Raw genomic sequence first — 61,626 nt, forward strand, 5'->3', positions numbered from 1 at the left:
AAATCACCAAAAACAGATGAGCTCCTAAGAGAGAACAGTGCTTATGAAAGTGAAAGTGGAGATTTATAGTAAAAAATGACTTAATTATTGATCTGTTTCTCACTGCTTCTCATTTACTTGCATTGAATGGACCAACTGTTCTTCTGAACATCTTCATTCATGTTCTGAAGAAGAAAGTCATACACATCTGGGATGGCATGAGGGTGAGGAAATTATCAAATATCCCTTTAACATTCACTTATTTTTACAACACATACAACGATCTCTTATAACAAAGTGAAAATCTTAGTGAATGCCGTATGTGGTATAATGACATGGAGAGCTTAAATAATTTTCAAGTAATTACATATATTGCATATTTTTGCTGTGATCTTGTTTTATTGTTATCATCTTCACCTCCAACCCCCTTTTTGGGTGTGGGCTGAATTGGACATGACATCCCGGGCTGAATATGAATCCCACTCCTGCCCTGCCCTCAGGGTGGCAGAAGTCTGGATGAATAGAGTGGTGAGTGACTTGCATATCACCATGTGAAAAGCCTTTACAAAGAAAATTTTTTAATATCATGCTCTATTAACACAAACAGGTGATTAATGATAAGCAAACAAGTTTATGCTTGGACCAGGGGCCACTTGAAGGAAACACTCCTATATTATATCTGTGTAATTTCTATCCCTCCCAGGTAATAGGTTTCTATGTATTGTAATGTATTGATTGATTGTATTTTTATGTTTACCAACCTAATTTCACTTCCTACAGGTGTTTTACTATACAGCAAGTGGTGAGATATTTGTTGCCCCCCTTGATTCCAGTTCATTCAAACAGACCCATTGTTTAAGAGATCCAGGCTCAGGGAGGGTCCCGGAGCTCTACTTGTGTTCAGATGCTAAAAAGCTAAAGCAACACATGCACTGGGACTTCAAACAGGTGAACAAATCACGACACAATGACAATTTATATATGGCCAAATACTGTCATGATACCATGGTACTAAACATCCAAAATGGAAAAACTTATCTTGTTCAAGTACTTTTGTGGGCATACCTTTTGTGTTTTCTTTTTTCAGGGCCAGGCAATACATAACAGAGACACCAAACGCTGTCTGGAGATCAGCACTAACCAGAAAGGAAAGTATAACCTTTTTATTCAGGAGTGCAACGAACAACACTGGATGATACAGCATGTACTGTAAATCAGGACTTCTGAAAAGCAGAAGGCTTTTTTCTTTTATAAAAAAATTTCTGACATGAAACTGACAATAGTCCCAAAGCCTTTAAACAACAGATTCCTCTGTCGGTCCTTGTGCAAGCTGTTGATTTCTTTTTATTGTGTTTTAAATTTCTTAGTGAGAGTTAATTTAAAAAAGAGCCTCTTTCTAACATAATTAAATGATTTCAATGAAAATCAGTATTTATGTCCATATATTTATTTATTTGGTAAGTCGATGTGTAATAAGCAGGACAATGTACATTCAGCCGGCCATTTATTTTGCGACAATGACCAGTTGACTGTAGATTATCCCTTACACCTCCCAATCTCCTCCTCTTCTATTTGTCACAATTATAAGTTCTCTGCAATGAATCGGTCCCACTTTTTCTGCCATACCATTGTAGCTTTATCCTGTAGCTGTGGCGACAAGGAACTGTACCTATTGAGGAAAAAATCTTAAATTCATACTCTACATAACTGAGATGATTTTTCAAATTGAAGTACATAATCTTGTACCTGATTGAATTCATTGCAAGCTCCTTCAGAGTGCCCAGATTAGCACTCAATCCTCCAATACCCACAAAAACCTGATAGAAGTCATATGAGAGTCCTGTGGTCCCGAACAAGGTTGGATCATCAGAACTCACTACTAGAGGATGGCCATCTGACATAAGCACTGTGGCAGGGTGGTTTCGCAGGTCCAAGACCAGTTTTAAAACCTGGAAATGACAAAACACCGAAAGACAATTGATTCAACCAGTCAAAATGAAGACATTACTGCTAGTTTACTGGCAAAGCATTAGCCTTGGCATATATTTATGAGTTTGACTCTAACTTAAATAATCTTTTAATTTTGTCCAGGATGCATCTTAAGACATTACACATTAAATACTTGCATAAATGAGGATTAATTAAGACCATTTGGGCTGGATAACTGTTAAAGCTTTTTTCTAAATTATTGGTGGTATAAGAACATCTTTTTTCAAGTTGGGGAAACAATACGAGAAAAATATCCCTGAATAGACTTAATTTGATTGACAAACTGTCACCTATCGTTTTGAGATTGTTTTACCTGATTAGAAATGGGGCACAACTCCACTGCCACTCCTCTTTTCCTGGAGAGTTCCTTAGCCAGAGGATGGTGTACCAGTGCAAAACCATGTCCGATACGACTGGTGTTAAACAGCAGAGCATCTAAAACATTCCTGTCCACCTCTGTACCATGTAAATCTAAAAACAAACACTCATGTCAAGCATATTCCAATGTATCCTGCCTTATTTAGCTGTTCCCTCAAACTTGATTCTTTAAGTATTTCAAGATTTCATGCATTTAAAAACTAATAGTAACTTTTTGAGAATGAAGTGAGCTACATAGACTGACCTGTCTCTCCAGCATGGAAAAAGAAAGGAAGTTTTATCTTTATTTCTGAAGGGACTAATAAAGCTTCTCGAAAATACCAGATAGATCTTCCAGTGTCTTCACGACCAACCTACAGCAAAATGGGATCATATCAGAGTATATATATATATATATAAGTATATATAATATAGGTCTGATATTACCAGGTCAAATCCAGCGATGATATCTGGATATTGTTTCTGCATTTCAATGGCCTCTTGTATGTCCTTCTTCACTTCAGACACACTAAGAGACCTGTGTAAGATTCAGAAAATGCACTATACTAATCAGCAAAAGAGGATCATATTTGGAGATGCTTGTATTAGTGGAAATGTCATTTTTTGGTTTAGTGACTTCATTCAAGTGACTTTATTAAATTAACTTATTCTTTAAAAGAACAATTTTTTTTAGGAAAAAAGCACCATATGAAATGTAATTTGGTTCAATGCATGGATGACTTAAATAGATGTAAATGTTACATGATTGTTACAACTTTTTTGTAGGTTTAATATAATTTTACCTGTGGACAGATAAGATTATACGAGATCCTATAAAGTCTGGATGACTTGCTCTGAACTGCTCGGTGATGTTTCTGTAGACTTCTAGAGACCATGCTCTGTCATGGAAAGTGCCATCCAGTTCATAGGCCTAATAAACATTAATTAAATAAAGTTGAAAATTCTTAAATAGGTGAGTTCAGATGTTTAATTTTCAAAGAAATTGTTTAAACTCTCCCCTAGAAGTACATAAATGCTTAAAACTCCCTAATGGTGATCCAACTAAACAGTCACAAACCCTGGACTGTCCAACTCTCAGCTCCAGGTACATGATGTTGTCTTCATAGAGTTCCTTCAGACCCTGGTAGATGTAGTCTTTAAAGACAGGTGCATATGTGATCAGCCCAGAGAGAGCAAGAAAAGTTTCCTCAAACCTTTCCCACACTGCATCCTGTGTCGGGTAAGCAGTCTCTGGATCCTCCGTGAAGAGTGTAAGATTCCGCATTAAACTGAGGAATTCACTCCATTAGTCTGTTTATTTGTTCTTGAACTGCTTATTGTCAAAAATACTGTGTATTTGGGGTAATATTATTATACATGTATAAGCCACACTTAAAATGTATGAAATTAGCTTGATCACCTGTTGTCAAAAGCAGTGACATCACCAAGACTGGCCCGCAACTTGTCTAACCGGCTCCAGGGAAAGCATTCCCAACGCGGGAAGGGTGTATGTGCAGAGAATAGGAACCGCACTGACCCTTTTGATGTGAAGCAGATATAACAATGAGGCCTGTATGTCGCATTCAGCACCAGCCAATCCACACTCACCAGGGCGGAGCTGTGGATGTGCAGGGCGGCACCTGCAAAGTACAGAATATTTTGTCACCTGAAAAACAGACAAAAGGAGTGAGTGACCCGATAGCTACCCTTTGTTTACCTTTGGGCATTTTCTGCAGCAGTTTGAAGATGGGACTTTTTTGGATGATGTGCCGCACTTTAAAGAAGTGTTTGGTGGGGGGGAACGGTGAAACGGCCATTTCTTTCACTTTTAGCTGGTGTAGAAGTGAGTCTAGTCGCTGTTCTGCCTGTGTGAGCTCCACTCTGCCCCCTTCCTGCTGGGAGAGCTCTTGTTTCAGCATTAGGTCCCTCTGATGGGGGTCTGGCATTGGAGTGCACTCTCTGATACACAGTAACACCAACATGATCAGAGGATATGGCCAGCTGGAGATTTGCTTGAAGAGACTCTTCATTGTTTATTTGTAGCCTGACAGGACTAGAAATCAAAGAGGGGTTGGGATGGGGAGAGGAAGCGAGAGACTTTTAAAGTTCTCTTTATTTTACAAATTATTATAAAAACATCATTCAGAATTAGAAGAGAGAGAGAGAGAGAGAGAGAGAGAGAGAGAGAGAGAGTCTCAATATAAGGGTGATGTACATCAAAACGTACCTTGATGGCATTTCAGGTTCAACTTTGGGCTATTTCACATCCCATGGGTTGATTTTTATTAAAACAAACAGATTTCAGCTTTAACAGTATTATTAAAATTTAATTGGAAACGTTTTACCAGGCCTTTATAATTTATTTTTGGTTGGCTACTTTTTTAAATTTTTGTACATTAAAATACTTACTGTTTCAAAAGAATAGCCACAAGACATGAACAATATGCATGTAAACATGATTTTAGTGTGATAAAATCACTTACTAACCTTTTCTGTTTAAAGTTATTGTCAAATGTAATATTAACAAACCCTAAAACCCTAAAATGACTGAAAAAATGACAATTTACACAAATTCACAGCTCAAATAATACATGGGTTTTAACAGAAGAATTAATGTAAATACTTTTAGAAAATTATAAGCTTCACATTTCTGCCTTTAAATCATCCAAAAATTGACCCCATTTACTTCCATTGTAAGTGCCTCACTGTAACCTTGATTTTTTTTTTTTTAATTAAAGGAGGGTTGAGTCGAAATTAATTTGTGAGGTTATGCCACAAATGCGGTCTATTGAGCTTAACTTGTATTGAAGCCAGAATATTCCTTTAAGTATGTTACAGCTGATATGCCTAATTCTCATCTAACTGGTTAAAGATCGTTTTAAACCTGTAGGTCATAATTTTAGCGCTGTTTTGTCATTTATTGGACTGGTTTTGATGATTAATGAAATTGCTTGTCAATTATTTTAACTTAGTATCACGTCTTTTGCTTTTTTACTGTCAGTACACTTCTCAATCATCAACTTTCTACAAGATGATGTGCAGACAGCACTATCTCCTTTCATTTTTATAGGATATGAAAAAATCTATTTTAAGTTCACTTGCCACTGCATACAGAATGAGCTCTTGTTCAAAAATGACCTTTGTGGAATTAATTTGACTAATAAATATTATTAGCTTAATATGTAATCCCCATAAGACCTCCAACTTTTGCAATATCAAAAATTCACATCACTAAAATTCCAATTTGGACAAATTTGGCGGTATGAAAATAACAGCCCCAATGAGAAAAGTTGTTGAAGGTATCGATTACAAATAATTAGCAAAGTTCCATCAGTCTATGATAAAGCATACTGTATACTGACCTTCAAGCCGATTCTCTGAAGACATGTATTTGAGCTGCTGTGATTCTGCATGTCTAGTGATATAAACTCTGCAGTTCCTCATTGTGCATGATGAGAATGTGATGACAATAGAGCATGTGACACACAGCAAGAAACTACAATGACTCATTCAAGAAGAGCCTTCTGCAAACCCTTCAATATAACATTCCCCAAATCACTGACATTTACCAATTCGCTACATACTTTTAAACATCTACACAACAGTCAGTAAGGACACACTGGGAGAAAATCTGACTGATACTGTTTTTCATTATACATTATTTTCACATCAATTTAATCTTTGCAGTGTTAACAGATACATTGGTTCTGATATACAGGTCATGCTCTGCACAGGAAAAAAATAAATAAAATAAACCAAAAAAATAAAATAAAATAAAAATAAAAATAAAATGAAACATGTAAACATCTTAATGGTCATATCTTTATCACCAAGGATGTTCAGAATGGGGCCGCCTTTTTCTTGCCCATCCTCCAAATGGGTATCAAGAGTCGGTGAACTGAAACAAAGAAGAGCTCATGGAATTTTTACTTCAGTTTTTTCAGTCGAGCATTTCTGTAAACATAACCGTATTATATGACAGCTGCAGTCCAAAATCAACACATGAGATGTAAAGGACCAGAGTTCCAGCAGACAATCAAAACACTACTTTGGTCCTTTTTAACAGCAATAATGAATCACCACATACAGAACACATACACATGATATTTTCTTAAATACAGACACAGGAATGGAATTTTTAACAGCAGAATAAAAATAAAAAGTACAACAGCAAAAAAAGGCATTCTGCCATAGTTCTATCGAAGATCAGTCCATGAACTTTCGGTTCTGGTTCGCACCGAAAAGGGCAACTCGGATTTCAGGCATCATCTGAAAAAGAATAAAAAAAGAAATTAAAATTCTCCAGACAGCTTTATGGTGAAATCTTATCTGATTCAGCCACTCAATTCTTCTTTAAAAGAGGAAATCATGAAGCTAACATTTAAATTTTAGAATGCTCTAAGAAATTATGTTCGATGTTTGCAGTACCTGTTGTGCCATGAGGTCCAGTCTGCTCTCCAGAGTGTTGGACACCTTGATCTTCCCATCAGCATTATACATCTCAATACCTCCAGAGCTAGAAGGAAGGAACAAACACAGTCAACACACAAACTGAACCAGCATAATCCATGAAAACAAACACACAATTCAAGGAATATTCTGGGTTCAATACAAGTTAAAAACAAACATTTTTGATTTGTCCCTCTTTAAAATAAATCAAAAAATCTTAAAAATAAATAAATAATCAAGGTTACAATGAGGCACTTACAATGGAAGTGAATGGGGCCAATTTTTAGAGGAAATGTAGAAATTTTTATAAAAGCACTTACATTAATTCTTCTGTTACAACGGGTGTATTATTTGAGCTGTAAAGTTGTTTAAATTGCTTTTACGGTCGTTTTAGAGTTTTGGGGTTTATGGCATTAGGTTGTCATTGCAAAAAAAAAAAAGAGTCAAAATTCATTTTTGAGGTAATCAACATGATGTCACAAATGCTGTCAATTAACCTTTAGCAAAGCTCCGCCCCCCTTAGTTACAGTTGCTGGCACTGAAAATCTCTGTAGAACTCCCCATTGGAATGAATGGGAGACTGCCGTGAACGATGCGGTTTTTGGCAATATATTCTTATAAACGGAATGGATAATATTTTTACGTGGGCTGGTATGAAGAGTGACATTGCAATGCATATTTATCTTAAGTTTTTTGTCAAAGAAATTGTTAAATTACACAGTAATTTGAGTAAAAACTGTGCAGACTGTGAATCGAAATCAAGGCAAACGATTATTACAGTCACTTAAAAAGAGAAGAGATCTAATAACATTAGCGTAAGTGAACAGAGCTGTTTCTGACGTCTCATAACACACTCATTTTGATGCTATGAACTGATCATTTACTATCGCATTTACTATGACTTGAATCAATACATGAATGGATTAACGTTCAGTTTTTAGCTTTAATTTACCTTGGAGCAAATGTAGGTGTCGTGGCAGATGTTATATGTTCATTTGGGAATGAGGGCTGACACAGTTTAATCCATAACATGCTCTTCTCAATATTTATTTAAAAATAATAAAAAAAAGTAAAACACTGTGGGTATCCTCTCTGGGTAACTCGTGTCACTATTACAAATGACCCGGAAACAACGTGTTTTACATTTTTTGGATAATTTTGATAAAATCCCGCTAAAAAGTCCTCAAACACACATTACTTCCATAGGCTGTCACTAGAAAATAGCTTACGCATGTCAGAGTTATGGCAGCAGGGCAACAGTTGCTAAGACATGATTGGTCAGAAGCACTTTTAAGGCGGGCTTAAAAAAAGGCTCATTTGAGCTAAACTTGTCTTGAACCTGGAATATTCCTTTAAGGAATGTGTTAGTTCCCCAAACATACAGTATAAACCTACTAAGAACAACAGATAAAAAATGTCTACTTCAAATCAGTGGAAATGCATAGAAAATTCAAATAGGCTACTCACACTTCTGGAGAGAGGAAGTTATTCTGGTCAATGCGCACTTCAATATTGTCCTTCACTGATGCTTTGTAGATTGGGATGTTTTTCTGCACAGCAGCCTAATAAATGGAAACAAATGTGTGCTTACTGACAGATCCATAAAACTGTTTACTATATAAATAAATATTAATGTAAACGTTTATTTCGGTAATGCATGTACATACCTGTACAATACCCACGTCCTGTTTGCGGCAACGGATGTTCACTTTTGTTTCCAGGAGCTGGTAAAACCCCTAAAACATTTAGAAAGAACATCAGCGTGTGTCTTTGACAGCATTTGGCATCCATGTTTTTGAGATATCCTATGTAAAACAATATATCTATGTATGTGTATATATATATATATATATATATATATATATATATATATATATATATATATATAGTACTGTGCAAAAGTTTTGGCACTTGTGAAAAATGTTTCATAATGAGGATGTCTTAAAAAATAATGCCATAAAAAGTTTTCATTTATCAATTAATGTCATACAAAGTCCAGTAAACATAACAAAAAAGCTACATCTATATTCGGTGTGAACACCTTTGCCTTTAAAACAGCACCAATTATCCTAGGTACACCTGGACACAGTTTTCTTAGTTGTTGGCAGATACGATGTTCCAAGCTTCTTGGAGAATTCACCACAGTTCTTCTATCTATTTCGGCTGTCTCAACTGCTTTGGTCTCTTCATGTAATCTCAGACTGACTCTATGTTCAGTGGGGGGCTTTGTGGGGGCCATGCTATCTGTTGCAGAGCTCCCTGTTCTTCTATTCTACTCTATTTGCAAAAGGAATGTTCGGGAGTTTAAAATGTACATTTCCTATTGACACATTAAAGCTGAAGATATATATAACCATCTTAAGACAAATGTTTTTATGAAACATCTTATGTGCCTAAGACTTTTATGTGTGTGTGTGTGCGTGTTTGTGCAAAAAACCATTTGCTCACCTGCAGGATAAGCCCGTCCATTAGAGCGGAGTATCTGGATGGGTCTCTGGCTACATTAGCTAGTCGCTGACGTGCATCATTTAGCAAATCCTAAAAAACACAGTATTAAATCAACAGCATGAGTAGTGTAAATGGACAAAAGGAACAGCTTCCCAAAGTTCAAGGTCCAAAGTGGGAACTAACTGAAATCATGTCATCACGGGCCTTCAGGACCTTCAATCTGGATTGGTTCATTAGATTGGACATTTGACTGTGGACGAGAATCAAAAAGTTCACGATTAGCAACAATGAGAGTGCACAATAAGAACGTTAAGAAATAATTAAATGATCTGAAACTGTGTTGAACTGCATGAGTGCATTGAGAAACTGAGATTTTGAGGAAACAGGGAATTTCCACACACTCACATTTTCTTCTGCTGTTCGATCTGTTTCTCCTTCTTCTCATAATACTCCATAATCTTCAAACGCTGGGTCTGAACCAGCCGACCTTTCTCAATGTTGAACTCCTCTTCTGCCTGCAGAGGGAGTCACTTATCATTTCGGCTTTCATCACCAGCTTCCCATGAGGTCTCCAAAAGCATGCGTTAAAGTTTCGAGTCATTTTACATTGAGTAATTCAAAGCTAAACTTTGTGTATGCCAGTTACCTTTGCATCAATCTCCTCTGCTTTTTCATTGGCCTCCTGCTCAATGAAAGCCATCATGTGCTTGATCTGAAAACATATGGAAAACAAAAAAAGAGAAAAATTCAACGTCAAAACACCCTGAAAACAATATAATATGTTACAGCGTTACAGCATTTGGTCATCTGTATGAAAAGTACAGGTTGTTCAGTGTTATGCGAGATTAATGCAATGCTCTTAAACCGAAATGTCTGATTGTTCTTTATTTTATTGCAAAAAGCTTGTCATCTCCCTTTATCTAAACTGAAACACACTTGTTAGTTGTAGCCCCATCACAAGGATGTGTAATGTGTTTGCTTGGTGTGTGTGTGTGTGTGTGTGTGTGGGCAGGTTTAAGTGGTTTACGAGGACTGTTTTTAGGTTACAAACTGGTAATTACAAGGGTATTCTGCTATAAATGTGGTTTATGAGGATTTCTAGTGTCCCCATAATTTAAATAGCTTAAAAAAAACAAACTAAACTATGTTTTATTGAAAATGTAAAAATGCAGAAAGTTTTATGAGAGGGTTAGGTTTAGGGGTAGGGTTAGGGGATAGAATCTATAGTTTGTACAGTATAAAAATCATTATGTCTATGGAGAGTCCTCACAATGATAGCTACACCAACGTGTGTGTGTGTGTGTGTGTTGGGGTTTACTTGCTGTACTTCAGGGACAAAATATTTTCCAGAGCCGAGCATAACAATAAAAAATATATATTCACTATAGATTTGTATGTATTTGTGTATGTATGTTAGAGTAGGTTCCAGGTATGTCATTAAAGGTATAGTTCACCAAAAAAATTAAATAAATTCTCCTCACTGTCCAGTTGGTGGCAATAAGCACGAAGAATGTGAATCACCAAAAACACAAGAAAAATGTGAAAATGAAAGTGGAGATTTATTGTAAAAAGGGACTTAAATATTGATCTCTCACCCACACCTATCATATCACTTCTGAAGACATGGATTTTACCACTGGAGTCTTATGGATTACTTTTATGCTGCCTTTGTATGCTTTTTGGACCTTCAAATTTCTGGTCATCATTCACTTGCATTTTATGGACCTATAGAGCTGAAATATTCTTCTAAAAATCTTTTTTTGTTTTCTGCAGAAGAAAGATAGTCCTACACATACGGGATGGCATGAGGGTGAGTAAATGATGACAGGATTTTTATTTTTGGGTGAAATGTCCCTTTAAAATCTGCAGCAAAAGTCTCATATCTTAATATTGCTGTAGTTTTCCTCTTGCTTCACTTCGCAATATTCACACTACTTTGAGGAATTTGTATTGTGCATAAGCAGGAGACACATTTAATAATAATAAAAAACGTATCCTCAATACAATGGTTCAGTTTTAATCTATTCATATCAATGCACTATCATTGCACTATTATTATACGGACTCATCTCGCGATTCAAGCGCGTGTCCCATTACATAAATGACGAACAACATTGAAGGCCACATCACGGCACCACATCAAGATGCTCCTGCCAGTCTTATGTAAAGTAATGCATTTGCCACAGAATTCACTGACTAATTATGATACAGTATTGTGCTTTAATGAAGGTTAACTAATGCACTTAAACGCGTTTTCACCTGTTTCTGGACGTCGGCATCGCTGAGCGCCATGACTGCTGCTGTAAGAGGATTTTAAACTCCACCGAGAGATGAAGGTCGACCGCGGCGACAGGAAGAGCGCTGTGTGTCACACGGTGTTTTAAAATAATTGTGAAAAGCCTACAGATTCAAAAACACACAAATAATGACATGAAAGAGGTCAATCGTGACAGACTCAGAGGCTAGAAAATAGACTGGAAGGATCAGCTGATTCTCAGTCAAAGATGACACATACGTCACATGACGCGTGTTTCCTCTGCGGTAACCAATCAGATTTCAGTGCGCTTCAGCGGCTATTTATTTATGGTTTATGTGACATCTGTGCTTATTTTGAACGTGTGACAAGCTGAATAATAATAGTAATAATAATAATAATAATAATAATAATTTTGCCACATTTTTTAAAAAATAGCTATATTGTTGCACTAGATGTGCCATTTTTTTTTTTTAATGAAAGATGGCGCCAAGTACATTTTTCAAGCAAAATTTGATTTCCAAAAATAACTTTTCAGATTTTATATAATAAAAAATAAATATACTGTTCAAAAAGAAGAAGACAAAAAGTATCTGGACACTTAGCAAATGTTACTGGAACATGTCCATCGTTAATTTGATGAACTACTCTGTGTTTACTCTGCTAGGACATCATGTGTGGACTTTAGGGGAGCTGACTTCATAAAGTACATTCACAATGAGCAATGTCCTTGTGACCAGTGGGTCAAAGGTAACTGCAAAAATGGCTCAGAAACATTAAGTGCAACTGCGAAATTTTTTGTTGTACAAAAAGGTTAAATAAATTAATTCTGAAAAAAAGTCTATGATAATTATGAAAATTGGTTTGATATTTTGTTTTATACAATGCAGTTCATTCCTTTTAAGTGTTACTTAAGTGTCCAAATACTTTTGGGGCCGCTGTGGAAGTTCTAATAATAAATAAAGTGAGAAAACAAAGAAAATAGCATCGACCTAAATCACTGTGTGGGCACTAAATAACCAATTTTTAAGACTTAAAAACATAAAATAAATAAATAAATAAATAAATGAAAATCTTAATATTGTATTTAGTCAAAATGCCTTTGGATTCTCAACAACAATAAATAAGTATGAAAAATAATTATTTTTCTTAACTTGTTTACTTGTTTATATTTATGCAACGTCAGGGTGTTTTGGGTGGTTACTGAGGTGTTTGGGCATTACTGCTGTAAATGGTTGCTTATTGGCCAATGTCAGAAGATACCATCCCCAAGTCTCTATAAATATCCTGATTTCTAGATATGTGTGGGGACCTGTTCGATGGAAGTCTATGGAATCTTGGCGGGTTAAAGTTTTTATTATAAAATAAAAATATATTTGAATATAATACACAATTCTGTATTTGTTTCAAACAGATACAATGTGTAAGTATTCCAATAATCCGTTTTTTTTTTTTACTCAAAATGCAGGGTTTACTGAAAATCTACTGACAAAAGAAAAGTACCACTACTGACATGCAGGTGGCGCTTTTTACAGATGGTGCTACTATGCTAACGTAAAGCTTGTGTCTAGTGTGACAAAAAACAAATAGAAATCCTATGTGTCAGTGCTCATGTTTATAATCAGAAGGGAGGTGTGCTGTATACTGTATTTACTCTATCGCGTCTTTTTAACCCAAACAGGAGGGTTGTTAATATTTGCTCACAAAACAGAATGGTTAAACAAGTGAAGGCATAGCTGGAAAGCAGATGAATGTGTCAAGATCCTGAATTTAGAACAAAGCAAAGTTGCAAAGACTAAGGGGAGTAATTCTACTTTGTCATGTCACTGTGCGCTGGACGGATCCAATAGACTGAGGGGTTGGGCTGTAGGGGACAGAGAAGGGAGGGGCTGGGTTGCATTCTTTAAGCTCCAGTGACCCATCCTGTGTATTTATTCAAGGCTCCAGTCCTGCTTTCATTTGCTGACTAAACCCATTGCACAAACAAGGTGAGATCTGTTTTCAATAGCTGCTCTTACAGAATGACATATTAATTTAATCTTATGGTTCAGGCATGTAGGGTTTAAGACAGTGTTTATATTGTAGTCTATTGTCTCTAACAGCAGACTGTAGGACAAAGACACATTTACTGTTTCCCAGTTGCCAATTACCGTCTCCAAAAAATGGGCATCTATTTTTGTTGACCACTGAACATGGTACAGTGTATTGTATCTGATTCCAAGCCTAGTGTTAGTGCGGTCATATGAGAATTTGGACAGTATATTTTCTATTTAACAAGTGCTAGATGTGTGCTATTAGGTATTCAGCATTTTTTTAACACTATCATGGCTGTTTTATATTGGGTTAGTGTCATACAGTAGCATCGTTTTGTTTGTTACTTGCCCCAGGGTTTAAAGTTAACTAGATTAGATTAGCCAGGAAAAGGGTTTATGCTGAATCACAACAATCCTCCATTGTCTTAGCATTATACACATTATCTTCACTATGCTGTAACAGTGGACATACAGAATGTAGAATTACTTATTCAGCCATATGAACTGAATATTTCTACTGGCTAAATATTTCTAACAGGTCTTTTGCCATTTAAATCTCTCCCTCTAAGTGGAGTAACCTCTTTGAATAAGTAACCTGTGCTATTATATTCTGTTAGTCACTTTTTCCACTGATTCACATTCAGCAGTCAGTTCTGCCTTTTACAGAGGTCAGAGTTAAAATGCTATCCCATGTATGTCTCGCAAATCTGATCCCTTTAAGCACTTTGACCTTTGATCTTGGTGATGGGCTTTAGACTACTATCTATTCACAATCTGACTGTTGACACTACACATGCTTTCACTGTGATGCTATGTTTCACATCCTACAACAGAGTCCAAAACTAAGAAAAGCTCTAACTTGTACAAGCACCGCTGTGTCCATTGCTTTCATTCTGTTTTTGGGAGATGTGATTGGAAACCAAACTGTATCATGCTCTTCATGCACCCATGATCTCATGAAAAGAATAAGTGTAGATTTGTTCATTCTGTAGAAGTGCTATGTGAAGTTAATCATGCTCCTCTGTCATGTCATGTAAAATATCTGACATTCTCTGTTCATGGGAACAGATGGAGATATATATATATATATATATATATATATATATATATATATATATATATATACTGTATATAGGTTGCACACTCAGATATGTGCGTACAGGCCTATACATAGATCAGAGTGTGGAGACAGATAAGATTGTTTGAAACTCACATTCGTTAAACACCAAAAAAATACATTATAAATTTTTTCATTTTTTTATTTAATCCATCGTAATGTGACTGGATCATGAAAAGTGGGCGTGAAATGCCAGAATTGAGAGCAACTGTCTGATTCTGAAAGTATAAAATACCATCCGTTTTCAAAGACCAACCATTTCTTAATGACAACTTATTACACAGCTCTCTGGAATACTCGAATCTGATTGGTTAATGGCACCATCTAGTGGTTCGATATATTTCTCTGTAACAACCGCACATCCACGTATCAGACCGATCATCTGGGTACTGCCAGCCGTCTCTTCTGCGTCTCAGATCACTGTGTGATCTCTACAAGTAAGCTAATAAAATAATTTAAACTCAAATCAATGTTTTATGTCCATTTTATTTGTGGCTGAAAAAGCGGGCGATCACTGTTGTGCTCTGTGGAGCCAGGTGGCTGGAGGGGAGGAGTTGAAAAATAAGATGGCTTGATGATGTCAGACGAGAAGGAATGTTACATTACATTTTGATAAACTGAAGAATTATGTGTATTAAAATGTAAATGAAGTCAATTTTGATTTCAAATTGACTTTCCAAATTTCCACAATGTTCTTTTGATACATCCACATTGATTTAACTAGCCATTGAATTTATTTCCTCTTTGTATCTCTCATCTTTAGGACTCACTTAAGAGTGAAAACCTGTGGATACTATTCAGAATTTCAAAGCATATAAAAAAAACTTCCACCCTGTCTGGGGACAAGCAGTTTGTGGGGCCCAACCCTCCCCAGGATCTAAACCCAAACCTGGAAGAGAGTAATGAGCCCATCCAATGGCAGACTGATAGTCTGGCTGAGTCCTGGGCATCTGTTGGTGACATGGAGCCTGAGGTTCGAAGTCTAGAAACCAGTGAGATGGTCCTAGTTGCAGAAGACCAAAGTGAGAACCACTCCTCCAGCTCTGACATCATCCACCTAGAGGCAGAGCTTCATGAGAGGGTGGAGTCAGATGAAGAGGAGGAGGCAGATCTTCAAAGCAGCGTGCTGAGTATGCTTGTCAGTGATAGGGAACTGGCGGAGATGAGGGCAGAGATGGATGTCATGCCTTCTGCAGAACATGATTTGAGGCCTCCAGAGACTGTGGAGCTTCTAATGTCTGTGGAGGAGCCCAGAGTGGAGGAGATCGAGATGGAGGAGTCTTCTTCTCAGCCAATTTTTCCTCACACCACTCTTCTGCATGAGCCATCAGATTTCACCCTCGCCTCCATCCCGATTCCTGAAATTATCGCACGGGTCTTAGATCACCCTCCATCCCCACAAGAACTTCCTCAAACCCATGCAACTACATTTACAACCTCAGATGAAGTTCATATCTCTGAATCAGGGTCTGCTAATGCATCTGTATCTCAAGACCACACAAGATCATCTTCCCAGGAAGTTGTTTCAAAGGCAGAGCCTGAGCCAGCGACCTCTGCCACTTCACCTTTCCAACTCCCTGTGTTGCTCGTTGGTGGTGCCGCCCTGGTGGCAGTAGTGGGAGTACTTACATATGCATTGAGTAGAAAGTAGCAAGACTGTATTTCTCTTTGATAGTTTCAACAATTAAAAAAAAGTTGTCTTTTGGGGTACTTGGTTTAACCCCAATTTGCCCCCCCACCCCACACATGCTTTCTGCTACTGATTAAAAATAAATAAATCTAACTAAAAAGCAATCGTATTACAAATGTTGTCATAGAACCTTTTATATACTCTTTAAAAAATACAAAAGGTCCAACATTGTTCTAAAAATATTCTTACATAGGTTGTTTTACAATAATTAATGATTAATAATTAAATAATTTGTCAATTAACAATGTATATTATGGAAGCCCATTTCTACCACATAAAAAAATTGTGCTATAGTAAGTCAAAATTATGAGATACAAATTCATAATTAAGATAAAAAGTCATAATTATGAGATAAAAAAAGAAGTCATTATTATGATGCTAAGTCAAAATTATGAGATACAATGTCAAAATTTTTAGATAAAAAGGTAGAAATTATGAGATAAAATTATGATTAATTACGTTTATACAATATTATGACTTAGTATCTCATAGTTATGATGTAGTAACTCATAGTTATTACTATAGCATCTCATAATTTTGACTTTTTATCTCATAATTGTAACTTAGTATTTCATTATTATGACTTCTTATCTCATAATTACGAATTTTTGTCATAATTATGACTTTTTATCTGAAAATTATGGCTTTGTATCTCATAATTTTGACTTATCAAAGCACAATTTTTTTTATGTGGCGGAAATGGGCTTCCATAATATGAATTATCAATATTGACAACAAATTTTTTTTAAATAAAGAGTTTATATATATATATATGTGTATGTACGTATATGTATATATATATATATATATATATATATATATATATATATATATATATATATATATATATATATATAAACTCTTTATTTAAAAAAATTATATATATATATATATATATATAAACTATGCAGGGTGTTAGCCAAGTTTTAAATGACACCTCCTAGACAGCAGATGGCAGTATGTATCTCGTCAAAGGGTGTGAACGACTTTTTACCAAGCAAAAGGGAATGAATGACAGAATCGTATGCGGAAGTTTTTTGGTGTTCGATGATTTCTCGTTACCAAGCGACTAAGATCTTTCTAAAATGAGTAAAGCAAGTACGGCAAAGAAAGAGAAGATGAGTGTGGCAAGTGAGGTAAATGTGATGTTAGTATATTTGCACCTTCATGTCATACTATGATGCGTATGAACCAACTGACTGCAGTTACAAGGCAGTAGTCATATAATAATTAATATTAATTATTTAAAATACAAAGCGTGAAGTGCTTCATAATTTTATTTGTAGTATCTTCTCTAAATATTTGAATAGTTTCGTAGAAATTCTTCATCTGCTGTAACGTAGATCATAAAGGGCTCCATTGCACCGAGTCCTATGTGAATGCATGCTGCAGTATAAGGGCAAATGCCTTTATTAAAATCACTGTGTATCATATTATATGCTGAAATACTATGCCAATTTTTTGGTCCAGATTGACCGCATTGAGGAGCGCAAATTACACTGTAAAAACAACCTGGAGAGGGCGGAGTTTAGACAGAGAAAAGAGCAACTCTCGGACCACGACAGGTGAGAATACATGATGACGTCATCTGATAATTATATGACGCAATGATGACGACACCTGGGCATTGCAGTGATTCAACTATAAGCCATTTTTGCTGCAAAATCTACTCTAGAAACACAAAACACAAGCAAATAGTACTGTAAGGTGCACATAAATCAAGTGCATATCACAGTGATAGAAAAGATAAATTGTCCTAAGAGTTTTCATGTGCTGCTGACAGACAGGCCCTGGAAGATGAAATGACCATAATGAATGAAAGAATACAGAAATACGGTGAGTCAATCTGACAGTTAATATTCACTGCATCTATTACAGAATACCCAGCGTATATTTTAAATTCACTTCTTTTCCAAAATGCAGTTCTTAACCTATTTTCAATTGTTAAATTGCTATGAATTGAACTTAATCGTAATGAAGTAGCTGTAGTGATTTTCATGTTTCATTTTTTTAGAAGACGACTTGCAGATGCTTAGAGGAGAGAACAGGAAGAACATGATGCTGTCCGTTGCTCTGTTAGCCATCAGTGCTCTTTTCTACTACACATTCATACACTAAAGAGAATTATTCTACTAAATATATTGACTAAGAATGAACTATGGAGGTTTGATATCCAGTCAAAACCATAATCACCCACTTGCCATTCTCTAGCTGGCAGCATTGGTTTGTTCAGAGGTTAGAGGGTGTGTCAGTGTCACTTTATCCATGAATACAACATGCCATATTCAGCATGGCTATGATGTGGATTGCTTGAATACTGCTGTCTTCGTGCTGTGAAGCATCATACACTTGTATCATCCATAAGAGAGAGTGACAGATCAGGATGCTATATGCATTTGCCAACAATCTTTACAAAGATGTTTGAAAGTTCCTGTAACTACTACATTGAGGCCATAATGCAGTATATTACATATAGGTCATCATTGCATTGTCAAAGTAAACGTGTAAAGCTAAATTTTTTAAGGGAATTATTACACTGAATGTATGACACTTTCCCCAAAAATGACTCAATGACTTTTCTCTCCATCTCACTGTTTATTGCATTTCAACAGGACTAACATGCACAAGAGTGGGGTGGGGCAGAGGGTGTAATTCCATCAAAAAAGAAAGAAAGAAAAAAAAAATTATCAACCAAATGTTCAGTTTAAATGATAATAAAAAAACAGCCATTAATAAAATGCAATAATGTCCCAACAGGCTCCTGTTTGTCCCTTTGATATCCTTAATGCTTGCAGTAAATAGAATTGGTACAATTTTTCAGTACAGTCAATTGCAATGCAACAGCACACTACACATCCTGTTATATTCTGTCCTATTGTAAGACTGATGTTCAAGAAGTACCATGAACTACTGGATTGAACCTGCTGCCGACAGACTCTAATCTGTCTCAGTGGCGTCTCCTTTGGACAACAGGAATTATATGCTGATATATTGTAACATACTCGGGCTGACCGCTGAGTAGCAAACTGGACTATTGGCTCAAAGAGTGCCTATATTCCTTGTGATGTACACTGATATCTTTTTTTTATTTCTTTTTTATTATTATTACAAATGGGATAACTAACTAGCCATGTAGTATGCAAAGTAAACCTGAGACATAACTAAAATATATTCAAATTTTTATCTCAAAATAAAGACTAAGGATATTCAAAACAATGTCATTTAAAATATTCTAAAATGCATATGTATTTTCATTTAATAGTCACATGTTGCATGTAACTCACAATCAATAGATATGAAAAACAAATGAAATAAGGGCATTGATAAAAACAGAAACATTGCATGAGACACCGGCTTTACTTGTAATACATTGAAAATTGTTCAGGTGTGACCGCAGTTCTATGGTCAATATATGACTAATACTTGAGTGATGATGATGACACAGATCAGCCCAGAGATATTTACCACAGCAAAAAAACATTTTCCACAGAAAACGTCACACATTTGATTGGATTTTCCATGGAAAGCGAGCCAGGAAAAATGAATGCACAGCTATCGTTAAGAGACCTGCAGATGCCTGTTCAAGAAAGCATCTGCCGTTACTCTTCATGTTTCATTGTATTTTTTAAATATATATATCTGAAGTAACTGAGAACATTGAAATAAAAACACACATACACACATGTACTTAGTCACTTTCACGGTTTGTGCTACAACAACAGACAGAGGGGGAGGGAAAAAGAGAGAGAGAGAGAGAAAAGAGGGACTCGGGGCCCTGAATCTGATGAATGGAAGAAAGAGTACGCACTTCGTTTTCATCAAGGCCGCACATTAATTGTGACAACTGCAAGAGAAAAAAAAGAAAAGAATTTTAACATTTCTAGGCACGTCACACGGAAACAAAATCGCCTTATGATAGGGAAAAAATAGTGACTATTTTTGGAATAGCATAATACTTGCACTATTTTTGCATAGTTTGCAAACGTGCAGTATACAACAGAGCACGCTGCGCTGGGTCGGCCTACTGTATCTCACAATGCACAGTGATAGAACCAACCTTCTATTTCCAGTGTGAAATTTGAATGTTGTTAAATTGCAATACACAGAAAATAGCACATGTGCTGTAGCTGCAGTTAAACTTACACCGGCTGCTCATTTACATAAAGTCTTTAATACTGAGGTCAGCAAGAGGGTCTTTAGGAGGAGGAGGCTTCCTGGGACTCTGAGCCATTCCTGGAGACATCTGTGAAGGAGAAACACACAAGCAGGGACTGATAATTAACAGTGCAAATGCAGCTTTATAATTAAATGCATGTCTACGTAAAGGGGCTTCCACATGAGTTGCGTCAGTGGAATCTATGAAGTGAAGCGTCAGCGTTGCCCATGGCAAACTGCAAATATTTTACATTTTGACCCCATTGCCACTGACCTTTCGAAGCGTCAGCCAATGATTACCGGGTAGTTGCATGCACAGTCTGTCTTTGCAAAGACAGGTCCAACTTTACAGCAAAGAGATTTTCACACACGTTTTTACCTCACTAATTATGTCTTTTAGTTATAACAAAGAAACAAAAAATTAAAAAACTGTAGAACTTTATGATGAGTCATTTATTGAATATCTCCTAATTTTTTATTCATAAAATTTACGTTATTGCTTCCGAGCATCCAGAGACAAATTTGAATTCACCAAGACATCACAAGACCTTAACGTAAACAAGTTCTGCAATGAATGTATCACAGCAATTACCAAGACTTTTTTCTCTTCTAAGTCGAAATACACGTTTTCCATGTTTACTGTGCACACCTCCTGCTTTCTTGCCAAGCAAATTTGTCAAATCGCCCCCCCATGATGTTATCTGCAGTGTTTTGTGTTGAGTGTGCATTGATGCCCCTACGCAAATAAAGTGAACGCCGCTTTAAAGGGATAGTTGCCAAAACAGAAAATTCTCTCATCATTTACTCTTTGACTTTCTATCTACTGCAGAACACAAATGAAGATTTTTAGAAGAATATCTCAGCTCTGTTGGTCCATAAAATGCAAGCACATAAAGGCAGCATAAAAGTAATTCATAAGACTCCAGTGGTTAAAGCAATACGATAAGCATGGGTGAGAAACAGATAAATATTTAAGTCCTATTTTTACTATAAATCCACTTTCAAACAGCCTTCCTATGCACGTTCACGAGAGCTCTTCTTCTTCTCTTTTATGCTGATTCACATTCTTCATGCATATCACCACCTAGTGGGCTGTTGTGCAAATATGATTTATTTATCCTTTTCCTTTGCTTTATCCCTCCCTTTTTTATTTCTCCTTCTTGCCCAGCAGGTGGCGATATGCACGAATAATGCCAATCGCTAAAAAACTCGGTCCACTTGTGAACGCGCATAGGAGGGTTGGGGAAAGTGTAGATTTATAGTAAAAAAGGACTTAAATATTGAGACATGGATTTAACCACTGGAGTCGTATGGATTACTTTTATGATGCCTTTATGTGCTTTTTGGAGCTTCAAAGTTTTAGACCCTGTTGACTTGCATTGTATGGACCTACAGAGCGGATACATCCTTCTCAAAATCTTTGTTTGTGTTCCACAGAAGCAAGAAAGCCCTACACATCTGGGATGTCATGAGGGTGAGTAAATAATAAAAGAATTTTCATTTTTGGGTGAACTATCCCTTTAAGCCACTTTCACTGCAGAAAGTAACAAGAGGACTTATTTACTTTAAGGTCTAAGGATGTTCTTGATGAGCTCATATTAGTTAAAGAACTGAGGTATCTGGATGCTCAGAAACATCAAGGTAAATATTTTTTAATAAAAAGAAATGATACAACGTTCAATATTTCTGCTTAAATTTCGACAGTTTTTAAATATTACTTTGTACTATAAAAGATATCAGTGAGGTAAAAACATTGTTGGATAAACCATTTAGTTGGATCTGTCATTGCAAAGATAGACTGGGCATATATACAAATTGTCCGGTAATCATTGGCTGATGCTTCGAAAGGTCAGCGGTAACAGGGTCAAAATTAACATTTGTTTGACTTTGTTTGGTGCCGGGGGCAATGCTCTGACACTTTACTCCATAGAGTTCAATGTTTTCAGCAATGCTGACACGAATCATGTGGAAGCCCTTTGAGCGTGTGCCTACAGTATGTGGGTGAATCAAACAAAAAAATAAATATTTTAGGGTAAAATACAGCCTGGAATCAACTGCATGTACATTTGTTGACTTCACGCATGTGTGTGTGTTTAATACCGGTTGTCCAGGGGCTCCTGTGGCAGGAAACTGTGGCCTCATCATTGGCTGTTGGCCGCCCATCATCGGTGAGCCAGGCATCATGGGAGTGGCTCCTGCTCCAGGCTGTGAGTGCAGGACATAGAGTAAGACACAAACACATACGCCTACACACACATAAACATAAACATACACTCTTACCATGCCAAATGGTTTTGGGGATCCCATGATAGGAGAGACCCCGAGAGGGGAAGTCTAATCGGGTGGGAGGGATGAGGGGGGCAAGACGTTAGGACAGAACAACAGTAACAGCACAACACCTGTACAATAGGGTTCTACCACAGACAAACACGCAAGCACACACACAGAGGGAAATCTACACACTGGAATTAATAGATATGTTGTGCATGCATTTATACGGTTGGCGATGTAAAAAAGAGCTGCTGAGTGAGAAAACAGCTGTCAAGCCGAACAAGCTCTAGTCTAAAGCGAGAACTTCTGAATGTGTCCAATTTCTGAATGCTATCCAATTGCTGTTACTAAAAAATGGAAATTTAAGGCTAATTCTTTCAATTTAAAGGTAAAGTTCATCCAAAAATGACAATTCTTACTCAAAACTGATTTAGTATTAGTATAAGTATTTCGCAAGGCAAGGAATTTTTATATATTACTATTCCTTTAAAATTTGATTAGTTTGACACCAGTGAATTTTATTCTTTTGCAGTGTGAAAAAATGTACAGTTTGATGTTTAAATCCTATCATGTCCATGTGTGTTCAGCTATTTGCCTTTCTTACAATAAACATACCTAACTGTATAAAAGCCATGTATACAAATGCAAAAAAAAAAAAAAAAAAATTCTAGTGAGAAAGCTCCACCAGTCCTATCCATTAAACTGATAGGAGCTAAGAAAACGTTAGCAAGAAGAGGAAACTTGTCATTGGCTCCACGCCGTGCTGCTCAAAGCCATGCGGCTCCACCCTCATGCTCCACGTCTACAGAACAACACAACATTTACCATGGTAATGCCCCAGCTAGGGGTGGGTACCTGCGCTTGCCAGTTCGCCCCTCCAGCTGCTTCACCCCTAAGAGAGAGAGCGTGAAAGAGATTGAAATACAAGAGGAACAGATACACAATGTAATTTATTTTATTTATTTTTTCGTGAAAGAGGGCAAAGAATTCAGTGCGATTTGGAGAAGGAAGTTACTGTGTTCTTACGGTTTCTGGTTTCCCATTGTCAAATCTGAAAGCACATAAATACACACGTTACATTCTGCACATTACAGGCAATGTATCTCTAGACATTTCAATATTCTTTGAGACCTCTTTCCATTTTGGCTATGATTTGGGGATTTACAGATCACCAAATCATAACTTGATTGAATTGAATGTGGATGTAAACGTACTGCTGGCCATGTTGGTCATGGGTTTGACAGGTGAGGTGGCCCCTGCTGCCTGGGGGGCCATTGCTGGCATGAGCACATCACCCAATCCATCGAAAGCTTCACAGGGCAGTAAGGAACAAGAGAAACACAGTGAGCTTGATAGGAAGTCAGAAAAAGCAGATTTTGAGTAACAGTAAGAAAACTGGGACTAAAGTGAATGCTAACAGCTCTCATCGCCATGACAGCCAATAAAGGAAAGCATTGTCAATATGACAGCAGTAAGAAAGAAAACAAGATTACAGGCAAGTTATAAGACAGTACAGACTCAACATTATGCTTTTCCCAATACAACTTTAGCACACTATAATCAAATAAATATAATCATAAACTATAATCATAAACAAACCCACTGACATATTAAACATTCATTCCACTATAACAATATTTAACATCAATGAAACATCTAAAGTGTAAAAATACACTACTCTACAGCTCTAACAGAACGCTGATATTTCTGTAAAAATATTTGTGTAATCCACCTTTCTATAGTAAGATTCTTGTTTCAAAGGTAATTAAAGCCACACTTACAATGTATGAATTGCATTGCACTAGGAACACAATATAAATAGGAAGGTGCATCTGCATAAACATGATGTAAGATCTTTCCAAAGAATTAAATTTACTTTGAACTAACACTTTTCTGATTATTTTTTTGCAATTACTTTCAACCAACTGGACTAGAATTCGACTGATGATCAGTTTAAATAATGTTTTTAACCGATATTTAGCCTTCACATTTCTTAATCGGTTTTAGTTTTTTAATATCGAACATCGAATATCTTCCAATAAATGACGTCGTCTGGTATGTGTTTTAAGAAAAATTTAAATATCATTAAAAATATCGGTTTTATTGCCTGAATATTACATTTTTGATTTGTATATTTGAGGCAAAGAGCGCAGGTTATTATGTCCCTTGCAGCATCATATAAAAAATGACACATACGCTAAGATTATTTTGTTCCTTATATATTTGTTTATGTGTCACCACATGGAGTTTTGGTGAAACAAAAGAAACTTAAGGTACTTTATAATTAATATTATTCTTATATTTAAAATATTCATAGGCTAATGCTATTATGTTTTTGTTGTTGTAGTCTAATGATTTTTTAGCAGTCATTGTGCAAAAAGGCATAATTATTAAATATTGCTTCTGCATATCGGTAATAAGACATATAAATGTAGAAATAATCGGTATTGATATCGGTTGTAAAAAAATCAATATTGGTTGATCTCTAAACTGGACCTAATGTCATTTTTAGTGAATGAATGAAGTTCCCTTTAAGTTCACACATTAACATTGGACATGTTCCACTAACGTTTGACAACCAGAAAATGTCGCAATTTTCTTTTGTTTTGACATTTAAAACCTAAAAAAAGGTATGAAATGTTTTTCTTGCATCTAATATTTTTTAAGTGTGACTAAAGTATTCAAATACTTTTCAAATCCGCCCATCCACCCATCAGACCAGTCAACCAACCAACCAACAATCCATCCATCCATCCATCCATCCAACCATCCAACCAACCACATATCCATCCGTCCGTCCAACCATCCATCCAACCAACCAACCACATATCCATCCATCCATCCATCCATCCAACCATCCAACCAACCAACCAACCAACCAACCAATCATTCATCTGTAAAAAAATAAATATTGGTTGAACTTTGGACATGTTCCACTAATGTCTGACAACCAGAAAATGTTGCAGTTTTCTTTTAAGACATTTAAAACCTAACAAACTTTTGAAATGTTTTCCTTGCGTAGTTTGTATCTAATGTAATGAGTCTAATATTTTTTAAGCATGGCTAAAGTATCCAAATACTTTCCAAATCCATCCATCCAACCAACCATCCATCCAACCAACCAACCAACCACATATCCCTCCATCCATCCATACATCTGTAAAAAATCAATATTGGTTTATCTCTAAACTGGACCCAATGCCATTCTTAGTGGATGAATATAGTCAGTTCCCCTCAAGTTCACACATTAACTTTGGACATGTTCCACTAATGTTTGACAACCAGAAAATGTCGCAATTTTCTTTTGTTTTGACATTTAAAACCTAACAAACTTTTGAAATGTTTTGCTTGAGTATTTTGTATCTAATGTAATAATTCTAATATTTTTAAGTGTGGCTAATGTATCCAAATACTTTCCAAATCCATCTATACATCCATCCACCCATCCAACCAACCAACCATCCATCCATCCATCCATGGGATAGCAGCCGGTGTAGAGCATCAGAACTCACCAGTAGCACAGGAGGGAGCAAGCAATGACCCAAGAGCCAGATGGAAGGAGCGAGAGAAGGAAAATTATGAATAAAATGATAAAGAAACAGAAATGGAAAAAAGAACATGCGAAAGAGAACATGATCAGGAAGAAGAGAGAGTCATCCAAGAGAAGAAACAGATCAGATGAGCAGAATATGAGAGAGAGAGTGAGTGAATGAGAGAAAAGAGAGCAGAATTAAGAAGTAAGGCATTGGGAATAAGGCAGTTTCAGTCCATGTAGGGCAGAGATGAATGTAAACACCACATATGAGAGAAACAGATGGAATCAACAAAGATCTCATCTCAAGATGTGAATGTCAGCACATCTGAGATGTTACACATTCAGAAACTCAATATGCCAAAAACAGCATACACATAACACTGAGCTGTGTTTCAACACACATATAAACACACACATCCACAAATCTACTTTGTTAAAATTACATTTATACCCAGAGGAAGTTTTATTTGTAAATTAGCTCTCAGTTGTTTGATTTAGGCATCAACTTTGTCTCAGATCTTTCCTCTAAAATTTCTTAAATGAAACAATATAGACACAAACAAGACATACAGTAAGAGTGTAATGCTATAAAATTTGTAAGGATAGCACTGTTTGGATAATTTGGTCTTGGAAGAATTTGATGAGAATCATATTGTTCATACTGAAATATCTGACTTTTGATTCTTTGATGATGACTCTGGTATCTTGGTAAATCTGAGCACACACTGTTGAGATCTCTTCTAAAACTCTAAAGGAAACACTTGTGAGATTACTGGGATCTTTTTTCTCAAGGGAAAAATCTGAGAAGCAGGAGACACAAGCAAAAATATCAATTTTCACTCCATTTATTCTAGGAGAAACAACTGAGATCTCATTTGTGTTTTGTTTCCCTACAGGTATGTAAAATGAATCCGTTTCCATGCTATGGACTATGACACGTGACTGATTTGAACAAAGTACAAAAATGTGACCATAATAAACCAATTAAAAGTAAGAAATGATGTACAGAAAGACAGAGGAGGTCACAGAGGGGTGCAGATGATTTACCTGACATCAGATCTCCTGATGGAGCCGCTGCTGGTGGTGCGGCTGGTTTGGCCTCAGCAGCACCCGTGGCATCTGAAGGAACCCAACCACGACCAGAAAAAACATCCGTGCAGCATGAGGGTAAAAAAGTTTAGAATGAGCCAAAGCCTTTAGGCTGAGAGACAACCCCAGAAAGAAAGAGAGAGAAAGAGTGCGTGTTATCATTCATAGAGATTAAAAGTACAAATGTTTTAAGACACAAACCAGCACAAACACACACACTCCCGACTGTAGTCTCTTTTGTTTTTTCTCTTATGTTAGATAACACTTCCATAACCATAACCTCTGTCTAATAACCATCCACCATCAGAACAGCTTTATTTCACAAAACAAAAGATTCCACTCAAACATCTGTCCATGCCAAGCACCAAGCACATCATATCATGCAGACAGGGTTAGTTACCAACCCCCAAATAAGTCCAGAGTTGCCCCGCTGTCAGGCCAGCCCATGGGGGCAGATAGAGCAGGGGCAGGTGGGCAAAACACATCTGATTTAGAGGGAGGAGGGTTTCAGTTGATTTTCTGCTTATCTTTCTACTGCACATGTAAAGTAAACACTAAATATGGGAAAATGCCATCACACTGAACCTGTGAGATGCATTGGTCTGTAGCACAGAACCACTAAGAGTATTTGTTTTCTTCATAGATGAAGATATGTGAAATAAAGAAAGTAGAGTAAAAGGGAATAAAGAAAAATGCTAATATTCTATAAGTATAGAAAATGTAACTAATGGAGACATTTCAAAAGACAGACAGAGGGAATAAGGGCCTCAAGAAATAAGAGAAATCATGGTGTGTTGCACAGTTCCTTTGGCTGCCTCAGGAGAGAAATATATTTGGGTCACCTTGAGTAGCCTAGGACAGAATGGAGAGAAAAAAACAAACAAAAAAACAATGTACAAGTGAGAGGATGGATGCGGTGCAGTGTGTACCTGCTGAAAACAGGTCTAGACTGGGAATAGGGTCTGTTTTGGGAACAGATGTATCTGGCATGTGATCAAAAAAACCTACAGACAAGAACACATATGCACAAACAGATACAGACATGTAATGTTAAATAAAAGTATAAGAGAGGAGTAACACAAATCAAACCAAAACACAGGAAAATTAGTTCAAACTTAACCAAACTAAACCACCTGAATATTTGTAGCATGTTAAAGCGTATATATATATATATATATATATATATATATATATATATATATATATATATATATATATATATAAACTGCATGCTTCTATAAAGTAGCACAGATATCATCCTTACAGTGAAAAAAGTTTGTATTTAAACAGGGTTCATTTTGCACCCTAAAAAACATTCGTTGTACAACTTAAAAGGACAGGAACAGATTTTCAAAAGTGGAACACATTAAGGCCCAAAACATACTCTATGCAAGAAAGTGAATGAAAACGCTTCTTGCTATTGAAACTTACATGTCATTTTATTCCAAAATGTTACAACTATGGCTGAACAATTAATCAAAAAAGTAATCAAGATTAGAAATACAGCTGCCGCGATTAATTAATAATGAAAACTGATGATTACAGCTTTCCAGTTAAGTCTTCTTCTGTTGCGTCAAATATTTCTTTTTACAATGTTCTTTTGCAACGGTTGAGTATTCTGAACAAAAATGGGCATGTTCCAATCTGTGGCCGTTTTCAAATCGGGATGGGTGTTTTTCAACTGCTTACATGATTTGCCTACTACATTGAGATTCCCTACTTTCACTAGATAGTTCAGAAATGCACATCCTGGTTTGGAAATGCCCACTGATTACTACACTGAGATTAACTACTTTCATTGGATAGTTGAAAAATGCCCATTGCAGTTTGAAAATGACCACAGATTGGGAAATGGCCATTATTGTTCAGCAGAGACCTATACTTCGGTATTCTAACCAATCCCAGACATGTTCATTGAGCAATCAAATGGCACTGGCAAATCAGAGATTCTTAAATTAGTCTGTAGTCCTAATGCGATCCTAAGGCGCAAGTTTTAAACAATCTAATTCCCAGATGCTGGCTTTATGTTTCTCCTCTGTTCACGGTTCCACATGAAAATTAGCACTGAAGAAACATCACCTGAGATTGAAAAGAAGCTTTAAAACAAAAGCGAGAATCATAGTTGGTTATTGTTACATTGTAGTTTAATATTGTTGTGTTGTGGCTTTTTTGGTTGTGTTGTGGCTTAATTACTTTGTGTTGTGTCTTTTCTGTTGTATTGTTGTTTAATATTGTTGTGTTGTGGCTTTTTGGTTGTGACCAGGCTTAAGTTATTTGTGGCTTAATTTTGTTGTGTTGTGGCTTTTCCATTTTGTTGTGGCTTAATTTAATTTTGTTGTGGCTTTTTCATTGTGTTGTGGCTTAATTTAGTTTTGTTGTGGTTTAATATTGTTCTGTTGTGGCTTTTCAGTTGTGACAAGGCTTAAATTTGTTGTGGCTGTGTTGGTGTTGTGTCCAATTCAATAAAAATGTTAATTACAGCTTGGTTTTGTCATGCAAGTTCCAAACATAAGTTCGGGAGCAGCTTGTTCATCTAGGCCTGGCAATTATATCCCAAGGATATATAAGCAGCTGCTTCCCTTGCACAGGTGACAATTCTTCCGGCATCCCTACATCTACACCTCCCCATCTCTACCTTTATTTCAAAATTCCTATACTAATTATTATTTCAAAATTGTCTTTCTATTTCTTGCTTTAGTCACTCAGTCCTGTACTCGAGCCCCTCTGTTATGGACAGCATGCCAAATCCGTTTACCCTAATGCGCTCCAAGACTATATGAACCAGTTGGCTTGTGAAATAAATATTTAATGTAAATTCTCTTAAGAGACATTAATAACTGCAATTACCATGTCAAGGGAAATAATCAACAATTATGATTTTTGTCATAATCGTGCAGCCCTAGTCAGAACGCAATTCATAACACAACGCAAGTGTGCGTTGCTTTCTCAGCGTTGCCACAAGGGGCTCTAAAGCAGGGCTGCAAAGCATTGGAACAACATTCATGTTTACGAATGCTCACTTGCTCAGAGTATGTTATGGCCAAAGGGGGTTTACCAGCAAACAGGTCTGTCCTTGGGGCTGGGGTAGCAACTGGAACTACAATACTGGTAGGTGCCGCCACTGACTTAAAGTTACAGTCATCTACTGGTTGCATTGAGAATAGATCCAACTGAAGGGAGTTTTCAACAGCAGTACCAGCTGCTGGAGCAAAGGGGTCTACCAGGAGAAGAGGGTGAGTGTTTAAAAACATCTTTCAGGCCCATTGTGTGATATAATTTATTATAGATTGGCCCAAAGGATGAAACTTTAAAGGAGGAGAGAAGAGAAACAGAAAATAGGCGAACAAATTCTTGACGGTTCACTGAGACAAGTTTCTGAATCTGAGTCGTTCCTGTCAGATTCGGTGAGTGTTGTATGTGTAATAATTTGATATCTGCTTGTGTCCCACAAAGAACAGAACTTCAATGTTCAAAGACCATTGCCCTAGCAATACATATAGCAATGTTCATGGCAACACCAATGCCAATTCAGAGAGAAAACTCAACAGAGCAGAGGAACAAACTGACTTGAGGAAGCTACTTTAGCGCAAGCGCCTGTAGAAGAGGGACTATAAGCATAATGTCTGGTTCACTTTGCACCACATTTAGTCAATGCAAATACACACACACACACATATGCACAGTGCCATCACCCACCAGTTGCAGCGGTGCCCTCGGAAGCAGGGGTGGGCGTGGTTGCTGCGGCCCCACCCTCTGCAGCAGGAGCTGCTTCAGCTGCAGGGGCTGCAAACATGTCTGGAGCACCGCACACGAGGGCCAGAGGATAGATGTGAAATAGAGGAAAAGGAACAGGAAGAAGAAGAAAAGAAGAGAGATAACAGCATGAAGAGAGAAAGGACAAACTTCAGTGTCATGCAAAGAGTTTGAAAGTAAAGACTTTTGCATTTAGAATCTTTTAAGCTATGTTTCATACTTTTTTAAAATAAGGATTTAATATCTAAGGGTCTTACTAATAATACATTTACATGACTTATTCTACAGAAATAATGATGACCCTTTCTTTAATCTTAAAATCAACATGAAATGCCATTCGAAATCCATTTACTTCTGTATTGTGGATATAAGGGAGGGACTTCACTCTCGAACATCTCAACATATCCAAAAGGTAATGCCTCTAACATAGTGCAACTGTCAGATTCTGGGAGTAAAAATTCCATTAATTTTCTCCATAGGTGAATCGATTTTAACGATTTGTTATAAACCTTTCAAGACAAGCTCAGAGGTTGTTAATCGATGGTAAATGCTTCACGTTATTTCAACCTCATTTAAACAAAACAAAAAATCAAGTTAAATAGTGGAATTCCTGGTGAAGAACTATACTACCCATGATCCTGAAAATAAAACATCAACCAATCAGAGAATCGCGGCCAACAAAGTGCGGCAAAAGAGCTCTGCAGCACCCTCCACTTCCATGACACACTGTGAATGATGCAACCAAGTCCATCTCCATATACACTCTCAAACTACTAATTTGAATATTATTATTTTGCAATTACATTGTAATGTATTGTTACACTTATGATCAACAACTTTAAATCAATATTCTTATATTTTTCCATCGTTTATAATTCAAATTCAGCATTATAATTTGATTATGGATTATAGTTAATTCCCTCAACAAAAACCTTAAGTACACAGCCTGTTGATTTTCAAAAAAGAATTTCCTCAAATCAAAGTTTGTTATGTTGCGATTCGCCTCGGAGCTGGTTGTTTTGGTTCATGGCTTAGAATGCTTTTATAAAGAATTTTATGAAATTCCTATGGAAAAAAAATGAATGGGAAAAATTCTTCCGAAACTAAGATGGCTTAAAAAGTGAACAGGCACTGTTGCGCTGTATTACCTTGTGGATAGGATCATAATAAGACCAGCAATGTGTATACAAAAGTAAACAGGGTCCATTTTGATTTCATGTTGACTTTAAAACAGTTTAGCATGCACTGATCTAAAAAAAAAATGAAACCCTGATTAATCTTACTGTGTAGATTACAAATAAGAATAATCAAATGATAAGAATTCATAAATGTAATTTCAATAAATAAGATCCGATAGAGCATTGAATGCACATTTCAAACAAAAAATGCAAAAGTGTAGCAGTGAAAACATACAGGAACAGAACAGGAAGTGTGGCGCTCTATATTTCTAGTGTAGCAGGACACAAAAAATGGAGCAATGGTGAGGGCAGACAAATGAAGAGGCACAGACAGTGCAATTTTGATCTGATCTGTCATTGTGTGCTAGGATGTTTCTCTGTTTCAGAATGTGGCACAGCCTTTTCCCCCAGAAACATCTTCTTAAGGAAGAAATGTAAAAATGTCACAACTGACCTCCGAGGAGATCCGCTGAACCGGAGGAAGCACCGGCAGCGGAAGGAGGAGGAGCCAAAGAAATGGCTGCCTCTGCGGCTGTGGTGGGCGTGGCTGAGGAGGCGGAGTCTACGGCAGGACTTGGGTCAGGAAGGAGAGTCTCTGTAGTAAAGGAACCTATTTCTGCATAGCCACGCCCCCAGAGGACCAATATAAACCATAACGTAAATAAACAGGTAACCAGGAAAGAGAGAACCATATAAGAGGGCCAGAGCAGAAAAGAGAGAGAAAGAAAGAGAGATTCTACTGAGCCAAGACAGAGGGACAGACATGGATTCACACTCTAAATGGGTTTTAGGAAACTTGGTTGGATATTCATTGCAAACAATTGTTATAATATAATTTCAATTTTTCAGATGAACTGTAACAAGTGTTTAAAATGTTTAAGAAGGTGTATGAGACATTTAACACTTTAAAACAAATGTAAATAAAAAAATCATTGGCACTTACCTGACCCTAGCAGATCTGTTGTGTGAAGTCCATCACAAAAAGACAATAAGAAAGAAATAAAAAGGAGTAAGCTTAATCAGCAAAGGAAGGAAAGATATATGCAAAAGTGTGTGTGTTTGATTATGTGTTTTACCTCCCCATGATGTGGGAGCAGCTGATGCACCACCTGCAGAAGGTCCAGAGGAAGACAATGGGTCCAGATCCAGCAGAGAACTACAGAGAGACAGAGAACAAGAGACACTCCCCATATGAAATAAAGTTGTAAGATTAGATATTGGGATCTATTGTTCTAATTAGCAATAATCCAGTTATTTTCAGATAGGAAGTGAAGGGTGGTAAAACGGGTCACTCACTCAGTGGCAGTCTCTGCAGTGGGTGTGGCCTCAGTGGGTGGCGGCTCCAGAGTGGGAACGGCAGCAGCGGATTTAGCGGGAGTGGAGGTTGGAGACACGTTATTGGTGGGGGATCCCTACAACAAAAAGAGTCTAAATGAGCTTGATCTCATGAAAATAACATGACAGTGGCAATATTTTTGTGAAATGATATTACATGTTTCCTTACACACATCGCAACTGTTCTGAGGTGAACTGTCCATTGGTTGGCGCTAAAAGTGATGTAATTTTTTCCCAAACAGAGGAGGCTTTTAGGATTAATGCTCTATTAAGTTGTAAATCAACAAAACCGACCTCCCTACCCTAAACCTTAAACTTAAACCAAACCAAATGTGGCATAAAATGCAAATGTGACATGGATAAAAGAATAGTTGAAGCAACCATGTAATTCTGCAGTGCTTCTATGACACTTTCGGCTCACATGTCGACTTGCGTGCTCTTCAGGACTCATATCTCAGTCCTTCACATCGCTACTGCAATTTGATTGCACTCGAACAAGCTTGTAAATGTAGTTGGTTATGTAATGCAAACATTCAAATGTATCACCTTAGAAGTTATGCTCTACAGTAAAGGTGTTTTGATGTAATAAGGTAGCATTGTGTGAGAAACAGGGCAAAACGTAAGTGTTTATTAACTAATAATCTTCCGTTATACTCGTGATTTATTTGAAAGGGTATAAAAGTCATTGTTGTTGTAGCGCCTCTAGTGTTCATTTCACCAGGAAACTGCCGCGATATGTATAACGAGCCACATACACGTATAGTATCGTGTTTCTATGCGACCAGGTTAGTGTATGTATATATATAGTACATTAGAGTGTATGTGTTAAAAAAACAAATGTACTGTAATGAAAAATCCTTACCTTTGTGGGTGACCTAGAGGAAACAAGGGAGAGAAAAATTAGACTAATGTGAGCAGATGATCTTATTTAGGAAAGTTGTATGGTTCAGATGTTGGTCTTTCGACTTAATGTTTATTGTGTTTTTCTTAATGGCTTAATGCTTTTTTTTTTTTTTTAAGTATTAACTTGACACAAAATTAAAACAGACACAAATGAGACCAGTGTTGACATACAGCAAGAGCTATAAGATTAATGTGGATAGCATAGCTCAGATTATTGATCTTGTAAGAATTTGATGAGAGATGTTTGAGTTCAAATTTAAATCTGACTTTTGATCGCAGAGTTCTTGATATATCACAGTTTTGAAATCTCTTCTGAAACCTCTCATCAGAAAAAGACCACCGGTAATCTCACATGTGACTCCTGAGAAACAGGATACTTGTCAAAATCTCAATTAGTACTCCATTTGTTGTAAACAAACTAGTAAAATGTGATTTTTCTATTCTACATGTAAACAGACCATGACTGATGAAAATGTAGAAAAAACAAACTCACCCTTCCCTGAATATCCAATGGAACAATGCAGGGAGAGTAAAAAATACATAAATCAATATGAAAGTTTAATAGTTAACAGTTTGTTCTCAAAATGGCACACAGTGCTACTTGGTTAGTGACTTATCATTAGCAGATGTATTTCATCTAGAGGGATGCACTGTACACTAACTGCAGTGAAAGTTCCCCTGGAAAATCTGTGGTTATGTGCCTTGTTCAAAAGCACAAAAGTGATAAGGTTTTCTAACAAGCCTGTAACATTTGCTTTACAAGCCCCACATTTGAACCACAAAGATGCTGCCACTGTGATATTTAAAGGGATTTAGAGTGAGTTCAGAGGTTTCATACCCTTTCTTCCCCTCTAGACTGTTCATATGTGTCTCCAGAGATTCCAGAATACTGCTGGGAGCCTGAAGACATCAGAATCAAACACGCACATATGATGAGCAAAGAAAACGATTATGCAGACAGTACAAACAACATCAGAGCACAACTTATGTCAATCTTTCTCAAAGTTCCACAGCAAATCCAAACCACACCAGAACTCATTTTTTTCAGAAATTTCCACCAAATGACTGTCCAAAACACTGCAAACTCAATTCTGAAACTGTGACATTTCGGTACATTGCTTTAGCCTGTTTCTGACTGAGTAATAAGCAAATCTTACACTGATGCAGAATAATAATATAGTGGTGTGACTTCTCGATCATTTCAAAATGTAGAAAAGCAACAAAATGGAAAAGTGTATTACTATCACAAGGATGATTCAAATGAACATTTTAAAATGAAACAGGATCTGTTTTAGGATCAGCTTGCCTCTGTTCAGATAAAACACACTTATTAGCAGAGAATGGGCAAATTTTAATCTTAAATCTGTAGTTGAACTCCAGGAAATTGTGTTTTGTAACTAACTATAATAGGTCAGGCTGGAAGGGAGTCTGAACAAACGGGGAAAAGCAATGCACTGAGATGCAAACTGGGCTCCAAATCAGTCGCTATGGTTACCGGCTCTTCGTTCTGGTCTTTAAAGGGACAGTCTTCATTGTCTGAATCTGCCAGGTCAGCCACCATGCCAGGGTGCAGACACTGGGAATCCCCACAGGGAGGAGTTATGATAACAACAATCAGTTAGGAAGTAACTCTAATAACCATTTTACAAGGCCTGTATACTCCATATTTGCTGTAAAACCTTTCTAAAGCCATTGATTTCATCCTGACCTCATCCTAATGTTAATTAGAAGCCCGTTTAAAGGCATACATGAATATGTGCAAATGAAAAGACACATATGAGACTGAGTGTTTGTGTGTTCTCAATCACTTGGGTATTTGAACTAAGCTCAGATGTCCTGCAATTGGCTTACATATGAGATGTCAGGAATGTCATTTTTATCCACTCCTACTTGCTGCAACAGAAAACGAAAAACCTTTTCAGATTGAATTATATATAACATATATAAGGGTTACATAAACATTTCAAACTAACATATTACTGCTTTCATTGATCAAAATAATTTTACTTAATAAAGTGTAACATTTAATCTCTGTTTCTTACCTCAGCAATTTTCATGAACTCTGAAATCTTGGTCACTCTGGTCAGAAACTTCTTGTAAATTTCCAGTGAGTCCTTGCATTCAGACTTCTTCATTTTGAAATATTTCTCTGTGCAACCGAAAACAGATCACATCTTCAGTTAATTCTAGGAGAAATTAATTGTTCTAGATAAAGATGTTATGTGCTGTGGTTTAGAGATGCAGATCTACAGTAAGTTGTTATAGCAACACATGCCTAATAAATTGATGATGCCATCATTGTAGGAGGCAAACAGCTTTATCAGATCTTTAAAGAGAAGCAAGAATGCTGCATTGATGATGCCGTTATTCAAATCTTTAGGATGAACCTAAAGGAGCGAGAAAGGACAGAATCACTTGGAGAAAAAGTTACACTTTTAAAAAGCTAGAAAATGTATTTGAATCATAACAACATCAATTCTGAAAACCAAACAATAATAATAGATTTGATCCTGATCTTGACACTTGAGGACACACACTCTTAAAAATAAAGGTTCTTTATCATTATATATGGTTCCATGAAGAACCTTTAAAACACAAGGAACCTTCCCATTGCACAAAAGGTCATTTGTAATGGAAAAAAAGGTTCTTTAGACTATAAAAAGTTCTGTTTTGTTCTTCACGGAAAATGGTTCTTCTATGGCATAGCTGAGAAAACCCCATTTTTGGAAAGATAATTTAAATAAACACAATTTAGTCAATCAAGTAAAACATATTCACATGGACCACAGTCTTCAAACTTAAACATGGGCTATTTTAAATGCAAGACTGCTCAGAGTCATTTATGGGACAACTCTGCAGAATGTTCCAGAATATGGGAGGATGTTACACACGTCAAACTCCAGCAGCGTGTCCACTTGAGTCTGCAGGGCAGGCATGGCCTTCAGGAGCTTGTCAGGAGCCATAGTCCTCATCACACCCTCAGCTCTGAGCACACACACAGGAAAGAGTGGTTCAAGGTGAGTGGGGGAACTGTAGGATTCTTAAATACTTTTACTGTGATAAAACAGCATTTAATTGGGATCTTGTAGCTTTCATACTTAGAGATGGCATTTCTTTTGTGTTCTGTAAATGCTTTACAACCCTGGGAGTAAAATTGTTATCTAAAGTGTCTCCAACCTTGGCTCTAATAACTCCTCAACTATCTAAATTGCACTCTAACACAGTTTCTGAGAACTGTGAGCAACTGGTTTCTCAATGCTTCTAAATTAAGAAACCCATTAGCCTTCTATTCCCAGAATCAATCGACATACTGTACCCCTTCTTGACTCGAGTGAAGTCGAAGGCCATCGCACGGTAAGCGTACGCCTTCTCATTCAGGTACCGTGCATATCGTCTGATAAATGTCGACATGTCATAGCCTTGAAGACAGAAAAGGAGTAAACAGAACTTTAGTTCCCTTTAACAAGACACAGATTACATTTAAGGTCATTACACAGAGTAAGATTTGAAAGGTACTATATAACTAGATTTTTAACATTCTCTGAAGAAAAAAAACGAGTGGTGCTTTCCCGTTTTATCGTCTAACTGGCAAAAATCACTTTAAATTCTCAACAAGCCGCACAATATGAGGCAGCATTCATGTCCGTATAGCACAAACAGTGCAGGATGAGTTATACACCGAAGTGTAATACTTAGAGTTAAGGTTTGTTCATATCACTAACCCTAACACCATTTCTACAATGGGCGTGTTCAACAGTCAGTTCCAAACTGTTTCTTTGTCTTGTTGGCAGGAGTAATGCCAGTGACACACACCCAGTGTGTGTTAATACAAGCACCTTACAAGCACCACTAATTGTTAAACATACTAAGAAAAACTGACTATATATTGAGTGAGATTTAACTGAAGTTTATGTATTTTTATCTTAAACTCAAATGTGCTCATGCACAAACTCACCATGAGTGCCTGTTTTGTCAATAAAGTTGCTGAGATTGAACAGGGAAGTCCTTGAGGCCAAATACTGGATGAATCTCTGTAGAGATGTAAATAGGACAAATCTTAAAATATGCATGACGTTCTTGCATTTTTCATCTTAGATCACTAACTTAGAAGGAGTTTGCAAAAGTATGAATAAATGAATGAACGTTACATTTATATAGTGCTTTTCTGACACTACACTCAAAGCGATTTACATAATGAACAGGGGGTTCTCCTAAACCACCATAGGTAGTTCTGTATGCAGTTTTGCCTTTTTGAATTTTAATTTCACACAAAATGTATCTGTGAGTTTTAGTTTTAATTGTACAGCAACTTAATATAAAGATGTTTCTTTAGCCTCGGACATTTTCATTTTTACTCAAACAAACAGATTTCAGCTTTTTTCTTTTTGTTATATGAAAGTTACAACTGACTTGTCTGACAGGTCTTCATTGATTTTTGGTACTTTTAAATGCCTTTTATGTATATATTTTACTGTTTTATCCTTTTCTCAAGTCAAGACTGTCAATATTAATCTATTGAAAATTCATTATAAATATACAAATTATTCCATGTTTAAAACGATTATAATATAAACAAAGAGTGAAATAAAAATAAACTATGTTAATATTAACTGTGTGATAATCATTTCTATAATTTGTTTTCTTTCAAAAATTACGACTGTCATAGAGTTGTGGCGTCATTTCCACCTTATCAAACAACTTTGCCCCTAATAAAGTTTTTTCTTTTAAAGTTAGTGTACTTGTTCACCAAGCTGACTAAAGTGTCAGTGAAGAGCATGCTTAAGATGAAATATTAGACAAGTGATGTTTGAAGAAAACAAAGAAAATTCAAGGTAAATATCACAGAAAATTTGTATTGGGTATCATTTTCAATCAAAGTGTAATTTTGCCAAATGATGCATAAAGTGTGAAAATATTATTAAATTGTGTGTATTTAGAATACATAAAAAAATTAGCTATGAAATTAGCCTTAGCAAGACAGAGTCGTCGTCCATTTATTTCAAAAACGTCACTGTCATTTTCACCTAAGAATTCTGTTAAACACAATACAGAATTTGAGATGTGCAGGAAATTACACTGTGGTGGGAATTGTCATGACTTTCAGAAAAAAAATTATATGAATGACATAAATCACCTGTAATGCATGGACAAACACACTGAACACATTAAACACAGTAAACAAATAAAAGAAAATTAAGAATGTGAAAACTGTTTTAACAAGACTTCTAGCAATGCTTTCTAGCAGTCCACAGTGCTAAAAGTGCCCGAAGTTGAGGAGACACCCATAAAAAAGAAAAAAGAAAGTAGTATGACAGCTCACTTCATTGCCGTAGATGCAGATGTGGTGAGTTGTGGTTAGGGCTTTGAACACGACCACCCAGCTGACATTGGTGGATCTTTCAAATAGTGTGTCAGCCATTTGAGGGATGTTCACATTTGTCTCATTGGTGGCTGAGATCAGATCTGCACACACAGAAACACACACATAAACCACCACAGCTTTATTCATTGTTATTTACATTTACATTTATGCATTTGGCAGACGCTTTTATCCAAAGCAACTTACAGTGCACTTTATTACAGGGACAATCCCCCTGGAGCAACCTGGAGTTAAGTGCCTTGCTCAAGGACACAGTGGACCAACAACCTTTTGCTTACTAGTTCAGTGCTGTAGTCCACTATGCCACCACCACTCCTGTTATGTGGATGGAGGACATTTATACAAACATCACTGAGAGTTTAATGGTCATTGAACCAGCAGAATGATTCTCAAGGGACAAATTCATAACAGCAACTGCATTTAGGAAGCAAAAAGCAGCCACAAAGAGATACATATAAAACTGTGCATTTTTCAAGCGGAGAATAACTTACCGCATGCAATGGAATTTATGAGGAACTAAATGATGGAAATGTTTGTGCTGAAAGAGACTGAGGTCATATCATGGTTATTAAACTGTATTGCAATGACACACATTTCTTACACACTCCGATTAAATCTATTAAAAACTAACAAGTAAAAAGCCATTCTAGGGGATGATGTGCAGGATGACATACTGCAAATCAAACACCAGTGAATGCACTTGAACTAAACCTGGATTTGTAGTTCCGAGTTATTCAGACATGTTCTATAAATCTATCTTTCTGTTTAGGTTATGTTGTAGCTGGTGTCTGCTTCAATAATAGACACATAAATGTGGAGTGTGGAAACTAATCACACTTGACAGGTCTAAAGATAGTCCCATTAAGAAATCAGCACCACTCAAGAGAACTTTCTGACCCAGTATGAATGTTTTCAACTTCAAAAACAGACTAAGAACTGATTTAAAAAATCAGACCTGAAGTAACTGGGCTGAAGTGTGACCTGGAATTTTTTTTATTTGTGATTCACACAAAGTAAAAAAATTAAAAAAAATTGAATAAAAAATATATATATATATATATATATATATATATATATATATATATCTTTTTGGACCATTAAGATTTGTGGGGGGGGAGTTTTTTAAATAAAAAATAAATAATGTAATGCAGTATATTTATCATTATAAATTAAGGGAAGTGCAACTAAATCTACCATAATGAATAAATACTTTACAATTTAAACAATGTAATGTATAAATCTTTTTTTTTTTTTTTTGTATTACAGTATGAGAATTATTAATTTTGTATTTTTCATTATTTTGTTATATTTATTTATTTTTTCAGAAAAATGTGCTTCAAAGAATTTAAAAGAAAAATTGTCATAAAAATAATGTATCAATAATAATAAGAAAAAAAAGGGTTTTTCTTTCCTTTGATTTTGGGGTGAAATATGACCCAGACATGTCTTTGACAGGTTTCATGAGATTCCGCCAAATGTAGGTTGTGTTTAACACCTTGTAATGCTTATAACGTTTTAAGGGTGCCAATATGTTATGGCTGCCGGAGAGCAGACTGCAGCAGAGTTAAGAAGCCAAGAATAGTACAGATTAGAACACACACAGATACAGTGTGTGTTTCCAGAAATAGAACACAATATGTTGCTACCTAACAACACAAAATTTTGAAGTATATTGCACCGTACATATGTCCATATGTAGGCTATGGATATGTGAGCATTGGGATTATGGAACTGTTCACCACACTGTGATACAAGTGACCGGATTAAAGACAACACATTGAAAAGACACATACACATCCACTGTCACATCACAGTGAGCACATGACATGACTTAACTCTCTACCAATCAGATGCTCCGTTTGTTGTGTTTCTGTTTTACATGATGCAACAAAATAATGTGAGCCAGGTAACAATATAATACGAACAATCTCTCCATTTTTTTTTTACATTTAACAATGTTTACAAAAAAAGTCAGTGTTAATCTACCAAAAATATCTTGCCTTAATCAAACATTTAACTTATGATTTGGAATATGCTCATATCTAGACGACCAAAATGCAGATTGTGCTTACATTTTTAGTTTACTTCAAAGAACATGCTGCCTTTCTCTCTAAGAATGAAGAGCCTCTGACGCTCACTGATACCATGTCATCATGATGTCACTCACTCCTCCTCCATCCCCAATAATCTACTTCAGTTTCCATGACAACTTCTCTGCCACCCATCACTCCTTAAAATTCAACCAACAGATGACTCTAGTTATTAGACAAAAACTCTTTTGCTTCAAACTCAGAACACAAATCAAAATTTCTGTAATGAAATACAAGTGCAATGAGGGTGTTTCTTTAGAATGGACATGTGTCTTTTTACAAGACAACACCAAACTGAACTGAACCAAGAATATGTAGATCAATAAAGCTATGGGTTTAATAAGACCCTGCTGAGTGAACCCAGAGTGTGCTTTGATATCCGGAAAAATCTGACAATACTTGAGTACAGAAACACATTGAATTCATCACCCATCTGCCTCTGTGTGTGACTCGCATGGTGAAGTGAATGCTGATATTAACACACACAAGTCTTTGGATTTCTCTTCAGTTTGTATACCAGCGTCCTTACCTTTGGCTTTGTAAATAACACATGCATGCTTTAGCTGATCGATTTATAATTCAGAAGGCCTTCTCCTGTAGACACAGAGCTCAATAGCCAAAGGAGACATGCATATGTCTGTTTTAGAGGCAGTCACTTTCTTTCAGCCTGTTCTGTTGCTTTGGCTATCTCCTTGTCCTAGATCACACCACCCACATAAAGACACTTCAAGGCATTCCACTGTTATAGACTGTCAATTTTCCTTAACCTTATAATGCAATCATGTTTTTCCCATTCAAACACATACAGTGCTACTAATACACTTCTTACAAAAGATGCACGCTAAAAAGCCAAGTTTTCCCACCTAGAATAGCTACCAGTCCCAAACTTGTGACAAATAGGCTATATCTCATGGAGGACTACCCATGCACAATGCAAATCACAGGACTAATTTCAAGGTTAATACAGATAAGCAATTCGGCCTGCATGCACCGAAGCCGCGTCCCCGTGGTGTGGTGCTGAACTGGACAGCTCCAGATATGAATGAGTCGGAACGATGGGAAATGAGTGTCGGTACAGAAGCGTTTCACTTACATTCCAGGTGCTTCTTCTTGGGCGCCATCACCTCGTGCGTGGTGGCTTTGCAAACGGCGCGAGCCACATCGGATCCGGTGAGCTGGTACTGCGCCGCGGCGATGCGATCCGTCAATGTCTGTCCCGACATTTTCTCCGCGTATGGTCGACAACCACCTCACGAATCAACTTCACCGGAAAAAAGGGAAGGACAGACGAAATGCATAGGCTTTTCGCCGACAAAAATACCAGAGACGGAATCCAAACGGTCCCTTTAAAGTCGCCAATGGATTTCTCCTCTTGATTTCCAAGCAAAACGGCTGTTTTCAGAAAATATAGGCTATATTCAGAAACACACTGGAAAATATTTTGTTGCGATTTTATCTCACAAAACTGGTCTACGCAGGCGTCAAATGGGTTGGCTTCAGCACCATGGATAGTGCCCCTATTACGTAACGCCCTACGCTAAACAAATAGTGCGTATTTTCTGGTTCTCTTGGGAAATCAGTAATCAGTTCACCACAGAAAACAGTCGCACTTGATTAAGATATGTATTATAAAAGCAACCTAGCCGAAATGACAGAAAAGGGCAGGGTTTTGCGTTGGACCGCGTCTTTTTGCAATGAAATCGACGAATCAACGCATCAAAACGTGCGGATGAAAAATTCAAACCATATAGAAACAAATTAAAAGAAAGCTCAGGGTTTCCTGCAGGGTGTCCTCGTCGATTAATATACTATGAAGCAGCTCGAGATCCCGGAGTCTGTATTCGGTCGCCCGTGTGTCCTTCCTGTCCGGTCGAATAATGATGGCGTGTCTGTTCAAGCCTTTTCAAGGGTTAGAAGACAGAAATGTTGTTAGGCTAAGTGTTGTATTGCTTTGGTTTGTATTATTTAATTATTTATTATTAATTTTATTATTAAAGTCCTAGCTTTTCGGTAGTCGGTGGACCAAGTCAGGTGACGCATAACGGGCTCTTAAAGGGAAGCTCCGTCTCGCTGTCATGCACCTTTGTGCGCGTTCACGGTTCATCTGTCTGCATTCTGCTCACTGAGCACAAAGATAGAGCTCTCTGTCATGTGCTTTGAATGATATTAGTCAGATGGAGTGCAGGCATATTTAATGATGCAAATGAAATGCCCTTGATATTTGGAGATTTGGAATGTCAGGTCTAGGACATGTTAAAAAATTTTAATTTCTTGCGTTTATGACATTTTATATGGTCTGTTAATAAATATTAGCTTAAGTAATATTTCATGTAGTTGATATTTTTTTGTGTGTAAATTAGAGATCCTTGTAATAGTATGGTGATTTACCTTTTTGCGATTGAATGCGAGAACAGCAGCTTCATGATTTGACCACTAGGTGGAGTCACTTCAACCTTATGTGACTTTACATGAAACGTTTGCAGGTACCGCTTTGAAAAGTATTGCATTTTCTAAGGCTGAAATATATACGATGATTATTTGGACATTCGAACATGTCAGTCATGCTTTCATAAATAATGAATTACACTCAAATCATCAAAAAAAAAAAAAAAAAAAAAAAAAAGGAAACTCTTAAATGTTAAGCCTTACGTTATTAAATCAAAGGCCCATATAAAACCTATTGCATTTAAACACAGGATAATATTTAAATGAATGATTAAAATGAAAGTAAATTTGAACAGTTGCTAAATGTTCTGTATCAAGAATTACACTTGGTAAAGGGGAATATATACAGTATATGTGTGTGTGTGTGTGTGTGTGTGTGTGTGTGTGTGTATATATATAGAGGATGTTCCAAGCTTCTTGGAGAATTCAGCACAGTTCTTCTATATGTTTAGGCTGTCTCAGTTGCTTCTGTCTCTTCATGTAATCCCAGACTGACTCTATGTTCAGTGGGGGGCTCTGTGGAGGCAATGCCTGATCTTGATCTACTCTTATTGCACAAAGATGTGTTTTTACAGATTGCATTTGGATCAGTCAAATTGTACAGCAAAATAATGATCTTTTTCAGAACACCTGTAATATTTCTTTGTAAATAGTGTTTAATGGTACTGTTTAATGGATATTCTCATATTGAGATTATTAGATTCATCTATTCGATACTTAAACATTAAAATCTAAATAAATTATTTTATCTTGATTTGCATATTGTGTCATTACTCTTTTAAATATCATTTTAAATTTCATAAAAATTCAGTTAGGATAACTCTCAGAAATAGATTAGAGATTTGTATTGATGGTAATGTCCGTGGAGTGGGTTTGGTCTTGGCGGACTAGATCTGTTTTACGCATGCTGCTGCATTTGGCACAGAAACATGATGCTGCTGAGACAGAAGAGACATGCTGCTGCTACTGTACAAACATCAAGATAATGCCCCTGTAAAGCAGATCTTGGCAGGTGGTGCTGGGGATGTGGAGGTAGAACGCTACACGTAACGGCACTGTTGTAGCCTGATAGCCAGTGTATTGCATGAGGTGAGTACCAGTTTTATATATTTTGACTAGAAGGAAAAAGATTCTGATTGGGTGCGTAGAGAGAGGTGTGCCTGGTCGACCAATCAGCCATGTAGAGTTTCCTAACTGAACTTAATAGTCATTAACTCTAATATGAGCTTAGACTTTGAAGTCATGTAAAAGCAGTTGGTGTCAGAAAAAAAATTAAAAAAAATAAAAATTCTCAGGGTAAAAGAGCTACTTTTACCAAAGACTGCACTGATCTGTTAAAGTCCTAAAGTCCTGTGTCCAGATATTTTTCTTCCACAGTCTTCCCTGCATCTGCATCATAGATTATGGGAAGATGAAGGAGTTTGAGATGTTGTTGACAGAGACGGTCCCAGAGCTGCTGACCTGTAAATAGAGAGCTCAACTGCGAGCACGGGTGATTGTTAAGATTAAAGGGATAGTTCACCCAAAAATGAAAATTCTCTCATGATTTACTCACCCTCTTGGCATCACAGATGTGTATGGCTTTCTTTCTTCTGCAGAGCACAAATTAAGATTTTTAGAAGACTATTTCAGCTCTGTAGGTCCTCACAATGCAAGTGAATAGGTGCCAAACATTTTAAGATCAAAAATCCACATAAAGGGAGCATAGAAGTAATCCATATGACTCCAGTGATTTAATCCATATCTTCAAAAGTAATATGATAGGTGTGGGTGAGAAACAGATAAATATTTTTTTTTTTATCATAAATTCTTCTCCCTGCCCAGTAGGGTGCAATATGCACAAAAAATGTGAATCACCAAAAACAGAAGAAGGAGAATGTAGTGAAATGTGAAGTGGAGATTGACTGAGCAGGGAGGAGAATTTCTAGTAAAAAAGGACATAAATATTGATCTGTTTCTCACCCACACCTATCACAACATGTCTGAAGATATGGATTTAACCACCAGAGTTGTCTGGAGAACTTTTATGTTGCCTTTATGTGGATTGTGGAGCTTCAAAATTTTGGCACCCATTCACTTGCATTGTATGGACCAAAAGAGCTGAAATATTCTTCTAAAAAATTTTATTTGCGTTCAGCAGAAGAAAGAAAGTCATACACAACTGGGATGGCATGAGTAAATGATGAGATAATTTTAATTTTTGGGTGAACTAACCCTTTAAGTTAATGAGTTAAGAAAAAAGGCTAGTTTGATTAAATTTGATAGATTAGTTATTAGCTAAACATAAAAGCCTAGGATAACCTTCAGTTTTGCACAGGCAAGCACCACTCAAATTTTCTTCCCAAAATGTAAAAATCTAGTTGTAATTGCGATCTGGCATTATAAAATGCCATCAAATCTCAGAAAAATTGCTTTAGTACTTTAGTAAGAGGTTTGATATATCAGCTGTACACAGATGCCTTTATAATTGAAGCATTTTTTGACCGTATCTGCATGTTGTTCAAGAGAATTTTACAGCTGTAATTTATTCATTTGTATATTTTTGTTCTGCAGAAAGCAAAACATGTTTACTGAGGAACATTCCATCACTTTTGAGGGAACTTTTCTAATATGAGAACAGTCTCATACACTGCACATGTTTGGGCTTTTGGCATGTAGTTAAATATTGTCCAAAAACACAAGGATTCAATTGGTATTCCACTCCAGTTTCTGTGCACCTAACCTAACACTTGGTCTCCTCTGGATGTGGACAGAGAATCGAAGTTATAGTGATGACCAACCTTGACAAGTATTACATTGACTACTAATGGTGTCTTTTCGATGGTTCACCGTTCAGCACTGGACATCTTCATTCGCTTTACATCTATTTATCCCCTTTCCTCACTTTCTGCTGACCTGTTGCCTCAGTGTGTCAGCAGGGATCATGTGTCTCTTTACTCTTGTCCTTCAGTTCCTGAAATATCCTACTACAGTGCTTGAAGCTTTGCTTCAGCTCCTGCAGGTCTCTTTGAACTTGACTCCAGGATGTCAAGTTTGGACAGTTGCCAGTCAGTTGAGGCCAGATGTCCCTGATCTTTCTCTGTGATGCCTGAACATTCACAGTTCATTGGGTTTGTGTTGCTGTATTTCTCTACTTTATACTCTTTCATAGCTTCCTGCCACGCCATCTCAAAATAAGAATCTATGAATGCCTCCAGTTCCTCAATGTTATTGTCACCCCATTGGTCAGTTAAATCCTGCAGGATTCCTGATTGGATAAAATCCACAAAGACTCTCTCTTTGGCAGTTTGACCTGTGTAAGGTGTCCTTGTCTGATACTGTGAAAAGAATGGCTCACAAAACCTTCCCTCCAGTTGTCCATTCCTCAACATTCGTAATTCATTCCTTGATTGCTCAGCTGGTGAAAAATTAAACACAGCAAAAGGTTTTTATTTTTTTATTTTATTTATTTATTTTTATTCAAACAAATCCACCATGGTTCATTTGGATGAGACCATTCAGAGGTGTTGAGCACCACTACCAGTCTTTGGTGATTGTTTCTGGGCAATGAGTTCCTAGATAATCTGACACTTCTACAGGTCAGTTCTTGATTTTCACTGTGTGAGACACTGGAGTCTGTGTTGGTAATTCTCGAATCACACGAAGTCGAAGGGGGTGAATGTCCAGAGAACCCAATCTTTTTATGCTCTCCTGGAACGTCAGTATCACCTGTTACAAAAAGAATAACAAACACTGAAACATATAGGGTTGGGAACCCTTTTTTTGCCAGAACTGAATGCTTTTCATGACTTTCTGTTCTATCAACAGTTCTTGGAGGTGCATTCTTCAGCTGATGTAGACGGAACACAATGCAAAAATACAAAAGACAGTGTTTCCTGCTCTGCCATTCAGTGGCACAGCAACACCGCCATTGAATCAGTAGTATAGCCAGATTCCTGCACAAATTGCTCCGATGAGTAAGTTCTTTTGAATGTACACCACAAAATTCCAGTGCTACCTCCTGGACAAATGAATCTTATCAGCCTTTTTAGTGAATCAAAAATGTACTGAACCGCAAGTTATCCAATTCATCATGTCCAACTCGAAACTGTTACTGTGTTATGTGTAGGCTACTTAAAGCTTGTGAGACTTAACTCAGAGTAATTACTGGATGGTTGTTGATATGACAATGTGTATTTAAAGATACATATTACGAGTTTGGTTGTAATTAATGGTATTTTACATAAAATGATTTAATTAAAATAGATTTAAAAAGGTTAAAAGGTTTGTGGAAACACCTTTTGCAAGAATCTGTTCTAATATTAAAATATGAAATAATCTCATCACTTGTTGCCGTGAATCCAATAAGAATTGCATTTCTTATTTCCAAATATTTCTTCCTCAAATGTACTCGTAATCGTTATTGCAACCGCTAAGGAACTGGAATCTATAAGAGGATTCTGTACCGGAATTGTTAAATTCCTTACAATTCCCATTCCTACAGAAACAGTAAACATCATTACAAAATTAAACATCCATAATATTTAAAAATTAAACAGTATGAAATCAAAAAGTCAACCGATATTGGATTTTGCCAAAACTAATAACTAAGGTGGTGGAAAAGGCAGATTAACTGATTAATGAATGATACAAAAATTTCATAGTCTTTCCCTACTATGAACAGCACAGACATTGAGGCTCCAACATTAATAAAATCCACTAAATCCTCTAATGGATGAATTATGGCTGAGATTAAATCATATTTGTGCTAAATTGTGCAAAATAAGGTTGATAATGCTTAGATAAATAGTTTCTCTTTTTGTAGACTGAAGTTTCTTTTTATGGCCATCTCTGCCAAGGTCAGGGAGGAAAAGGGAGGCAGAGAACTGTGTCTTATCAGAGGACACAGCTGAAGAATGAAAAACATCTTATTATTATAGAATGTGCTGAGGAAGACTAGTGTGGATGAAGAATAGAGCTTTTCAGGACAGGAACCTGTCCTTGTAAGGTGAAGAATGATAGGAGGTTCTATGGTAATTACTTTTTATATTTAGCCAATCATTTAATTGATTCTTTGTCTTCTGAAAATTGAATATGCATGATTGTGTTGGATAAATATTCTGTATTTTGGAACTAACCCTTGTAGCTCTCTGAGGTATACTTTGGTAGTAGGAGAGGCTACCCGGGCTCGTGAGTAAGAATAAAGATTTTCTTTACTTAAGCTTTACCACTGAAGTGGACTCATTCATTTTACAGGTGAAATTCCACCACAATAACCCACCATGATGGATGTTTGTAGAGCTGCTTACTGGGGATATTTGTTCTTCCCCAATCTGTACCCTTCCATCTAATTGCGATTCATCATTTAACAAAGGTTGCTCAATGTTCTCTTGATTTACTGCACTGTTTAGCATCTGCTCTAAAATCATCTCTTCTATTTTCTGTATCAGCTCTGCGACCTAAGTGCCATTGTCTTTGATCTTGTTATTGAAAATATGTTATCTGTTTCCACATTTCTCCACCAGCGCTTGCAGTGCATCTCCTTCATGTTCAGTGTACTGCTCTACACTGACTTCACCAAGCCAGTCTCCATTTGTGAACAACACAATGGTGCAGCTCCATGCTTTCCCTCCCTGAGCACGCTGATGGTCCTCAGCTGTTGTCAAGCTCCTTAACGAAAATGTGGAGCTGGCATTAACTACCAGCAGTAGGGTGCAGATCCCACTAGTCAACCCAGAAACCCAGAAGTCCTTGAGAAGTTCCCTGCTGAACTCTGTAGTATCTGGACACTCTGTGGTCCAGCCTGTTGTGTCCACAACTTCAACGGTTTTTCATTGAATGTAATAGTACCTCTCATGGGTTTTTGGCTGTCATTCTCTAGTCCCTCATTACCCAAAATGCACCTGGCATAAGAGGTCTTGCCAGAGTTTTTACCACCCAGCAGTATGAATCGTAGGGATGCGGGCAGCTGTACCTGTTCTGTTCAAATGAAGCACGAAAATTGTTACAATTTGTCAAAACGTGTATGACAACAATTGAATAATAAATCCTATAGGGTTATTCCATGTCAAATCAACCAAATTTCAGAGACTTCCCTGTCTGGAATTTTTGATTTGTTAATACTTTTTCTGAAGAAAGATAAACATAAATGATGATGAAATCCAACATTTTAAATGCATGTATCAATGAGTAACCCATTATTTTGTAGAGGGGGGTCAAATTTAACATTTCTGAAGTGTGATTTTGGAGCAATACTACAGGGAAAATAAATAACTGCAGAAAGGAGGTAGCATGATTATTGTATTTTTACACAGAGATAGGTCTGTTGCTAATATCAGTTGACTTCAGCACCCCGTGTTGCATTATATGCCAATAATGTTTCCAAAGTTGTAGTTCCTATAACTCAAGAACTATTAAAGATATTTTAATATACTTCTAGTTTCTGGTTCAGAACAAACTTTGCTTTTTGTACCTGAAAAGGCCCTATATGGTTAAATCCCAGATATAATGGGCTCTCAATGTGGCTCCATCTGTAAATTATTAACTCTTACCCATTTTCAATGTTCGAAAACCTAATGTGGGTCACATGGTATGAAGCTAATTTTTCTTGTCCTACAAAACAAAGGTCTGGAGTACAAATAATGTTGAAACTAGAAATGTACCTTTATTTTATAACATAAAAACTCGATTTTCGAGATTTGAGATTAATATATATATATATATATAAATTACATGAGGCTTTTCAGTTAGCGCAATACTTATATGTAAATTCTGGATATCAGAAATGAGCATCTACATAGCTCTGGAATGCATCATTAGGGGTCCAAGCACCAAAGGTGCTGAAACCCAATAGTGATTTTCTTATGCTTTTTCTGACCTAAAAGTGTCTGGGTGACAGAGAACATAAATTGTTTGATGATCCCAAATCCTTGTCTGAAAGTCTTAAAAAGTTTAATAAGAAAATACAAAAGCAAGAAAGAGAGAGAGAGCAACTTAAAGCCGATTAAAGGCCTTGTGTGGGTTTGTTTACATTCAAATTTTTGGACGAAATCTGAATATTTTTTTTTAAGTCTTTCTAGCAAGTCAGTCCACTGTCAGCCATCTTTGGAACACTCTCGGGAGTCTATTTCCAGTCATGCCAGTGCAGCTCCCATCTACTTGAATGGAGGAACACTGAAATCTCAAAAACGGTTGGTCAAGATTACGATCAAAGAACATATTTCAAATCAGCAATAAAATTTGATAATATTGGAATAATAAATTGTGCTTCTTTACCTCAGATTACATTAAAACACCCAATTTTCCCAGATTGTATAGCTAATGCGCATAAGCGTTCTCGAGATGATTGACAGGTGATGTCTGTATCTAAAAGGTGATGGGCTCTTTTACCTGTGTGTCGGGACTACCTTTCTACAACCATTGAGAGTTGGTCGCTAGAGCTTCTTGGTCGGGAGTTTCAATTTCTCCCATTCATTTAAATAGAAGTGGCCCATCTCTGCTAAATAATCTTTGATAGTCGTTGCCCATTTGAACATTCCGTCAATGTAAGTCTATGGGATTTTTGATAGTCCATTGTGTGAAAACCATCATTTCAATCAGTTAGAAAAGTCAAAGCAACCCGATTCAGAACAGTCAGAAGGTCTTTGCCAAGCCAACATAATAAAATGAAATAAATCTAACACATTACAATAAAGTTCTATAAAGTTACATTAGTAAATGCATTAGATATCATGAACTAACAATGAACATACATTTTTTACAGCATTCATTATTTAAAGAATAACTGATGACGGACCATTGAATTATTGAAAAATAATGCCTTGCACCAAGGTTACCACACCTTAAGACATCGTTCAGGGTTTTATTTCAAGACATTTTCTGGTTTTCATCTATTAAAACACTCTTGTGGGTGGAACTACTTTCTTCCACCATGGATTCAGTGTCTTGCTTTGATACAGACCAAGCCTTTGTTGCTAGTTCGAAAACGTCACTTTAGAGCTAGCAACAGACGATAGCGAGGCTTGCGCTAAGGGGCCAAGATGGCGTTCTTCCGAGCGGGCGTATTGTGAGTGCTGTCTTCAGGCAATTCCAAGATTTACAAACTATGCAATATAACACTGATTATTTTCTTTGTTTGACAAGTTAAACAGCTCCACATTATCTTGCAGTGCATTTCGCCAGACTCATATGGGTAAGAAAAGAAATTGAGAAAAGGACCAATTTAAACAAGCCAATATGGCGGCTGAAGAAAGAAAAGATTTTGCCGAACTTTTATGAACTCAGCTGAACCACTTGCAACGCCACTTCTGTGTACTCCGTGAAAAAGTCCTCCAGGAACAAAAGGAAAATTGAAGGCCAATATTGATGAGAAATTTGACACACTCCTTGAGGCTATTGCTGCACTCACATCGAAATGTAATGGCATGTTTCAACGAGTTGAGTCCATAGAAATGATCATGGAAAAAATAGCCACATCTATCACTGCTCTTTCTACCACCTTAAGCAAGTTGTTACTAGAGAGCACATGATTCTCTGATTCAAATTTTTTGGAAAACCCAGCAGGGAGATGTTGTTTTCAGTCATGGTTTAAATCACTCGGCAGGGGTTGCTATTTTCTTTAACAAATTTAAAGGTGATGTGCTGGAAACTATTTGCTCAGAAAATGGGAGCTGGATAATAATGGTTCTCAGCGGGGTCGGACTGGGAAGAGAAGTCTGCCCATTTCAGCTTATCGCGGCCCATTTGGCCCCGTTTCGCAGCCGGCCCATCGGGAAAAGTCCCGGTTCTCCCGATGGCCAGTCCACCCCTGGTTCTCAGATTGGACAACTCTATTTTAATTACTTGCAATGTATATGGATTGAATGTTGGAGCATATAATTTAGAAACATTTAAGAAAATCTGTGAAATATTATCAGATCTAAAAAAGAAATACAAAGAAGGGTATATAACTATGGGTGGTGACTTTAATGAAGCAATTGACCGTTTTCCACCAAAAGTTTTCAATTCAGGACTCTCAGACATATTTTATTTTATAACCGATAATTTACAAGTTATAGATGCATGGAGGTACTTAACCCCCAGTTACTGTGATTACACTTGGAACAAAAACTATCTTTCTTTGAAATCAAGAATATGTTATTGGTTGATTCCTTATGATTTAGTTCAGTTTTTATCTGAAACAAAAATTACCTGTGCCCCTCTATCAGATCACAAAATGATTTCAATTTCTTTTAATGGGAATATGGCTAAAATGATTTGTGGATACTAGAAATTAAATAATAACACGTGGAACAAGTCAGGGAAATGCCAACGAGAAGAGGTCAAGTTTTAAAGAAAAACAAACAAAGGATTAAGGAGATAACAGGGGAATTAAATAATTAAATCAAGGAAAACACACTGTCAGAGGATGGAAAGTCTAAAGTACACAAACTTAGTTTAGAAATGGATAAACTGTACACGGAATTAGCCAAAGGAGCTTTTGTGAGGTCAAGGGCCAAATGGCTAGACGAAGGGGAAAGAAACAGTAATTTTTTTTTTTTCTCTGGAAAGGAGAAATTATACAAGAATGTCTATCTCAGCCTTAAAATAAATTATAACATTTCAAAAAACCCTTCAGATATATGAATCTACACTTCACGCTTTGACAGTGAAAAAAACAAATATTTTTTGCAAACATTTTGTTCCAGTAGTTTCAAATGATTACAGAGATTTATGTGAGGATGACATCTCGAAAACTGAGATTTCTAAAGCTCTTTTTTCTGTGAAAAAAGGTGAATCTCCTGGAACAGATGGGTTAACAGTTTAATTTTATTGTATATTTTGGGAGCTGATAGAAAATACACTATATGGCATGTATAAAGAATGTTTAGAAAATAAGGTAATGAGAACAACCATAAAACAAGGCATCATTAGTTTAATTCTAAAACCGGCTAAAGACCTTATACTAATTGATAATTGGAGACCAATTACTTTATTGAATGTGGACTATAAGATTTTAGCCTTAGTATACGCAAACAGACTGAAAAGTGGTTTATGTAATATAATCAGTGAAACTTAAACTGATTTTATAGCTAAACGTCATATTAGCTAATATTAGGCTTGTACTGGACATTTTGATTATAATCACCTTGTCAACTCTGATGCACTTATTTGTTTCTGGATTTTTATAAGGTATTCAACACAACTGAGCACAATTTTTTGTTACAGTGTTTAAATGCATTTGGTTTTGGAAGTAAATTCATTCAAACTGTTCAAATGTTTTACCAAAGCATTAATAGCTCAATTATATTACAGTCCAATACCTCTAGAAGATTTTTTATCAATAGAGGTGTGAGGCAAGGTTGCCCAATTTCTCCATTTTTGTTTTTGTTAGTTGTGGAACTATTGTCAATAAGTATAGTGCAGAACCCTAATGTTTGCGGTATCTCGTTATTAGGTAAAGAAATAAAAGTTTCACAATTCCCTGATGATACAACTTTATTTTTGTAAGATAAAAACCAAAAAGCAATGCAGTTAATTTAGTTCAAACTTTCTCTGATGCCTCAGGACTCCAGTTAAATATGTCAGAATGTGAAATTCTTTCTCTGCATGGGTCTTCTGAACAATCATTGTTTAACATTCCAGTAAAGGTGTGTATTAACATGTCTGTTAGACAACAGCTTAATTTCAACCAAAAACTTAAGAAAACAAAATAAAGTTTTGATAATTGGTTATGGATAGATCTGTCAATTTTAGGGAGAGTTCTATTATCTAAGGCAGAAGGTTTATCTAGATTTATTTTCCCTGGCCTATCATTATTTGTTTAGGATTCCACTTGCAAAGAAATTAACAGGTTGTTTGTTAATTTATTTTGGAAAAATAAACATCACCATCTTAAAAAAATTGGAATGAGGGTTTGAAATGCTTGATTATGTGGATATTAATAATACTTTCAAGGTCAATTGGATCAAAAAATGCATTGGTGACCCTGAATCGATTTGGATTTTTATCCCTCATAATACATTTAAGGAAGTTGGTGGTCTTAATTTTCTGTTAACTTGTAATTTTTTGCCTGCCAAATTACCCATAAAATTGTCTAGTTTTCATGAGCAAGCACTCTTGGTCTGGAAACTGTGCTTTGTTTTGTTTTTCCAATTAACATTTTTTAATGATCCGTAGATATATAACAAAGAAGAACACAACATATATATACTACATTGAATCAACATTTAATATTTATCCCCCACTATTCCCCCTCCCCAATCACCAACGCCACCCTGACCCCCAACAAAAACCCCTGTGGTTACAAATAAGTATACACACACACACACACACACACAAAAAGTTAACAAAAAAGAAAATATAATAATCATATAGAATCATATAGAGCCCCTCCCCAAGAGACCCCCAAAAACACTAAATAGGAAACTGCTTTGTACACAGTTTTTCTCCTCATAGAATGAAAATGTGGAATAACGAACTGATTACCATTAAGGGCAAATGTATTTTTTTGGAGAAATGGTTAGAATATAGGATCATTTACTTGAGTGATCTTTTTGATTCAACATCTAAAATGTACCCTTATGATTTTTTTTAATGTCTAAGTTTAATTTTCCTATAAAATATAAAGAATTTCTAGCAGTGATCAAAGCTATTCCTTGTGGGCTTATTAATTTAATGCCTAGCCACCTGGCCTATAATAAAGTAGAAAATAAAGACTGTAATTTCCTTGTAAAAGGCAAGGATATATTTGAACAAAGATATTAGACAAGTCTTTCATGATAAAAAGAAAGTAATTCCAAGAGGGAAATTTTATTGGAATTCCATCCTAACGTTAACTGGAGAAAGGTCTGGCTGTTGAGCTACAAATTTTGCATTTCAAATAAAGTGAGAGAAATTAATTTAAAGATCTTACACAAAATTTATCCCACTAATATTTTACTTTCTAAGTTTATGGATATTGGAAAAGAATGCTCTTTTTGTAAAAATATTGAGGAGCCTTTATGTCATTTGTTTTCTGATTGTCAAAGTGTACAGACATTTTGGAAGGACTGTTCTTCTGCTTTGTCTGCGAAAACTAATTTAAAGATAATATACTGACTGTAAAAGACAATGTTTGTTACTATGAACATGATGACAAAATTATAGACAATTTTTCTGACATAATTCTGAATGGCATTTTTTTTATTCTTAAATACCGAATGTCCAAATCTCCTCCATCGTATAAGGCTTTCTGTAATGAACTTGTCTTTTTAATGCAGTCACATAAGGTTATGAAAAATGCAAAAAGTACATCTAAAGTACTATGAATCTGTATTTGGCGTCATGTGAATGCCTTTTTTTTTTTTCTTTTTTTTTTTGTGCCTTTTATTGTAATGTTGCTGGTTATGTTCTTTAATAATAAAAAAAAATTTAAAACGAGGCATGCGCTGCTTTACTGGAGCACTTACTGGAGTAATAAGGTAGTGTTTGTGTGTTTGTTTTTGAGTGATCGAAAGAGAGAAACTCTGAGAGAGATCACTTCTGGGATTACCTTTTTTGTTACAGCTCTCGTCAGCCAAGATGTAAGTTTATGCACTTCTCAGCAGCAGCAAGTGTCGCCATTTTTGTTAATAGCTTCTCTGATGTAAACCTAAACTGTTTTCAACCCCACTGAGATGCAGGTGTGCACTGACATGACGGCTCTGTTTTTCGCTTGCGAGTAAGTGTGTGAGTAATGCGTATATGTATGTGTGTCCATGTGTGTAGGAGTGTGTGAGGGGGGAGGGGGAGTGCAAGGGTGTTTCCCACAGATATTTCAGATAATATAGAAACTGTTGTATTGATCAAGTGTATCTAGCTTTGATACAGCTCAAGCCTTCGTTGCTAGGTCGAAAACGTCACTTTAGAACTAGCAACGGAGGATGCGCTGCTTTTCAGCATTGGAGTAACAAGGTAGTGCGTGTGTGTTCACGAGCACGTATGTATGTGTGTTAGTGTGTGTAAGTGCAGGTGAGGAGCATTAGGGCGCTTTTCAACCGAAATTTAAATAAATGTTGGATATTACAGACATTGTTTGTCATTCTTATCCGATGTACTTAACCAATGTTTTTGTTTTAATTGGTTATTTTGTTGTGGTAGCCTGTTTAGCCCTTTGAAAAAAAATGAAATAGTTTGGTGATATGGAACCGTTATGCGGTCAAGACCTGGAACTACTTCATAGCTGTGCGTTTACTTGAAAAATAATTGCACACCTTAGAACGTCTGTCAACCAATCAGAATCAAACATTCAACAGACCCATAGTATAATCTTGGTTAAAGAAAATGTATAAAAATACAAATACTTATGTCAACATATACTGTACAACTGTCAGTTTTAAACATGTATTAGTAGATGCTGAAATTAACATGAACCAAGAATAATACGTGCTCGAAAAAGTATTGGCCATCGTTAATTCATGTTAACTATGTATAAATACAACCTTATTTATAACAAAAAAAAGTTTAAAAAATATAAACAAAATGTTTGCAATAGAAATAGTAGAGCAACTTATTTTAATAGAGCTATTCATTTGTCAGTGTATTAAATAAATTAATGGTTAGAAACTCAGTATTTCAGTATGTCCAGTTCATGTTTCACCCAAAATTCAAAAGAAAACATTTTTTTTTGTTGCAATTTTTGCATAAACAATTAAGCCTTTTTTAATAATGCAACTAATAAGATTTAGTTGCATTGCGACTTTATTTTCAGTAGAACTTAGCACATTTATCCCCCAAATTCTCATTACCCCATCCGAACATTTACTTTTTTATCGTTTTTTTTTAAGACTCTTATTACTGAAATACAGTATTTTTGTAATTTATGACAGTAACAAATTACTGTAATACAAAGACTTTTAAAAATAAAAATCAATACAACAGATAATAACATTATTATGTATAAATACTTTTACAATTTTACTAATACACTTTTTACCTCATTAAATTAATGAAAATTTGGAGGGAAATGTGTTTAATTGACATGAAAATATTGTCACAGTGCAAAAAAAAAAAGTTTAATGGACCTGAAAATAGACTTCATTTTCTTTAAGCAACATATAACTTCTTTTTTATTTCTTTTTTATTTTGGGGTGAAATATGACCTGGACATGTTCTTGACAGGTGCCTTAATGAACTCACCTTTCAGAGTTGCTCTCTGTTTGTGTATCCTTATCAATCTCTGGTGAGCCTTTAGCTCTACTTTTCTCCTCCTGTCCTCTAATTCCCGTAAAGTCTTGACATCCATTTCAAAATGGTTTCTTTTATTTCCTGCCACCATTTTATCGATTTTCCCCTTCAGTTCCTTTATCTGGGTGGGACTGCAGGTTCCTTGTATATCTAGCACATGAAACCTGCCACCACACTTCTCCAAGAGCCACAGGAGGGGTTTACCTGATGCCTTAACATGTTCTTCAAATTATGTATCACCTGAATGTTTTCCCTTCTTGAACAGCACCAGAGTGTGACTCCAAATCGTCTCTCCAAATAGTGCCAGATGCTCTTCTACAGCTCTCCTATGCTTTTCTATGAACGCAGAGTTTTTTTTCACCACCAGGATAAAAGCACGAGGCCCTGGGAGGCTTAGGGAGATGCTGCGTCTGATTTCTCTCCTTACCAGCTCAGGTTTGTCTCATGCTGAGAAGTCACACCACCAGCCTGGGGTGTTCAACACAGTCACCTGCCGCCCTTGAAATTCAGCTTTTCTTTTCAGACATGTTGCCCGCTCATGGAGGACAAACTGCTCTTGGTTTAAGATAGCATTCCCCACAAAGCTCTTTCCAAAATTCCGGCCCCCAAGAAGGACGATCCTCAACTCGATTGGATGTTGCATATCTCCTTGAATAAGGGACAGATCTGATATACTTTCAAGATTTTAGATCAGAAGACATGACAATAAGCACAGGTCAGATTAATAAGATTAACATAGCAAATATTGACTTCTTTCAAAGTACATATGAAGAAATATTTTCTTCTCAAGTAGCAGCAAATTAATCATTCAAGAAAAAAGACCAGACTGTCACACATGAAGTCAAAATATAACCTTAAATCACACATCTAAATGTGCAAAACTTATTCAAACATACCCAAATATCGCCCAAAGCTGTAAAAATCTATAAACAAACTATTGACAAAGAGGGTGGGTACTTTTTAACAAGAACCTTGAAATGGATGTTCATGATTAGAAAATATTGGTTTAAACTTGTATTAAATTAATTGAATTTGATTACTGATGGGAGAACATTATATAAATGCAAAACAGGTCCAAACTGCAAAAAAACAAATGTAATTAAATACTTATAGGAACTGCAGGTTACAACCTATGCTTGTTATGACATCACAATTGATATTATTCAGTAAAATGGTACTGGTTTTGATAAATTGAAATAAATGTGGTGTGATGTGATGACATCAGATGATTTTATTTATTTTTTTCCTTTTTCTCCCAATTTGGAATGCCCAATTACCAATGTGCTTTTAAGTCCTCATGGTCACGTAGTGATTCGCCTCAGTCTGGGTGGCAGAGGACGAATCCCAGTTGCCTCCGCTTCTGAGACCGTCAACCTGTGCATCTTATCATGTGGCTTGTTGAGTGCGTTGCCACGGAGACATAGCATGTGTGGAGGCTTCACGCTATTCTCTGCGGCATCCATGCTCAACTCACCACATGAACCACCAAAAACGAACCACATTATAGCGACCACGAGGAGGTTACCCCATGTGACTCTACTCTTCCTAGCAATTGGGCCAATTTGGTTGCTTAGGAGACCTGGCTGGAGTCACTCAGCACACCCTGGGATTCAAACTAGCGAACTCCAGGGGTGATAGCCAGCGTCTTTACCACTGAGCTACCCAGGCCCCAACAACAGATGATTAATACTCAAAGGCTCAGAAATACCTGAATATAAATACAGTAACCTGTTGTGTGTGGTCAGGCCTTTTAGTGTGGAACAAATGTGGCCTTAAATGCACACTGTAAAATATAAAATATTAACTTTGGATTTACTATAAAGAACTTGTTCATGTATAATTAATTGTAGTAATCTCAATATATATCTTTAGGTAAGTATAACTCAATGGAATATCTTACTTTGGTTCTGAGAATTTCCTTTAAAGGCCATAATGTGTCCTGCAGGTGTTTTTATTCCAGTGATCAAATTATCGGTGGGTCAGGAGATTAAACAGCCCTATTTTTTGTATTTATTTTACAGAGTATTATTGCAATTTTCCCTCCAGTGGAAGCGGACAGCTCTGAGTGTAATGTATACTCACTGTTAGGTGTGTTTTGGAACAATGTGTCACCCCATTCCACGGGTCCAAAGTAACAGTCCACTGTAATCCACTGTAATAAACCATTCCCTAAAGTGACACTCCCTCAATAATACAAGCACTACATGTCAATAAACAGAACAGAATCATATACTTCTGTGGTTATGATAAGTTTCTGTTTACTCAGAACTCTCACCAAGATTTTTCTTGGAACCCAGAAGGGGTAAGACCACGTACAGTAAAACAAGATTGGCATCCACTTATCAAAGAGCTCGTTGCACAACCATCATGCCAAAGCATTCTTCATATAACCTGAATAAATAAAGTACGACTAAATTAAGGATAATCACAATCTTCCTTAGTGTGATGCTGGACATGAGCGTTTTGCAATTATATCAATGACTTGAGGAAGAATGCAAAAATATTTTTTAATTTTAAACTAATTAAATAAAATTTCAGAGTAAAGGACAGAAATATTGACAATGCAATATCAGCCCGAAACAGAGGAGGTAAGCATATTATTTTAATTAATTATTAATAATTGTATATATATATATATATATATATATATATATATATATATATATATATATATATATATATATATATATATATATATTTATTTTTTTATTTTTTTGCATTTGACTTAAATACTACTTAAATTATTATTTTCTTTGTTAGGCTAGAAAACAACAAAAGGCAAAGTTAGGGTAACACAAATAGCTGTGAAGCTTCACCCGAGTGACTAAAAGAAACACCTTTTCGATACTTCAAATACTTGCAAGCTGTTTATTTTAATGTCAGTTAAATGTTAATTTCTGTTATCTAATCAAAACATTATGGAAAGCGTTACTTCAGATTATGTTAATTCAGGTTTCATCATGTTGGAAGCTGATGAAAATGTTAAAATCATTAGCAGTGAAAGAACAGATGA

General features: G+C 36.3%; 5 protein-coding genes and 1 pseudogene across 6 annotated transcripts; 2 read left to right on the plus strand and 4 right to left on the minus strand.

Moving 5' to 3' along the window:
* Nucleotides 1-1,205: 1,205 nt before the first annotated feature.
* On the minus strand, nt 1,206-5,823 carry ada2b (adenosine deaminase 2b). Its single transcript, XM_051690523.1, has 10 exons — nt 5,688-5,823; nt 4,043-4,378; nt 3,746-3,965; nt 3,404-3,614; nt 3,129-3,256; nt 2,773-2,863; nt 2,591-2,699; nt 2,282-2,439; nt 1,726-1,928; nt 1,206-1,648 (listed from the first exon to the last, which is right to left on the minus strand). The coding sequence occupies exons 2-10, from the start codon at nt 4,353-4,355 to the stop codon at nt 1,561-1,563; spliced, it is 1,521 nt and encodes a 506-aa protein (XP_051546483.1). The 5' UTR covers nt 4,356-4,378; nt 5,688-5,823; the 3' UTR covers nt 1,206-1,560.
* A 134-nt stretch (nt 5,824-5,957) lies between these two features.
* On the minus strand, nt 5,958-11,743 carry atp6v1e1b (ATPase H+ transporting V1 subunit E1b). Its single transcript, XM_051690533.1, has 9 exons — nt 11,482-11,743; nt 9,869-9,934; nt 9,628-9,737; nt 9,406-9,472; nt 9,223-9,312; nt 8,442-8,510; nt 8,242-8,336; nt 6,754-6,841; nt 5,958-6,594 (listed from the first exon to the last, which is right to left on the minus strand). The coding sequence occupies exons 1-9, from the start codon at nt 11,512-11,514 to the stop codon at nt 6,532-6,534; spliced, it is 681 nt and encodes a 226-aa protein (XP_051546493.1). The 5' UTR covers nt 11,515-11,743; the 3' UTR covers nt 5,958-6,531.
* Nucleotides 11,744-13,327: 1,584 nt separating this feature from the next.
* Nucleotides 13,328-16,420, plus strand: LOC127436412 (bcl-2-like protein 13). Of its 2 annotated transcripts, none has more exons than XM_051690531.1 (2): nt 13,328-13,464; nt 15,390-16,420. In XM_051690531.1, the coding sequence occupies exon 2, from the start codon at nt 15,588-15,590 to the stop codon at nt 16,275-16,277; it is 690 nt and encodes a 229-aa protein (XP_051546491.1). In that variant the 5' UTR covers nt 13,328-13,464; nt 15,390-15,587; the 3' UTR covers nt 16,278-16,420. The 2 variants fall into 2 exon arrangements, with proteins under 2 accessions (XP_051546491.1, XP_051546492.1); XM_051690532.1 differs by lacking the exon at nt 13,328-13,464 and adding an exon at nt 14,888-15,063.
* Nucleotides 16,421-17,308: 888 nt separating this feature from the next.
* Nucleotides 17,309-18,478, plus strand: ccdc167 (coiled-coil domain containing 167). Its single transcript, XM_051690534.1, has 4 exons — nt 17,309-17,452; nt 17,787-17,881; nt 18,100-18,152; nt 18,331-18,478. Exons 1-4 carry the CDS (start codon nt 17,402-17,404, stop codon nt 18,432-18,434), a joined length of 303 nt encoding a protein of 100 aa, XP_051546494.1. The 5' UTR covers nt 17,309-17,401; the 3' UTR covers nt 18,435-18,478.
* A 1,534-nt stretch (nt 18,479-20,012) lies between these two features.
* Nucleotides 20,013-44,119, minus strand: snap91b (synaptosome associated protein 91b). The gene is made up of 24 exons (XM_051690535.1): nt 43,099-44,119; nt 39,856-39,998; nt 38,491-38,566; nt 37,852-37,954; nt 37,427-37,520; nt 36,811-36,922; nt 36,578-36,684; nt 36,387-36,428; nt 35,374-35,435; nt 35,029-35,034; nt 34,495-34,507; nt 33,594-33,709; nt 33,374-33,453; nt 33,241-33,255; nt 32,752-32,913; nt 31,063-31,161; nt 27,325-27,396; nt 23,957-24,052; nt 23,769-23,793; nt 23,568-23,634; nt 22,752-22,805; nt 22,572-22,676; nt 20,460-20,559; nt 20,013-20,160 (listed from the first exon to the last, which is right to left on the minus strand). The coding sequence occupies exons 1-23, from the start codon at nt 43,226-43,228 to the stop codon at nt 20,473-20,475; spliced, it is 1,866 nt and encodes a 621-aa protein (XP_051546495.1). The 5' UTR covers nt 43,229-44,119; the 3' UTR covers nt 20,013-20,160; nt 20,460-20,472.
* A 3,297-nt stretch (nt 44,120-47,416) lies between these two features.
* On the minus strand, nt 47,417-60,544 carry LOC127436571 (GTPase IMAP family member 7-like; annotated as a pseudogene).
* Nucleotides 60,545-61,626: the final 1,082 nt, after the last annotated feature.

This window comes from Myxocyprinus asiaticus, chromosome 47 (genome assembly GCF_019703515.2).
Source record: "Myxocyprinus asiaticus isolate MX2 ecotype Aquarium Trade chromosome 47, UBuf_Myxa_2, whole genome shotgun sequence".
NCBI lineage: Eukaryota > Metazoa > Chordata > Actinopteri > Cypriniformes > Catostomidae > Myxocyprinus > Myxocyprinus asiaticus.

Coding starts and splice junctions, on each gene's coding strand:
- ada2b (XM_051690523.1), bottom strand. CDS start 4,355: ATGAAGAGTCTCTTCAAGCAAATCTCCAGCTGGCCATATCCTCTGATC. Junction 3,615..3,745: donor GTCACTGCTTTTGACAACAG/GTGATCAAGCTA, acceptor TGAATTCCTCAG/TTTAATGCGGAATCTTACAC. Junction 2,864..3,128: donor ATAATCTTATCTGTCCACAG/GTAAAATTATAT, acceptor AATCTTACACAG/GTCTCTTAGTGTGTCTGAAG.
- atp6v1e1b (XM_051690533.1), bottom strand. CDS start 11,514: ATGGCGCTCAGCGATGCCGACGTCCAGAAACAG. Junction 9,473..9,627: donor ATCGAACAGCAGAAGAAAAT/GTGAGTGTGTGG, acceptor TCTCGTCCACAG/TCAAATGTCCAATCTAATGA. Junction 6,595..6,753: donor TGGACCTCATGGCACAACAG/GTACTGCAAACA, acceptor ATTCTTTTTCAG/ATGATGCCTGAAATCCGAGT.
- LOC127436412 (XM_051690531.1), top strand. CDS start 15,588: ATGGAGCCTGAGGTTCGAAGTCTAGAAACCAGTGAGATGGTCCTAGTT.
- ccdc167 (XM_051690534.1), top strand. CDS start 17,402: ATGAGTAAAGCAAGTACGGCAAAGAAAGAGAAGATGAGTGTGGCAAGT. Junction 17,882..18,099: donor CAACTCTCGGACCACGACAG/GTGAGAATACAT, acceptor TGCTGCTGACAG/ACAGGCCCTGGAAGATGAAA. Junction 18,153..18,330: donor TGAAAGAATACAGAAATACG/GTGAGTCAATCT, acceptor TCATTTTTTTAG/AAGACGACTTGCAGATGCTT.
- snap91b (XM_051690535.1), bottom strand. CDS start 43,228: ATGTCGGGACAGACATTGACGGATCGCATCGCCGCGGCGCAGTACCAG. Junction 36,429..36,577: donor AGTTCATGAAAATTGCTGAG/GTAAGAAACAGA, acceptor TTTCTGTTGCAG/CAAGTAGGAGTGGATAAAAA. Junction 23,794..23,956: donor CATGACCAACATGGCCAGCA/GTACGTTTACAT, acceptor ATGTGCTTTCAG/ATTTGACAATGGGAAACCAG.